We start from the raw sequence: 72,089 nt of genomic DNA, 5'->3' as shown, positions 1-72,089 counted from the left end.
TTATACTTGTCCTAGTGAAAAATATGCACTGTTCTTTGTTTGATTTTTAATATACACATATATCTTTGAGATAATTCATAACCAGTACATGAAGAGCATCATCATTTATTTTTACATTTACATAATATCCCCGTTATCTATCCTGGTACATTGTGTCTTGCCAAAATTTGCTTACCAGTTCCCAGTTGATGAATATTTAGTTTGTTTGCATTTTTTGTGCTTTTATAAATAATACTATAGTAAATAATCTTGTATATATAAGCCAATTTGCTCACATGTAAATGCATTTGTAAACTAAATTTTTAAAAGTGGAATTGCTGAGTAAATAATTTTTGTAGTTATACTTTTTATAGCTACAGTATTGTCATGTAAGTCAGACATTAATATTAACTGTCCCTCAGCAATTGTGAAAGTACTTCTTTCATCATACCTTGTCAACAAGTCTGTTTTAACTTTTTTTTTTTAATTTGGCTAATATAATGAATAAAAAACTATCTCAATTTTACTTCAATTACTTTCTACTTTGAGAGTGAACAGCATTTCATAAGATCAAGGAATATTTGTATCTCCATTTATTATATCAGAGGCCAGCATTTTTCTTTTTGCAAAGGGCCAGGCAGCAAATATTTTAGTCTTTGTGGGCCATACAGCTTCTTTCAAAGCTACTTAATTATGCCCTTGTAGTGTAGAGGCAGCCATAGACAACACATAAATAAAGGAATATGAGTGTATTTCAATAAAGCTTTTTATATGGACAGTGAATTTTGAATTTAATATAATTATCATGTGTCACAAAATATTGCTTTTAAAAAATATTTTTTTATTGATTTCACAGAGGAAGGGAGAGGAAGAGAGAGAGAAACATCAATAATGGGAGAGAATCATTGATCGGCTGGCTCCTACACACCCCCAACTGGGGCTCGAGCCTGCAACCCAGCCACGTGCCCTAGCCAGGAACCTTCTGGTTAATAGGTCAATGTTCAACCACTTAGCCACACTGGTCAGGCTGCATTTTGTTTTCATTCAATCATTTAAAAATGTAAAAACAAACAACAATAAAAACAAAAACAAAACAAAAAATGTAAAAACAATTCTTATCTTGTAAGGCATTAAAAAACACATGCATTTAATATTCCATTTCCTTAGACAGGGTGTACACTCTTACTAAAGACAGTAATAAAATTAATGGACTTCCCAGACCACCACCATCTTCTCTCTACTACCTTATTTTTAAAACATCTTATTAGAAAAAATGTTCAAATATGAATAGAATAGAGAATATTATAAAGAACTTCCATGTACTGTTTCTTCAACCTTAATTTCAAGAATTATCAATATTTTGTCAACTTTGACATTTTACTTTTATACTAGTGAATATAGGGTTTAGCTCAATGCTTTATTTTTCTATTTTAAATTATGTCTTTTATTTTTTTTTAAATATATTTTATTGATTTTTCACAGAGAGGAAGAGAGAGGGATAGAGAGTTAGAAACATTGATGAGAGAGAATCATCGATCAGCTGCCTCCTGCACACCCCCCACCGGGGATGTGCCCGCAACCAAGGTACATGCCCTTGACCGGAATCAAACCCGGGACCTTCAGTCCGCAGGCTGACGCTCTATCCACTGAGCCAAACCGGTCCTGGCTAAATTATGTCTTTTAAACTTTAACTACAAAAGATGGAGTAATCATATACTTAATGCTACACCCCAAATGCAATATAATACTACATTCCCAACCAGATTGTGTTCTTTACCTAACTTCTACATTTCCAAGGTTTATAACTTCATAATCAAAATCTCCCTTTTGAAGCAGTGGGAATTATATAGCGATGGATACTTCTTGGAGCCAAGCTAGGTGCTAAAATACAGGTAAACCAGATATGGGATGAAGACAAGCCATGTTTGTCGAAACACTGTGCCTTGGGTGGTAGAAACCAAAAGAAATGTTCTCGGTTAACACCCAAACAGCTGCTGATTTCCAGTGTCCAGAGAGAAGTTTAATCAAAATAAAGTCCCATCTAAAAGCCTAGGCTATTTGTCTCTTGATGGCACTCATCACAGCCCCTTCTTGCCTGAGTGGAGATCCAGCCTTCCTGGGGAATAAGTAAAGGACAATGTATGCTGAGGCTAATAATGTAAGACACTAGAAGAGGAAATCCTGTTTTCCCTATAAGAGGGAATCTCATTTTGCCTTTTGACTTTTGAATCTATCAAGTGATCTGTGATAGCTTCCCCCAAATCTTCAAGCTATATCAAATCTGAGTCTGGTCATATTTAAGATGACATCAGAGGGTAACTGTTCCAACATAATAGTCTTTCTCAAAACCACAGAAGCCGCTGTAGGAAGCAGAAGGGAACTAATGATTACTGAGAAAAATATCTACCAGAATACGGGCTGTCTTACCCATGTCATCTAACAAAAGTGTCACAACCCCACAAGTCAGCTACCTCAATTATTGGTAATGCTTAGCACTCAGTAAATGTTAGAAGTGCTGTTATTTTTCCTGGTTCTGTCCCTTGGGGCCTCAGGTCTCAGAGCACAATCTCTATATTGCTGCAAGATTCCTATAAGAGCCAGAGGCTTCCCCACCCACCTCCTGCATTCCATCCTGGGATATTCTGGACCATATGCAGCATTCAGCTGCAGAGAATAGAATACAAGACAGAGCGAGCATTGAAAGAATAAGAAAACAAAAAGGTAAGGCTGGACTGCTCCATGGATGATGAGTAATTAGGGGAGAGGGACACCTGGGAAATGAAAATGGGACATGCTCCATAGAGATAGGGAGAGAATGCAGCCAACCAATGTCAAGAATATTTTCATAGGAGATGGGATGGGGATGTGACAGGTAGGGAACATGAAATTAATTAATTAATCAAGAGATGCATCACTGTCCTCCAACTGAGTTCAAAAAGTAGCCCTGATGCCATTGTTCTCATTTACACTGAACCTGTGGTCCTCAAAAATGAAGTTTTCAGTATGTGTTGGTAAGCATCAGCAGATCATCTATCAACAACCCCTGCCCTGAAAATTGGCCTTTTCTGGCTGTATCCCCTCTGTTCTTATTTTTACTTGTCTTTTTCTCTGCCCTGCAAGTGGCTCAACAAATCTCAGAAAAAGGTAAGTTCAAGGAAAGCATGAAAGCATCTAATAAGGAATGAACAGGAGCCAGAGAGAGAGAGAGAGAGAGAGAGAGAGAGAGAGAGAAAAGGATCACATTCATATAACTTTCATTATAGTACATTGAAGTAATTGTTCTATTTTATTATTAGTTATTGTCATTAATCTCTTACTGGGCCTAATTTATAAATTAATCTTTATCATAAATGTGTATATATAAAAATTAGTATAAAAGGGTTTGATACTATCTGTGGTTTCAGACATCCATTGGGGGTCTTAAGTATCCCTCAAGGATAAGTGAGGATCTACTCTACCACATGCATGAGAAAAAAATTGTGCCTATTATCAAAACAAAAAATAATGTAGGGACCCAAATTGTGGTCAAAAGTTTCTGGATCAGAGCAAGAATGCAATGAACAATGAAATGTTAAATAGTCCCAAGCTAGATGGCCTCTTGTAACCATCATGTAGATGCCATTTCCTACAGACATGAATAAGATCTGCCCTACACAGTGCTTGGATGGACACCACCGGCATTTGTCTCTAGTATGTTCTTTCTTTTATGCTTTTGAAATGACCAAACATCTCTTTGATGTTCTTTATTTCAGAAGTCTTAATAGCTCCAATACGGTAATCAAGTCCACTAAGACTCAGTGCTAAGAAGTTTGAAAAACCTTTGCAATGTCCTCTTATATTTTGATTTATAGTTTAAGTATTAAAAAACACACATTCCTATTGTTTACTAATTTACCGCTAACTACTCTATGGCCTCTGCAATTTCTCTACAGTTTTGGCAGTCCCATTATGTTTCATTTCTAAATATTTGCCCACGTTTCCTTTCCTTGATCAGATTTTCTAGGGGGTTTCAAATTACATTGATTCTTTCAAAGAAATAATTTTTTAATGTTTTTACCATTTTTTTGTTTGTCTAATTCAAATTAAATGTTCATTTTATATTCTTTTTCATTTTTTAAAACTTCATCTTGTATATTTCATAAATTCTTGAGCTTAATGATTTTTCAGCAATTCTTAGCTTGGCATTATGGGAATTTTAGGGGGAATATGCTTTGATTTAATAAATAAAAGCCCATTAATCACTTTGTGTATTTTCTGATAAGGAAGTCCACAGCTTTCTCTCTCAGAACCTTCTAAAAATTAATATTCATTTATTTAATAAAACTATATTTATTCTTTTATTTAAAGAATAAAAACCTGTATTTATTCCCTATGAGGCAGTATAGCCCTCTTCTTTAGAACATATAATCTACAGAAATTGTCTCCAAATCTTCAAATTAATTCACTACTCAGACTACTTTAGTTTAGCTTATTCTCCTATGATTCTACTGAAGTTTCTTCCCAAAGGGTTACTACCTACCTCAAAGCCCTAAATTGAATAGACACTTTTCAGTATTTATATTATTGAGTATCTGAGAAGCACTAAACTCTGGTGACCACATCCTTTATCTTTTTTGCTTCTATGACTCCTATTTTCTTTGTTTTTCACCCGCTTCTCTGAACATTTGTTTTGTTTTGTTTTGTTTTTTGCTTCTTCTTCTACATCTACCAAACTGCTAAATTTTACATTTCTTTATAAAGCTGAGCTCATTTTTTTTCTATTCTCGCTCCAAATTCTTGCCTACATTAGCATATCATCTCCTAGCTTCTCAGCTAGCATCAGTATGCCATGGTCTCCCCTATGTCTAGCAGGCTTCTTCTCTGTCTTGGATGTCATATCTATTTGCTTAGTTTTCATTTCTCTAGGATGGTTGCTATGACTATCAAATTCAATTGTACAAACTGAACCTGTGATCTTTTTCCCAAAATCTGCTTCTAATCCAATAGTCCAGCTAAAAGGAAGTGTTACTATTTTCTATGTAGTTGCAGAAGAGTCCTCTGCAACTGGCTAACTGGATCCTGGATTGAACAGATAAAGAATCTATGGCAGTATCACACTGATGGAATTCTTATTACAGAACACAGATTCTGGTTTTGCATTCATCCATCATGTCCGAGGTGACTAACACCACCAAAGGCCCCTTTTACTTCATACTCACGGGCATCCCTGGATTTGAAGCTTCCCACATCTGGATCTCCATCCCCTTCTGCTGTCTCTACACCATCTCCATCATGGGCAATACCACCATTCTCTATGTCATCCGCACAGAGCCATCCCTCCACCAGCCCATGTACCTATTTCTCTCCATGTTGGCCCTGACTGACCTGGGTCTCACCCTCACCACTCTTCCCACTGTTATGCAACTCCTCTGGTTCAATATTCGTAAGATCAGCTTTGAATCTTGTTTTGCCCAGTTTTTCTTCCTCCATGGATTCTCCTTTATGGAATCTTCTGTGTTGTTGGCCATGTCCTTTGACCGCTATGTGGCCATCTGCCGCCCCCTCCATTATGCCACCATCCTCACCAATGAAGTCATCGGCAAGATTGGGTTAGCCATCATTTGCCGCTGTGTTCTGGCTGTTCTTCCCTCCCTTTTCCTGCTCAAGCGGCTGCCCTTCTGCCACTCGCACCTTCTCTCTCACTCCTACTGCCTCCACCAGGACATGATTCACCTCGTCTGTGGTGACATCCGGTTCAACAGCTGGTATGGATTTGCTCTGGTTTTGCTCATTATTGTGATGGACCCTCTGCTCATTGTGCTCTCCTATGCAATGATTCTGAAAAGTGTTCTGGGAGTAGCCACATGGACAGAGCGGCTCCGGGCCCTCAATAACTGTCTATCTCACATTCTGGCTGTTCTGGTTCTCTATGTTCCCATGGTTGGCTTATCTATGACCCACCGCTTTGCCAAGCATGCCTCTCCACTGGTCCATGTTATCATGGCCAATATGTACCTGTTGGCACCTCCTGTGATGAACCCCATCATCTACAGTGTAAAGACTAAGCAGATCCGCCAAGGAATGTTCCGTTTACTCTTCCAGAGGAAAGTGCACTAACTATTCGAATTTAAGTTTACAGAAGTAGTTTTATATAAATGCATGGAGTCAAGAGCAGGAATACTACCATCAAAACTGTAAGCAGCATACATTGGATAAGGAATAGCTTCTGTATAAGAAGGTCCTAATGTAAAACAAAATAAATCATTTTTCTTTGACTAGAAATTAATAGACCTAAAGTTTCTTATACTCTATTTATTCTTCAATAGCCACCAGACTTTGAGAAAAATTTAAAAAATATACACAATCTCTGTTCTGCTTTCTTCACAGAGATGTTGTTATTAAGATGTGGTAAAGTATAAAAGTCTACATTATAAATTTAAAGCTCCAGTTACTGTATAAAGATATATATGGAGGCTGTAACTTGTTCACACCTTGTAAAATTCCTGAAGCAAATGTCAGATTTTAATTAAAAACAAATGCTCCTGTAACCTCAATCTGCAATAATAAAAGAGAACATTCATAAACTAGGAGGTCAAATAGAAAAAAGAAAGACCATTGTGGACATCAGTGCTACTTGGGGAAAAAAAAACAAACACCAAACATCAAAGACAAAGTGCAAATAGCCTGGGGGTTTTGAGAAACTGTTGAACTAATATTCACTGCCAAGTTCAATTAAACTCAAGGGTAGAGTTATGATTCACAGAAATGGAAACTACTTCTGAAAGAAAAGGATAATAGATGGAGGTAAAAGTTATGAGACAGACAATATCTGTAAGATAAACATCAAATGAGCTTGAATGTTGAGTGTGAATGTGTAGAAACAATTATGATTTGATTGTGATTAGACTTGTTTTCTGAACTGGCTGAAGTTGTACTCCTATCTTGTTGTGAGCCTTTGACTAGTCATCAAGACTTGGTAATAAATGAGCTGAGAGAGTTGTTTAACTTTTCAGAGTCACACCTTCTTCTATCATAAAATGTATACAATTATGCCTCCATAACTGGTATTATGAGCATTACATAGAAAACACTAGTAAACTGCCTTAAGTGTGCAGGAATACTTTTGCTAAAGGAACATGAATTGATGAGGAGGAAGCATTCTCAGTAAAAGTGTAAATAGTTTCAAACAGGGATAAGGAATGAGGGTTGTGGAAAGAAGTTTTTAATATAAATAAAGAAACACCGCTGTTTGGAATATAGAGAGCTCCAAATAAAAGTTATTTTCTTCCATTCACTAATCCCATTCAGTGATATTTCGATTGTTATCCACAGGTATGTGTATATACATAAAGGGTCTAGGGATTCCCACTAACCCACCTGGTAGATCAAGGCTATCTCCTGTGTTACAATTCTTACCTCTCACTTCTCAGACACCCTAAACAAGATTATAATAACAGAAACAATTGAGAAATAAAGAGAATTAAGTCTCAGAACTACATGTAGAGTAATAATCCATGTTAAAAAAAAACACACATTAATCTTTTAAGAGTTTATAATACACTAGAGTCCCAGTGCATGAAAATTCATGCACTGGAGGAGGGTCCTTCAGCCCGGCCTGCCCCCTCTCACAGTCTGGGAGCCCTCAGGGGTGGGAGGCAACCCGGCAATCAGGGGAAGGTGATGTCCCATCACACCTCTGCTGCTGCCACTGCTGGCAGCACAAGCCTCAGCTGGCCCTGGTTAACTGAGCCTCGGACGGCCCTGGGCAGCTGCTGCTATCCAAGTCTTGCCTGCACCTCGGGCCAGCCCTGGGCAGCTGAGCAGCCAATATCTGAGGCTTGCCTGCGCCTTGGGCATCGGTTGGTCAGCTGTCATCCGAGACTTGCCTGCCACTCAGGCCGGCGCTGGGTAGCTTGGGGGCTGAGGGGACTGGGGTACCTGGAGGCAGGCAAAATGTATCCCTGCCACACCTGCCACCCCAGCAGGGCTGAGGGGACTGGGCACTGCCATCTTGTGGCTGTGGGTGCCACCATCTTTGAGGGTGTGGCAGTCAATTAGCATATCACCTCCTTATTGGCTGTGGGCACTGCCATCTTTGAGGATGGGGCAGTCAATTAGCATATTCCCTCCTTATTGGCTGTGGGCACTGCCATCTTTGAGGGCTGGGCAGTCAATTAGCATATCCCTTCCTTATTAGCTGTGGGTGCAGCCAGCTTTGTGACAGCATGAGGATCAATTAGTATATTTCCTCTTTATTAGATAGGATTTTTAAATAAGTGTCTCACCACATATTTAGGTTTGTCTCAGAATATGTTCCTATGTTTAATGAGATTTCATCAATAGAGTCAGGGCCATAGTCTTAGCACCATTTCAAGGGGGATGTTCGGGACTTGAATTGGTATTTGAGAGCAACTCACTTAGGATGTGGCCCACATCAATTGTCCAAGACTAATGACCCATCTCCCAAGTTATGAAATCAGATTCAATAGCTCATCCTAAGTTATGTATTTTTAAAACTAAGTTTATTAAAAAGGTGTCTTTTCCTCACTATATAATTTAATTTTATTGTGGATCAAAGAACAGATACACTAAAGTAACAACAATAATCTGCTGCTGAATAAAATATGCTGTTGTCACAAAAATAAAAGCATTAAAAAATATATAATTATTACATTTCTCATGGCCCTGGCTTTCTCTTTTTTCAAAGGGAGATTAATCACAATAGATTTAGCCCAGCCAGTGTGGCTCAGTATTTGAGCATCAACCCAGGAACCAAACAGTCACCCGGTCAGGGCACATGCCCAGGTTGTGGGCTTGATCTCCAGTAGCGGGCATGCAAGAAGCAGCTGATCAATGATATTTCTCTCTCATTGATGTTTCTATCACTATATCCCTCTCCCTTACACTCTCTCTAAAAATCAATAAAAACATAATATAAAAAATCATAATAGACTTAGAAAACAACAAACTCTCAATATGGGATGCCTTTGTCCCTCCTCATTATTTATATACTGCTAGTTTAACTGTGTTGTTGTTGTTGAGTAGATAAGCAAGCACCGATAACTGGTATGACACAAGTTAAAGTGTTATATCATGACAATAGCTACCGGAGAGAGAAACATATAAAATGTAAAAACTAGGAGTATTAGTCTGAGAAAAGTAAGAGAACTTTCCATTGTTACACAGTGAGCAAGTGGCATAATTTTCAGGAATCACCTTGGGCCTTTGTTTTCTTCCTCTATCTTTTTTTTGCTAGCCGTCTCCTTGACCCTCACAGCATCAATTACCTTATATGTATATATAACGCCCAAATCTTTATCCAAAGATTAAAATTCTTTATTGATCTCCAGAATTATATACATATATAAATATTATATATAATTACTAGTTTCCTGGTGCATGGATTCATGCACATTGAAAGGAAATTTATTAGAAGAAATATTTTAATATCGCTATTCACATCTTGCTAATGAAAAGAAAATAGGATTTACCCCATGGCATAAAATGTGTCCTCACAGCTCCTCCAGGACTTCTGTGAAGATCAAATGAGATGTGGCATGTGAAAATGCTTCCCAAACCTTTGGTTAAAGTGTAAAATGTTTGCAACTGGCTATAAAGCAAGTTGTGTTCCTGGGCTGAAGAAACTCTGAGAATGCTAGTCACAGGGATAGTAAGTCAGGCGTGCATACTTGACGTCATTACTCAGCGCCCCCAGCCACTGTTTCTGGGCTAGGCTGGGCTGTGGGACACATTTTACGCCATGGAGTCTTGGCAGTGTTGGCTGAGATTTGGTGGACTGTTGGTCTGGGGTGGTGGTGGGGCCCGTGTCCCACTTGGGGGAAGCCAAGTGTTGGTTTGGCAGCGCCAGGTCCATGGTGCCGTTTATTTTTTAAATGGCCAGTGCACATCATGGCAGCTCCTGCATTGAGTGTCTGCACCCTGGTGGTCAATGCGTGTCAAAGCTACAGGTCAGACGGTTGGACAGTCGGACAGACACTTGGGCTTTTATATATATAAATAACACAAATATATATGCCAATATATGCATATTACATGCATAGTAAATATTGTATGCATATAAATATATAAATAATATTGACCACTTAGTCTCTTTCTACTTTTTTATTATTTTGTTATATAAGGCAAATTAACTATTTTTAGGATAAAGTTTTAGTCTCATTTAAAATAATTTCCTCATCATTTCATTCCAGAATTGAACGTTATGACTCAAGGTGTGTGAATGATTTCATATGGTAATTGTGCTAAAATTGTTTTCCAGAAATTATTATGCACATTTTACTTCCTTAGGAAAGTGCAAATACTCCTCATTATTATGGCCTTATCTGCACAGCATGATGTTATAAAAAAAAGCATCTGTTATTTTGAAAGGTTTAAAACATTATTTATAGTATTTGATTTTTTATTATTGCATTCTTGGGTAAGGTGATTTTGTAATACATATTATATTGTGAAGCATATTGAAATATGCTTGCTTATAATTGTATTCCCCTATTTGTTGTGAACTTTGTTATGGTCCTTCCTGTTAATCTATTGTGCTACTAGCAATGCTAAATATTAATACTTTTACTTTTTATATTTAGGATATCAATTCTTTCTGTAGCATGTTTTCATACATGGTTTTGAAATTTTAAATTTCTCCATTTTTTTATTACAGAGAAAAATTTAATGTTTTGTGATTCCACCTAGTCATCTTTTCATCTGTGATTTGTTTCTATTGCTGCTATGTTTAGATAGTCCTCCTCAATGAAAAATTAAAATGTTTATATTGTTGCCTCTAATTTTTGTTATTGATTTACATTAAATTACTTTATCCACTTGGAATATAATTTTGTGCGAATCATTAATTGAGCCACCAAATAACTAACTAATAAACAATTTTTCTTTCTAGCTCAGTGTTGATATGGCTATCGATATTTACTTATTGTATAAATATATTAGAAAAGTTGATCTTTGTGGTTTCCAGAGGTTCACTGCAAGGCGATTGCTTCTTGAAAGTGGTGTATGACATTCCTTTTACCTGTAGCTATCCTGTCCCTTGTAGTCCTGCCCCAACTTAAGACTGCTTACAGAAGAAAGTTTCTTGGAACTGATTTTTAAAGAAATTGCACATTTCAAGCATCAGCATGTATTTTCAAATCATATTCAACAAATTCTAAAAAACAGGACTTCCATGTAGTTTTCTGACTTGCTGCTCAATGAGGATACTGGGGGCAGAAAAGGCTCTTAGGGACAGAGCTGACATCCTGGCTTCCCAGTGGGCCCCAGGTCTCAAGATGCCTCTTCATTATAAACCTGAAGGGACCTGCCACACTCCCCCTTCTTCCAGCCTAGAGATTTGCAAAAGCTTATAATTTAGCTATCCTGTGGGTCAAACACAGAAAACAAAGTCTAAATATAAAGAAGAGGGTACCAGCCACCAGGCAGGAGAAATCACAGGTAAGACTCCTCTGTGAACGTTCAGGATAAAGAAGGAGAGGGCGATGAGTACTGTTAGAAAATGCAAAGAGTAATACCAGTAACGCACTAGGGCAGTAACTAAACATAGAAAGCAATCGATAAGTGTGATAGTCCTCATCTAGGCTCTACTCTCACTTCTCTCCTACACACTCTGCCCTTTGCTTCCAGTTACATTTTGATATTGCATAGATGCAATCCACAGCATCAGATGACATTAACTCATGAGAATAAGAAGACAGATCAGAAATTAGCACTAACCTAGGGTAAATTTGACCTGAGTGTATGATGAAATGAGCAGGAGATAAAGAAAGAAATGGTGATGACTTCAAAACAAGGGAAACAGGCAAGAATGCTGTTATCCAAGAAAATTTAAAAGGAGACTCTGGATTAAAAACAAATATTGGCCATTACATTTTCATTTTGGAGTTAATTTTAAGTCTTTGTGAGAATGGTATTGGTAGCAGGATTTAGACGAAAGGCAGATTCCAGGGTTCTAAGAACTAAAAAGGAGTGGTAAAACAGAAGCAGGAGATTTAAAAAAGTGTTTTTCATGAATTAATATGTTGAGTTTTCAGGGAATAAGGTTTGTGTAAAAGCAATCTCTGAAGAGATGGGCTAAAGACAGCAATCATTGTGTTCTTCTATCTTTCCTTAGTTGCCCAACAATTCTGAACCTTTATTTGGGTAAAGTTAGGTCAAATAGGGCAAAAACAGAAATCATATTTGTGTTCTCTCTGAGCAAAGACTCTGAACATGAAGCCACATTCCTCAGTCATGTTTGAAGTGACTAACACCACCAAAGAACCTTTCTACTTCATCCTCACGGGCATTCCTGGATTTGAAGCTTTCCACATCTGGATCTCCATCCCCTTCTGCTGTCTCTACACCATCTCCATTATGGGCAACACTACTATTCTCACTGTCATCCGCACAGAGCCATCCCTCCGCCAGCCCATGTATCTATTTCTCGCCATGCTGGCCCTGACTGACCTGGGTCTCACCCTCACCACCCTGCCCACTGTTATGCAGCTCCTCTGGTTCAACATTTGTGAGATCAGCTTTGAAGCTTGCTTTGCACAGGTATTTTTCATTCATACATTCTCCTTTATGGAATCTTCTGTGTTGTTGGCCATGTCCTTTGACCGCTATGTGGCCATCTGCCGTCCCCTCCATTATGCCACCATCCTCACCAATGAAGTCATCGGCAAGATTGGGTTAGCCATCATTTGCCGCTGTGTTCTGGCTGTTCTTCCCTCCCTTTTCCTGCTCAAGCGCCTGCCCTTCTGCCACTCGCACCTTCTCTCTCACTCCTACTGCCTCCACCAGGACATGATTCGCCTGGTCTGTGGTGACATCCGGTTCAACAGCTGGTATGGATTTGCTCTGGTTTTGCTCATTATTGTGATGGACCCTCTGCTCATTGTGCTCTCCTATGCAATGATTCTGAAAAGTGTCCTTGGAGTAACCTCCCTGGTTGAGAGACTTCGAGCTCTAAACAACTGTCTGTCCCACATTTTGGCTGTTCTGGTTCTCTATGTTCCCATGGTTGGTGTATCTATGACCCACCGCTTTGCCAAGCATGCCTCTCCACTGGTCCATGTTATCATGGCCAATATGTACCTGTTGGCACCTCCTGTGATGAACCCCATCATCTACAGTGTAAAGACTAAGCAGATCCGCCAGGGAATTATGCGTCTTCTTTCCCAAAGAAACACGCATTAAAGATGAAAGAATTGTTGCATTAAATTACTAAGGACTTTGATTCATAAGCTTATGGGAAAAGTACAGTAAGAATTGCTAAATGAACACTGAGATTGTTAAATAAAATGCCACCCTATTTTTAAGGCAGTATGACATAATTTTGGCTTTTAATGGATGTTTGGCTTGGAAGAGCTGGAAGTAAGTATTCTATCTAAAAAAGATTCAGATATGAGTTGATTCATATCTGACACACTTTATCAGCTATGCCAGTGGGATGAGCTTCATCAATTTAGTATATATCTGTTTAAGTTGTGTGGTTGTTGTTCTTTTTTCTTCTGGATATTCTTCTCTCCCATGGGGTTGGTTAAATAAGTAAGAAGGAAACATTTTGTTGTTGCTCCCACTACCTGTTCTCTTAGCTCCACTTAAGGTGATCACGTAAACACTAGATCCATGGCCCTGACTCCCCCTACCGGCGGTGTGCTTTGACTTTCTCTTGTGAAAGACTGGAAAATCTTTGAAGGAGAATGATACACAGAAAGTTTCTTAGCTATTCAGGTTTGCCTAGTCAACAACACACATCATGATTTCAGCAGACCTAATGACCATATGCAGAGTCTAAACCAGGGCAGGGTGTTTAGATCCTCCACAGGTGGAACAAGATTCCTGCCTTGCTAGAAGTCCTTAGTATTTAGAATTTTGAATAAGTCTACAGATCATATTTGTAGGAATAGAAACTCATTTTTCTGACGAAAACAGATTAAAAAATATATATATCTCAATGTCCATAATGAGACTTAATTCCTAGGGGCAGGTTCCCCTTAGCATCATGGATTTTGTATTAGAAAAGGCTCTTGTAAAGGGCTGCTGCCTTATTGACTATAAAGATTTTGTTGAAACCAGGTTAACTCTCTCAGAAATATCCATTTGAAAGCCAGCCACAATAATGGTCACAGCTCCTCATTACTGACTTCATAGGTGGCCAATACTAGGGCTAACTTATATTTGAATAAAAATATGCAGGGCTTCCATGGAAGCATAATGGGAGGGAATATTAAGAGGTTAAAGGCAGAGAATAAGTGAAGAAGGAATCTCCTCCTTCTCTAATATCCTTTCCTCTCCCCACCCCCCCTGTTCCATGTCTTTTTCCAGAGCTTAGAAGTTAGCATGTTTCTTTTGAGAACAATGAATCAGCTGGTATAGGTAAATAAATTGTAGAATCAAAAGCATATGCAATGTCAGAATATGAGAAATTAGGACCAAGAAATCTAATGTCAAAAAAGTCAAGAAAATGTATCAAAGGAGACTTTTTTTTATTTTTCAATGGATGATACAGACTTGATAATGTTCCAAAACAACATGAGCAGGAAAATACAACTTGGGATTATGCCAGTTTTTTTAGAAAGAGCATATGATATCAATGATAATCTCTTGTTCAGATCTATCTATCAATTGAATTTTATTGTCACAAATCATTACCTGCAAACAATGCCCAAATTTTTTAAAAATATATTTTTATTAATTTCAGAGAGGAAGGGAAATGGAGAGAGAGATAGAAACATCAATGATGACAGATAATCATTGATTGGCTGCCTCCTGCATGCCCCCTACTGGAGATTGAGCCCACAACCCCGACATGTGCCCTGACCTTGAGTCCAACTGTGACCTCCAGGTTCATAGGCTGACACTCAACCACTGAGCCACCTGACTGGACCAATGGCCAAATAAAGATTCAATCTGGAAATCTGCCCTTATCCTTTGTTCGTCTACCTTTTCTATTGTTTTCTTTCCCTAGACAAAAACGTTTATTTTCTTTTTGTGATTTTAGGTTTACATAAATGAAGCTAAGTTCTAGTCATTATAATGTCATAGTTTGTGCCTCTTTCATATATATATAAGATAAATACTGATAGATATTTTCAAATTCATTACTCTATTTCATTATAATTTTTTGTTAGTTTTCATATTTTAACTCTTAACTTGGTGCTATACAATAAATATATAATACAAGCACACGTTAGTTATAATTTTCTAGTAACAACATTAAAAAGCAAAAGAGAAATAGGTAAAAATAACTTCAAGGTACATGTTGTTTAATCCAATATAAATATAATGCCATCATTTCAATGTGTAACCTATTAGAAATAATAACATATTCTACATTCATTTTTTCATGTTAGGTCTTCAAAATCTGGTCATATGTCATTACTGTACATGTCAATTAAAACTAGCCACATTTCAAGGGCTCAATAGCCATATATAGCTGATAGTCACCATATTAGACAGTGTACCTTTAAACTTAACCTTAAAGGCTGCAACATCTGGATTTTTTTTCATTTGGAAATTATTCCTCAAAGTCATAGTCTTTGAGAAGGTCAGAAGATAGCCATAATGATTTGCTAGGTAATGTTCTAACATAATATTTTTATAATCATGCAACCATTATTTTTATTTTTATGTCTTGAATCCTTGAACAACTATGAAATAAATCTATCAAAAACCATCTGCACTTAGTATTGCTGCTAGGCAACCATGTTTTCAGAACAAGTGACTATGAATGTAATCTTATTAAAAATGAGAATTTATTGTATATTCAGTTTATTCATGTATATGTTCATGCTTTTGACTTGTGACTTACATGGTATATCCATCAGTTCATGACATTTAAAACCTAGAAGGAAATATTAGACCAGGCCCAAGAAATTACTGGAACATTTATTGTTAAGTTTTTAGATTTATTCTACATGTTGCATTTAAATATAAAATATTAGTATATCTACCCTTTAGATGTAATAGGTGCTCAAAAATAAGTGAAGTAAATAAGTGAAGAAAGTAATTAATCACTCTTCAGTGAAAGACATCCCTAGCTACGCACAAGTCTTCAGGTTCCACTCCAGAATAAATTATTTCCCTGATATTTGACAATGAGATTTTATCAGAGTTTTTCCAGAACAGTCATATTGATTTTATAGAAGTTGCCACTAGTGGGTATCTAATATAGTGGTCTTCATACTAATTATGTGTTCCCCTGGGGAAATGAGAACATACCTGGAAGTGCCTGAGCACAGAGTTTTAGGGGAATTAATATTTAGATATTAAATGACCATAAAGTTTCTTTGCTTAAATTGCTTTTTCAAGAGTGTATGTACCTTTTTTCAATGTGTTTCTGTTACATCATTTGTTTCTTACTTTACACAATCTTATTTACTCACTTTACCAAAAAAATAAATAAATTTCATTTATAAGAAAAAAAAAAAAGGCTAGGCATAGTTTTCAAAGGCATCTGGAATATTTCTATGATACACCACAATGAGTAAAAATTTCTGAGACACCAAACAAAGGGACTCCTGAAAATATTGGCAAGAGTGTGATAAAGTGAATGATACCTAACACTGGGTAATGTACTCTAATGTAAGAAATGGTATCAATTTTATTATTTTCAACAAAAGATAAAGAGGGATCCCATGGAGTTATCACTTATTAGGTCATTAAAATAGTATGTCCTAAGAGATCATTACACGGTTCTTGTTATTCAAAAGTATTTAAAAATGACATTCGACTACAATGAAATGATTTCAGTAACATCTTATTTATGTTATTGAACTTATTTATGTTATTGCATCGATGTAAAAGAAAGAAATTTAATAGAAAAAATATTGCTGTTTCTCATTCAATAATTAATATTCATCATCATACCTAATAAAATGGTAATATGCTAATTACCATCACTCCGCTACGCCCACGATTGGGCCGGCTGGAGGCGCGGGGGCTGGACTCAGGGTGGCCGATTGGCTGGCGGCAGGAGCGGGGGGCGGGGACTCGCGAGTCCCCAACCCCCACTCCTCCCAAGGGCTTAAACGGCCGGCGCTGCTTAGGCCCGCGCTGTGGAAGACGCTGGTGGCGGAAATCAGGGTGTCGGATTGGGTGGCTGCTGGCACCAGTTTTCCGCCAGCAGCAGTTTTCCTCTGGCCACCTGCCCGATCAGGGCGCCTCCCGATCGGAGTTCCTCTCAAGGTGGCCTATCGTGCTGGTGGGAGGAGCTGGCCAGAGGAAAACTGCTGCTGGCGGATAACTGGTGCCAGCAGCCAGGTGAAGGAAAAGTCTATTGCACGAAACTTCGTGCAACAGGCTCCTAGTTTTTAGATAAAAAAAACAGGCATTCCATTAAGAGATGGGTTTCCAATTAAATTTTACTTTTAATATATCAAAAGTTATATTATGCTTATGTTGTATTTGTTATGTCCTATTCAGTATTGGGAAAGTAACTCAATACAGCATATACTTTTTAAACAATGCTTTATAGGCTACCAATTTTTAAACATCAAATTTAAATATATATACATATTTTTGCAAATAATTATGATAGATTGTTAAAATAGTTTCAACATAAAAATACATTATATGGTCAAAACTATTCAGTGGAAGTAAAATAAAAATTTAATTTTAAGGAGCAAAGGGACAAATGTAAAATATGTGAATGTTAATGAATGTGTTTTTGTATTTTATAATTTATGTTGTCAGGTATCAAAGCATAGTGTATTTAGATTCCATTGGATATTTAAATATGTGATATAACAATTTATTTTAAATTGACTATATTTACAATATATCCCAAAATGCATGCTCAACCACTATGTAAATTTATAATAAAAACTGTAGATGTCAGCCTGAAAATGTGTGAGAAGATACATAGGTTTTCCCCTCCCCCATTAATTATTTTTGAAAGTACATACAAATTTGGCAACCACTATTGTCAACAAACAAACAAACAAACAAAAAAACACACCATCACCACCAACAAAAATACACCACTACTCAAAGCTGACCCTGATGAGCTGGATGAGGTTGGGAAGAATATAATATGGTGAGAAAAATATTTACATGGTCATTGGAGGACCTGGAGTGAGAGAAACTTAAAACCTGAATCCAGTTACTGACCAACCAGCAAAATCCTATCAGTCCACTTTACATAGACCTGTGTTGCTTAGGAGGTGAAAAGAAGGTCTTTCCTATTTGACCAAAGGTCTTCAAAAAACCATAGGTAGCCATAAGCAGAAACAAGCAATGTTAACTAGACCTATGCTGACAGAGCTAGAGGAGGAGTGAAGGAACAGATAAAAATATACCAGCCACATGGCATGATGAGATTACTGAAGTCTGGAGGGACAGGGAGGAAGAGAAACAGGAATATCCATACACAGAGAAATCAGAGCTATTTGGCTCTAAAAATAGGGCATGAGATTCTACTATAGCACAATTTGGTGCTTTTGCTGAGATTCCTAGGATCTGAAACCTGGACCTTGTGAGGCTATCCATATTTTATTTTGTGCCTAAATTGAGGCCACCTATTCTTCATTCTCAGAGTCCCCTGATACATAAATTCTGGGAGTGTAGACCATTGTATGGTGGATCATAGGGATAGTCTGGTTCCTTACATAAAAAGGAAAGCTGTTGCCTCATAGGTAGTTTTCCAATATAATTTATTGTTTAAACAAGGACAATTTGAGAAGAAAAGGGAGTGCTGTTAATAATGATGCTGAGGAAAATAAGTATAAACCATGACTATCTGAAGCAAACCAAAAAGTATGCTCACCTTAATCTAGTGGTTCTCAACCTTTCTAATGCCGCGACCCTTTAATACAGTTCCTCATGTTGTAGTGACCCCCAACCATAAAATTATTTTCGTTGCTACTTCATAACTGTAATTTTGCTACTGTTATGAATCGTATGTAAATATCTGTGTTTTACGATGGTCTTAGGCTCTACAGCAGTGGTTCTCAACCTGTGGATTTCGACCCACAGGTTTTCCTATGGTCTTAGGCTCTACAGCAGCGGTTCTCAACCTATGGATTTCGACCCACAGGTTGAGAACCGCTGTTGTAGAGCCTAAGACCATCGGAAAACACAAATATTTACATTATGATTCATTAACAGTAGCAAAATTACAGTTATGAAGTAGCAATGAAAATAATTTTATGGTTGGGGGTCACCACAACATGAGGAACTGTATTAAAGGGTTGCGGCATTAGAAAGGTTGAGAACCACTGCTTAATCAAAGGCATGTTCTTAGGATGATCTTCTTTTATTGGGAGAGATGTTTAATCCCTGCCTAATCCACCAAAACAGAACTTTGTATTATTTCATTTCAAACATCATTAAATGTCAAGCCTTTGCTGTTAACTATTTGCTAGGCTTTTTGCTAGGACTTTAAAGAAGAAAAGGAAAAAGAATTGTATGATCTCTGTTCTCAAGCTAATCATATCTGTTAGAGATGACATACATGTGTGCATTTACAGAGACACATGTGCACTGGTAAGATGTGAGATGGGAAGGGTTAGGGATATCTTGTATGATTCAGATTCAACCTTTGTCAACACTTGGAATACCTTGTTTCTATTCTTCCTCAAAATGCCTGGTGTAGAGCTTTGTCTACAGTAGAACCACCATCAGAGTTTATGAACTGGTTCAAAGTCCCTGTCTCCTTGGAGTGATTCAGAGCAATTCTCTCTTGCAGGAAAACAGGGTGGCAATACCCTGTCGGATTGACTTGGTCTTGACACTATAGATGATGGGGTTGAGCACAGGAGGCACAAAGAGGTAGATGCTAGACATGAGTGTGTGGACCAGGGGTGAGGCATGTTTAGCAGCGCGATGCATCACAGACACACCAATCATAGGCACGTAGTACACAAGTACCGCACAGATGTGTGACACACATGTGTTGAGAGCCTTCCACCGGCCCTCCCCAGAAGCAATGCCCAGCACTGTATAAAGAATCAGTATATAAGAGACCACAATGAACAGTGAGTCCAGCCCAAAAGTGGCCAGGACAATGGCCAAGCCCAGGATGCTATTGAGCTTCGTATCAGCACATGGCAGCTGGATCAGGTCTGAGTGGAGGCAGTAGGAGTGGGAGAGGATGTTAGTGTGGCAATAGGGCAGTTGCTTCAAAAGGATTGGAAGGGGGGCCATGAGTGTCACACTCTTCAGTGTAATGCCCAGACCCATGCAGATAATGCGGGGCAGGGTCAGTATGGCTGTATAACGCAGTGGGTTGTAGATGGCTACAAAGCGGTCATAACTCATGGCCAAGAGGACTCCTGATTCCATGCAGGAGAAAGTATGAATGAAGAACATCTGAGACAGGCAGCCATCAAAGTCAACCTGGCGGGCATCAAACCAAAGAATGCCCATGACAGTGGGCAGTGTAGACACAGAAACACCCACCTCAGTCACAGCCAACATGGAGAGAAACAGGTACATGGGCTCATGTAGGGCAGGGTCTGCCTTCACTGCTGCCATGATTAGGCTGTTGCCCACAATAGCCACAATGTACATGGTGAAGAAGGGGATGGAAAGCCAGCCATGGTGGGGCTCCAATCCTGGGATTCCAGTCAGAAAGACAGACAGGAAATCAAGACTTTCATTGTTCTTGGCTCCCATATCACCAAAAGCAGAGATCAGTCTTCAACTGTCATTTGAAAAACAGAACAAAGTTAGTTCCCACCTATAGGGTCTTCTGCCTCAGCAGTCCACCTCTAAGTGTGAAGGAGGGAGGTGCAAAGAAGTGGGGGAAAGCTGAAGTCATTTACATCATTCTGAGTAAAAATGTAACAGACATTTTCTTCCCACCTCCTCTTCCGTAACAGCAAGAATCCTAGAAAATGTTTGAGACTGCAAAATCTTATGATCGCATCACTTAAAAATTAAGAGCAGAAAGACAGGAATAAATCAGAACTGGATCAAAATCCACACTCAGCCAGTTACTAAATATGTAATGTGGACATCTCATTTATACTCTAATTCAAAGCTTGTGTTTTTTTTAACTTGTAGAGATAATAATAACACTATTCTCTTATTTTGATATAAGATGCAAGTGAGAAAATTAACATCATATGTTCAGTGTTTTAGAGCTCCACAGTGGATTCTGGCAAACCTTAGTCTGAAGCCCAATTTACAGTATACTCTCAGTGTGACCTTGAGCAACTAATTTAACCTTCCTATGACTCAGTGTGTCCATTTGTAAACTAAGGGAGATACTAAGACAAAAAAAGCAAGAGTAAGTAATGTACCAAAAAACTAAGCATCAATTTCTGCAGAGCCTAGGTTATAGTTTAGATCCACAAATTCTTCCTATACTGATGTTTTCGGTTCACTATGGGGATGAGAGTAAAACCTGGCTGATCTAGGGGGAGTTGTAAGAAAGAATTGAGTTGTAGCTCTGCCAATGTGGATCTGAGAAAACAGGGACCTCTGGAGAAATGGCAGTCTCTGTGTATCCGACTTTACTCTGGGGCTTGGGGGCGGGGAGGAGCATGTTTTGAATGAAAGTGAGACACTAGTTTTAGAAAGTTTAAAAATAGAAAAATATAAATAAGGATGATAAAGGATATGGACATTTCATGAAAATTATACTAATACACAAGTGAGCTCTGTGATTAAAAAGAGAATTCAGAGAGGCTATTAAATAGAGAGGCAGTGGCTTTAAAATAGCAGATTTAATCTAGAGTTCATGAAGAGAGCAAAGACACAGAGATAAAGGTCTCAATAAGTGGCCAAGAGATCAGAATAAAATAGTTAAATCCCAACTAGAAGGCAAAAATAATATATAATATAATACAATACAGTAAAATGTAATATCATATAACATCATGTAGTGAAATATAATAAATTAGATTAACAACTTCCTGAAAGGTGAAATATACTTGCTTGTGCCTTTTATCCACTAGTGTCCCTTGCTTCTGCCATGTAGATAAATGGCTCTCAATCTTGGCAACACATAGTAATCACCTACCAAGTTAAAATCCCACTGCCCAGGTTACACTCCACACCAATTAAATTAGAATCTTTGGATTTGGTATCTAATTATCAATATGTTTTAAAGCTCCCAATGTGAACCCGAAGTTGAGAACCAGTCATTTGGCTCATTTGGTGGCATTTTAGTCACTCTCCAGTGACAATATCTATATATATAAAAGCCCAGTGACCAGTATGGCAGAATGATCAGAACGACTGGAATGACCAGTGGCTATGACATGCACTGCAGCGGCCAACCAGCCTGATCTGGGCTCCAATTACCACCACCCCCAGCTGGCCCAGCTCCCGATTGGACCCCAACACCTTTGTTGTGAGCCAAATTAATAAATGCCCACTGATTTGATTAATGAGTCAACATTCAGGTTGAGTCAACTACTGATTCAGTAAACCTGGCTGGAGGAATCAGGAGAAGGAGGAAGAGTCAGGGGAACAAGGCAGTAACTGACACAGCAGCTCAAAGACAGAGGCCCTAAAGGTATGAGTGAGGTTACCACGCCCAAATCAAAAGCACATGAATGAAGTTAAGGAGTGACAGGAAAACCCAGGTTCAGTCTCAGAAAGTAGAGGTCAAATTAATAGAATCACACCAACCACAAAGGGATCTGCCCTCCCCCCAGCCGCCCCTGCCCCTGATTGGCCCTCAACACCTCGATCAGGGACGGCCCCCTCCTACACTGGCCCAGACCCAATGGGCCCCCATTGGGGTGGCCAGACTCCAGCCATGCACGAATTCGTGCACTGGACCTCTAGTTTTAGATAAAAAAGTAACTTGCAATTATTCCCTAAATCTATTTTTTTTAAGATAGCCTACCTACCCTGCTGCTGACCTGCAATTTAAACTTTCTTCTGTGTTTCATTAATTGCTAGATTCCTCAGCATCTATGACTTCATACTATTTTATACAGATGTTTTCTATTTTGTTAGAGTTATATTTATATCTCTGTTCTCACTGTCATAGTTTGGGTTTGTTTAGGTTTAGACTTGTCCTTAGTTCATTCTTGTCTCCCCAATATTTCATGATTCTAACACAAAGACATGCTCAAGAGATCAGAAATTAATAAAAGCATGAACATACTGCTCAGAGCCATAAACAGAAAAACATTCAGTCCTGGATTCCATACTCCAGATCAGGGTTAAACCAACTGAGACACACTCAAAGGCAAAGGGTATCAAGTCACTTAAAGAGAGAAGTTAAGGTTCTTTCTTCCCCCATCTTGGTTCCACATTCCCTGCACAAAATGCCCAGTGAAGCCTTAGAAACTGTCTCTAGAACAGAGCAGGAGTTGCCACAGCCCCAGGCTGGGACAGGGTCTAGAATAGAATCTGACAGTCATGCATCAGTACCAGAGCTCGAGGAACAAGATTCCACACAGGTAACCACACAACAAGCCCAGCTGGCAGCAATAGACAAAATCAATGAAGAACCAGTCAGTAGAGTGATATGAAGCCGAGTAAAAAGAAGACTCAAAAGGCTATGTCCAAACTAGGTCTTCTACAGGTTACAGAGGTTACTAGGTCACTGTCCAGACATCTAAGAACGTCCACTTTGTCCTCACAAAACCAGAGGTCTATAAGAGTCCAGCTGCAGTTACCTACATAGTGTTGGGGGAGCCAAGTTGGAAAATTTATTTCAGCAAGCACAGGTAGCAACTGATGATACAGTCAAAGTTCAAGGTGAAGCTGCCTCCAACATTCAAGAAAACACACAGACTCCAACTGTACAAGAGGAGAGTGAAGAGGAAGAGGCTGATGAAACTGGTGTGGAAGTTAAAGGCATGGAACTGGTCATGTCACAGGCAAATGTGTTGAGAGCAGAGGCAGTCTGTACCCTGACTCTGGAAGTTTGAGTGGGAAGAACAACAGTAATAATGTTTGTTGTAAATACCATTATGGAATTAACAGTGTAACTATCTAAAAAATGAGAATCTTTTTTTTTTTTTTTTTGGTGTTTCTAAAGAGTAATGGCATCTTGGTTTGAAATTTGTGCTGTTTCTATCATTAATAAAATTATGGCTTCTTGTGTGATGAAATAAAAAAGATCACTCAAGGAACCAATGATACCTTGTTTTGAGAAAAGGATACCATAGAAGAGATGGAGATGGGGTAGGTGCAAGATGTAGTGGGTGATAGATGGAAATCACAGGGTGATAGTCTGGGGCTCAGGTAAGGAAGATTTTTCTGAGTCATACCTGCACAGGAGATAATATGTTCCGGTGAGCGGAGATTTTCAAATAAAGACTGAAAACCCCTGGACAGCAATGTTTAATTGAGATTAAAGGCCCTTTCAACTCTGCTTCTGCCCTCAGACCTGATGTTCCAGACTGTCAAGGTTTCTCCTATTCTGTGACACTGAGAATATCATGGCTGGGAATCTGTGTGGCCAAAAAAGAGGCAAGTTTTCAGTCCCTGATGTAAGACACCATGTGCCTTCCACAGTTAAAGCAGTCCCTGGAAGCCCTGTCTGAAAGTGTTTTGGAGGCTACAAGGGCATTTTCATGAGTAGTATTCTTTTCATAGAAAACCTGCATGAAAATAAAATTTGGGGATTTTTCTATCTCCATCATAGGTCAAACAAATCATGGCTAAGATACAAACATTCACATATACATCAACAGAAATTCACTCAAAAATACTGAGACATGAATGAGAATGAAAGAACCACACAGAGGTACAAGCAGAATTGTAGACAGAAACACACTTTTTGTGCATATACTTAGAAGACACAAATTGGTTTAAATTCACCTGAGAAAGCTTTGATAAGTGTTAGTTTGATTGGAAGAGCTCACAGGGGCTCCAGAATGGGCCTCTGGCAGGCACTAGCCAAGAGAAGAGGCACACTTTATATTTTTGAATGAGAGCTCCCAGAGGTCAGTGCCTCCGGGGTCCTATTTTGCCTGAGTGTGATGCTGTGCTGGGATGGGAAAAAGAGGATTAGATCTCACCTTGGGAGCAGGAAGAAAAGAAAAACCATGTCCCCTGGAGAGAATTCCCTCTCTACACAGAGAAAATCAAATTCCAACTCCTTCCTTATGATGAAGAATAGGATGGAGACAAATTACTCTAAGCTCCATAGAAACATCCCCTTCTAATCGGAATTATCCAGTCTCAAAACTGGAACTCTGAGCACAGAACCCAGAGTTTATTTTTCTGAATTCTGGGTTTAAAATCTATATTCTATTAAGAACCTAAAGCTTAGAGCCTGGTGGGAAAATTGCAAGACTCAGAGCCCAGGGAACAAAGCTTAAAGCCCAGATACAGGCCTAGGATTCAACCAAGAGAGGATATAACCATGGCTGCCTTTACTCAATATCATTACTGTTCCCTATTTAATTCCCACTCAAACTTCTACCAAATTGCACAAGATTGAAGTGTCCTCCAGGAGAAATATCCCAAGGTACTGAAAGACCATGGGGCTCAAAGTCACATAGAGGTAGATTTGAGTTCTAGCTTTGCCATCTACCAGCTTTATGATTACAGGAGAATAGCATTTCTTCAAACTGGAATCTGATCAGTAGAGAGGATTGGATTGTATTTATATACAGAGGGTAAAGATTCAAATGGGGAAAAAAAGCAATATTTTTAATGTAATTGTACCATACATAAGTTTTTCTAGAGACCCCAATTTCAGATCCCCCAAATAATTATTATCCCAAGTACCTAGTCTTCCCATTTCATTTTACCTCTTCCTTATTTCAGTGTCAAGTATAGTATGGGTATATTGAGGGAAGGAATGGCAGGAGAGAGAGCTCTTTTGCTTTTGTACTAGGTGGTGGAATGTATCCAGGGAAGCAAACAGAAGATGGGCATGAGTAATATTTTTCCTTCCCTTTATGGAACTTTGAAATACTCAAAGAGGCAGTTTGAGAACTCTCTCTACTTTTCATTATTATAGAGTGACTGTGGAGTGGCTAGATGACTCATCAAATTTTCTGGGTTAGCTATTCCTGTGCCATATCTGCACCAATTTGTGGAGATCATAGGCTATGGGTCTGCATTTTCCTTCACCATCAACAGCATATACCTAGAAGTCAGTTTCTCCAAGTTTTAGAAACCATTCACAATCTGATTTAGGAAATCTCTCAAGATCTCATTTCCCAAGTTTTGTCATGGAAATCTCTCTGTCTAAACAAAGCTGCTTGAAATTGTCCTAAATATTCTAGTCTGATATTGTAGGTTAAAGGTTCTCAACCTTTTTTTTTTAATGTATTTTTATTTATTTTAATGTATTTTTATTGATATTACAGATCTCTCCCATTTCCCCTTTTCCCCCGCCTCCCCAACTATTTCTTTTTTTATTTTTATAAATCTTTATTGTTCAGATTATTACAGTTGTTTCTCCTTTTTCCCCCCATAGCTCCCCTCCACCCTGTTCCCACCCCTCCCTCTGCCCTTACCTCCCCCCCCCCCCGTTGTCCTCATCCATAGGTGTATGATTTTTGTCCAGTCTCTCCCAGTACCCCCACACAGACACCCCTTCCCCCCTGAGAATTATCAATCCACTCCCATTCTATGCCCCTGATTCTATTATATTCACCAGTTTATTCTGTTCCTCAGATTTTTAATTCACTTGAGTTTTAGATCCACTTGTTGATAGATATGTATTTGTTGTTCATAATTTTTATCTTTAATTTTTTCTTCTTTTTCCTCTTTTTCAAGAATACCTTTCAGCATTTCATATAATACAGGTTTGGTGATGATGAACTCCTTTGGCTTTTTCTTATCTTTGAAGCTCTTTATTTGCCCTTAAATTCTGAGTGATAACTTTGATGGGTAGAGTAATCTTGGTTGTAGGTTCTTGCTATTCAAGGTTCTCAACCTTTAATGACTATCTAAGTTACTAGGAGAAGTTATCAAACAAATTGCTGGACTTCGCACCCTAGAATTTATAGTTCAGGATATATGAGAAAGGGCCTGAGAATGTGCATACATAACAATTTCCCAAGTGATGCTGATATTGCTAGTCTGGGAATCACACTTTGAGAACCACTTTTCCAGACTCTTGTGTAGAGAGTGGCTATAGGGTTAAGCCTTGGACTGACCTGTTGGCAAAGCCACAAACAAGTCCCAGCTTAGAGGGCACAGCCCTCTTAGCATAATTAGGCTTGACCTTATGACACTCCCTAGATCTTATCTGGGTAGCTAATGGGCTGTGGGAGGTGCAGCAAGTGCTGCCAAAACAAGTGAAATTCACCAGAACATTGTAACTATGGTGACCACTACCTTGTTTACCTCTGGCTATAAAATAAAAGCTCAGCTTGCCTACTGGATCTCTCTCTGTGGCTTCAGCCCGGCACAGGAAGATCCACCTAGACCCAGATTATTCTCTTTTTTTCTGTCTTTTCTACATCCTTCACGCCCCACCCCACCCCCTCAGGCTCACTGAACCCTTGGCTGAGCTGAGCTGGCCCGGCACACTCTTGTTACTCGTGAGTCTTGTTATTGTTGTTACACATCAGATCAACATTACCTGAGTTGTGTTGGAAAAGAGAATGACTGTGCCTCTCAAGTTTTAATCATCCAGGAGTCTTATTCAATGCCACTTGAAATCAGTAGGTCTTGTATGAGTTCTAATATTCTTCTTCTCTAACAGGCTGCCAGATATACAAAGGCTATTGTTTATCAGGTCACACTTGGACTAGCAAGATTCTATAATTTCTTGTCTAAGTATTTTTTCGCATATTTATGTCAAAAATGATTACCTTCCCTTCCTCCTGCCACCCTGTACAAAGTACTCTAACCACTCTCATCCTTTACAAACACCTTCACATAAACAGCACAAAATTTATACTGCTCTCTACAAACCAAATGGGCACTCTCTGTCACACGAAGCACAAAGCTTACATGCATTTTGTTTGTCTCCAGTGTATATCATTTCCCTCATTCTGGGTGAAAACAGAGTTATTTGTATTCAAGCTTATTTGCACTGTAGAACTTTCATTATTTCCACACAGCAAACATTTTTCAGGGCATCTTTACTCTTTATGTTTTTCTCTTAATATGTCTATCTCTTACTTAACAATATGTCCTACTCACCATTCTAAAATTAACAACTAGCACAGGGTTTTCACATAGTAAATATTCAATACACATGTATGTCATTTTATTGAGTCAAATGTTCCTTTATTGGTTCTATATTCACAACTATAAAGATTCTGGTTCTCCTCCTCCTTGCTTTAAGCATTTCTTAAGTTGGCAAACAAGCCCCAGTTCATTTTACAAAGGAGTTCTCTCGGGTCTGTAGCCTTCCTCAGCTCTAGGATTTATAACAGGCTTTGAGGATCCCTCTGCGTATCTCCTTTGTCTTCACACTGTAGATGATGGGGTTGAGCATGGGGGGTACAAATAGATAGACGTTGGACATCATGACATGAGCAACAGGTGGGGCACTTTTCCAGAAGCGGTGGATCATGGACACAGCAATTATGGGCACATAGAAAGCCATCACTGCACAGATGTGTGATATGCAGGTGTTGAGTGCCTTGAGCCGCTGCTCCTGGGATGCAATGGCCAGCACAGCTCTCAGAATCAATGCATAGGACAGCAGGATGAAAGTTGAGTCTATGCCATAGGTGAAAATGACCACAAAGAGCCCATAGATGTTGTTAACACGGACATCTCCACATGCCACTTTCATGAGATCTGGATGGAGGCAGTACGAGTGATGCAAAACATTGCCCTTGCAGAAGGGAAGTCGTTTCACCAGGAAGGGGAAAGGCAGGAGAGTAGTAAAGCTCTTGGCAAGGATGCCCAGGCCCATAGCCAAGATGCAGCTGTTGGTGAGCACAGTGGCATAATGTAGTGGGTCACAAATAGCCACAAATCGATCAAAGCTCATTGCCAGCAGTATGCCTGATTCCATGAAAGAGAAAGTGTGGATGAAGAACATCTGAACCAAGCAGGCATCAAAACCAACATGGCGGTAGTTGAAGCAGAAGGTAGCAAGCACAGTTGGGAGTGTTGAGAAGGACACCCCCAGATCATTGAGAGAGAGCATAGAGAGGAAGTAGTACATGGGCTGGTGTAGAGCAGGCTCCCGAACCACCAGAGCAAGGATGCTGAGGTTGCCTGCAATGGAGATCAGGTACAGGATGCAGAAAACCAGGGCAACCCATGCTTGGCCTGTCTGCATCCCAGGAATACCTGTCAGCTGGAGTGTATCTGGCTGGAAGGGGGTGCCATTGAGGCCCAACATGGCAGGCAGTTGTGAGAATATAGATAGGAATGAGCCCAAGAGGGTGTTTTGAGGAGTTCTTCACTTTCTTTCAGACATCCTGTCTCCAACACAAAAGGTCAGAGATTAAAAGTGTTTGTCGCTGTTCCTGCTTCCCCTATTAGACTACCAGCTCTTTAAGGATAGCAACTGCGTTCTACTCATTTCTATATCACCAGTGCCCAGTACCCTGTCTAGGCCATAATAGAAACTCTGTTAGGGTATGCTGATCAAATAAGTGCCCATATCATGGTAAGGCAACAGGGTAGGAGATATGATGAAAAAGCTCCTAATTCTCACCTTTACTTCCCCATCTTACCCCAGAAGCCACATTTGGGAGTTTGGGGGGTGGAAGATTAGAGGTTAACATAGACAGGGAAAGATAAACATTGCGAACACCTTTGGAAGTCCTTTGGTAGATGCTGTACATGAAGCTTCTACAGCTGTAAAATTGCAGTTTTAATAACCTTTACTCAGATTTCACCTCGGCCTCCCAATACTTCCCCATCAGCCTACCCCGAATAGGCTGACACCAAAGACTGCTCCACCTTTGAGAATCTTAAATTCCATTTTTTTAAACATTCTGACCACATCTTTCTATCGTCCAGCCCTCTTACCTTCTTGTGCCCATGCACTTGCTCTCAGGGTCTTGATAATTCTTCCCTTTTTTTTCCCCTGATCTCTTTGTCTTTTAGCACTTCCTTCCTCACTTTTTGCTGACCTACTCTCCCACTAGAGCTGGTATCTTCATCTCATCTTTGCTTCTCTTTCACATTCACACAGCAAACCCCAACTTCCATAAAATCTATAATCAAACTGGATGTGCAGCTGAATAAAACCAACAAAGCAATTGTTTTGTTGGGGGGGAAAAAACAAAACACCTGATTATTTACCACTGCCTAAATTTTAAACTTATTTACATATTTATCCATTCTTTTCCCCTGGTTCCTGAGAAAGAGATGTCCCTGCTTCTCCAAGAATAGCACTCTACCTTCAGGATTCCATTTCCTGCCTTCTTCTTCAGAGACCTTTTCCTTTAGTCCATTGTATGCATCAGCCTCTCCTTTTATGTCCATTTCCCTTCAGGCAAAAAGCCTGTGCAAGACCATCCCATTATAAAAACAAAAGCTTCCCTCCCTAGCTGCCATTCTATTACCCCTACTCAATTCTTAGTCAAGCTTCTTAAAACACTGTCTCTCCAGATCCGAAGAAAGGGAAGCTTGTTTATGTTTCTATTTCTCCAATTTTATTTTGAAATCCTCACTGCTCAGTGTATTATAGTGAGGCTTCCACATTTCATCTCCCCAACTGAAACCAATTTCTCTACGGTCACCACTGACCACCTTATTACTAAATCTAATAATAAATATTCTCAATACTCATTCATTTGGCCTCCCTAGCAGAGTCAACTTTGTTGGTAACTCACCTTTTTAGAACTGCTTCTTACTTTGGAGGCACCATTTCTTCCCATTTTTCTCCTACATTGACATCTCCTTCTCTACCTTCTTTACTGAATCTTATTTCTCTGTTGTTGCCCTTCAACAGCATCAGATTAACTCCAGGAAAAGTAAGCAATATTTAGAACTGTGCAAACTGAGAAACCATATCATAAAGAACTTTTTCTCAGCCTTTGTCCTAAATATCTCTGTAATTGTATTTCCATGGTACCAGGTATCTCATAGCTAAAGCTCTATTCTGGAAGTTAGGCATAATGGTTCTCTTATTCCTTTAACTTTTCCTGGAATTTTCATTCTCTTTTAGTAAATACAGTGAAAGTAGATGGCCACAAGAGCTTAGGTAATGCCCAGATATCATTCATAATCCTGAAAGTATGAGCCATGGAAAGGAATTTGTCTATTTGTTTTTTCTCCCTTCCAAATGAAAATTCAAATGAACTCATCAATCGGTAGGATTTATTTTCTGTACTCCACCTCTAAACCTCTCTCTTCCTCCCAAGTCAGGTTTAAAGACAATGTTCCAAGAATCTTCTTACATCCAGCCTATCCAGATCTACTTTTTTCCATAATCTTCACTCTAAGATTATCTTTAGGTTCTGAAGAAATGGAAAGGCACTCAGAGCACCAGCAGATACTAAGGACTCTCCTACAAGATAAGTTTACCCCACTAGCCTTAATCCCTGATGTGTAAATTTAGGTATTCCAGAAAGTCATATTTCATCCGTGCTCCAGATTTCCCTCAGTATGGAAAGCAACTTTGAAACCTTCTTCCCCCAAAGAGAACATCCTTCACCATTTTTTATTTGCTTTCACTGTAGGGGTGTCAGTTAAGGCTTCCTAAATGTAACTAATTCTAGGATGAAACATTAAGACGATGGAGACAAACACAAACAATGCCCTTCTTTTACACAGCATGTACATGAGCATGCACACACACAAATGGTCACACCAAGGCACTAGCAAATATACATCTCACACTTGTACACACAGTTACACACTCAAGTTTTTACAGGTATTATCTCACATCAAACAGGCAGAAATTATTGTGCTCTTTCTTGGTCACACATAATACTAGCACAACCACAGAACTTAAGAAGAGTAATACTTACTCATCAGCGTTTCAGTTATCTTCCCTTGTTTATAGCAATCTGAACTCATACTTATAAACATACACACAAACATACACACACACTGCCAAAAATGCACAGTTTTAACAGACCCACTGTAGTACTCCACCAATTATATTCCCATGATCTACTCACTACTGAAAATGCAGTTAAGATTGAAGATCACATTGTTGAATAATTTCAGTTCATTTGGTTCTGTGATTTTTTTTCTCCAGCTGCACACCCAAGACTTAGATATTTGAAGGTATTTTTTAGGGGGAAATCTAAAATGCCCTCAAAACAAAATCTAGATCTAATGAATCAGCCCTTTCATAAGGTTATGTGATTTGGTATTAGAATTTTGATTCAGATGGGTACCTGGCATCATGGGCTTTGGAAGGGAACAGATTTGTCTCATGCTTGGAGGAGAAATATGAGGGTCAGACTCAGTCTGGGGTTGCAATAAGAGTTTTCAAGTTTGGGATAGTTTTAGGGAAGAGGCCCAAGAGGGCAATCTGAAAGGGCACTCACTGGGTGGCAGAAGTTTCATTTCCCTGTAGTTGGATGTACTGCACTGAGGGTCCACCAGGTAGAGTGGCATCAGCTTACTCACTGAAGGATTCATAAATTTATGAAAACCCCAAGAGTCCCTAGGATTTGTTTGTGGTTGGAGGAGGAGAGTGGAAACAATGGAGAGGGTGGGGTCAATCAGTGCTGTTGGGCCATAGGAGAATTGGTCCTAGAAGAATACCTTTCTTGGCTCCATTAATCCCTGATGTATCATCTATGTTCATTACCATGTTAAGCCTCCCTTGATCAGGGAATGCAAACACTTCTATGCACGTAAACATACCTCCTCATTGACAGCCTCAAACATACTCCTTTAAACATATTCAACTATTTATTTTTTTGCTAGTATTGGCTCTTTCAGATCCATTTGCATACAAACAGATAAATGCAAATACGCTCATACAACTGCCCAATAGCTAAGTCACTAATCACATATCTTAATACATCAAACACATACTATAATCTGTACATTCTTATATTGATGAGAGACACTGATGTAGATTATAGAGAGAATTTTAGAAATAGTTAGAGATTCATCCACATATCTGAAAAAAAGAGTCAGGTATGTTTCAAATATACTCCCATGCTCACATATCCAAAAGTATATTTTTTAAACACATGCCCATATTCTCATTAATAAATCAACAAAATGTCCACAAATTTATATCCCTATATCTCCTCATAGATTCGTATATGGAATTTAAATCCATTGTATTTTTTTTGTAAAAATGCATGTTAACATCTATATAACAAGCATTTTTTTTTACTCCTCCACTCATAGATTTTACAAACTTAGTTCAGTTCAACTAAGACCAAACAAAAGAATAGAAGAAAAACACATTTTTAGCATGATTGTACTTCAAGTATTACTCTCAGCACTGATGTTACACAGAGCAATAAAGACCTAGCACATAGCCCTAGCCAGGTTGGCTCAGTGGATAGAGTGTCGTCCTGCAGACTGAAGGGTCCTGGGTTCGATGAGCATGCAGGAGGCAGCCGATCAATGATTCTCTCTCATCATTGATGTTTCTATCTCTCTCTCCGTCTCCCTTCCTCTCTCTGAAATCAATGAAAATAAATACATACATACATAAATAAATAAAGCCAGCACCTATTCTTTTTTAAAATATATTTTTATTGATTTCAGAAAGGAAGGCAGAGAGAGAGAAATAGAAACATTAATGATGAAAAAGAATCGTTGATACACTGCCTAGGATCAAACCCGCAACCCAGGCATGTGCCCTAACTGGGAATGGAACCGTGACCTCGAGGTTCATAGGTCGACATTAAACCACTGAGCAACACCAGCCTGGCCCAGCACTTATTCTGTAAAAAAGATATATATTAAAAAGCCAAGCACTCAACAGTCCAGACACCCTCTAGAGGCAAATATGCCTCCAGATGCTACTTAGTAATATGGCATAAACTTATTTCACAACAAAGCCAATGCTTTAATCTGAACTTATCTAATGTGAATGTACAATCTGTACATTATATGTTTGAAAGAAATAAAATAACAATATAAAGAATTAAACTTCAATTAATTATATGAATGCTGAAATATTTAATAGGAAGTGTATTGATGTTGTAACTTAATTTTGAAACACATTGATAAAATAAATGGACTGATGGATAAATAGAGGGATGGACACATGGGTAGATATATGATAAAGATAGTATAGTAAAAAGTATTAATAGCATGTAAGTTGTGAGTATACTGGTGTTTATTGTAAAATTCTCACAAGTTTTCTGTGTGTTTAAAATTTTTCATGATAAAATGTTGGAATAATTTCAAAATTTGTTATAAAAATATAGATGGCATAAAATATTACCTTACTTTCAGGTATAAAAGATAGTGATTCAACATTTATACACTTTATAATGTGATCACCACACTAAGTTTAGTTAATTTTTGTGAAGAAAAAAACAAACAAACAGATGGAGCAGGACATAAACCATTCTTCTAAAAGCACAAAACATGTTCAAAACTGCAATGAAATTCAACCAAATGCAAATTATCTCAAGGTCTAGTTTAAAACAACCCTGGGCATCTTTTGTATGAACTCAGTATTAGTAGAAGTTATGCGATGAATTTTATGTATTTGGCATAATTGATATCTTATATATGGTTAAAGACAAGAATCAAACTTCTCAGCTGCATCTTGTTTTTTTTCCCCCAAAGCTAACTGCTTATGATTAAGAAAAAGGCACTCATGTCAATACCAGTGGCCCATCCTAGGGCCATCTGGTTCTTCCCCCAGACTATTCTCTCCCCACTGGAAGCTACAGAACCATGCAGAGTCAACTATAATAGAGTGTGATCAATGCTTTCATGGCAAAAATGAACAATGTTACTAAAAGAGAGTCATCAATTCTACTTGAGTGGTTAAGGTTTTCGGAATAAAGATAGGTTTTGATTGTGTTACAATCTTGAAGAAGTTCCCCCCCAAATCTGGCTATCTCATTGTGTGAGAGATCATGTTACACAACAGGATTTCTACTCCTCAGAACGCAAGTTCAATGACTCTCATTCTCATCTTTCACAGACTACAGTGAGTTACACCTTACGTGGTGCTGACTATGAAAATCAAAGCCCGTGGGAGATTATTTATTTTACAATGTTAGTGATTCATGAAGGCTGAGGTGAGTGGATGAAATTTGCTTCCATTTTGCACCAATAATATACCTGAGTAAGATCCACTCCTACTCTTCTGCAACTATTCTGCATATCACAGGAGTCAAAATAGTTCTTGAAGAATATCCCAATCTCCAGTGAGTGGACTTCCAGATAGGTTCAGTTGTTGGGAAGCATTGGCAGACAGAGGATATGCCACTCTCTCCACTCTCCCAGCTAAAGCAGGGTCTCTGTCATTGTTTGCTTCTCATACTCTCAGCTTCTACTGGTTGAGATCACCTTGGATCCAGCTCCAGCAACACAGCCTTTGACTCTCCAGCCTAGAGGTAGTGGTGGCTTTCTGCTATTGCAAATATCTGTGTTGTATTAGCATCTGATAATCAATTTTTTTAGCTCTTTTGATACCATGTAAAGAATTCTCAGGTTTGGCTCAGTGGATAGAGTGTCGGCCTGCAGACTGAAGGGTCCCAGATTTGATTCCGGTCAAGGGCATGTACCTTGGTTGCGGGCACATCCCCCGTGGGGGGTGTGCAAGAGGCAGCTGATCAATGTTTCTCTCTCATTGATATTCCTAACTCTCTATCCCTCTCTCTTCCACTCTGTAAAAAATCAATAAAAATTTTAAAAAAAGAATTTCAAGGATTAAGTTCATTGTTTCATTGTTTTGGTTATCATTTATCTTCTCTCGATCTCAATCTCACCTTTTATATTATTAATTGTGATACTGGGGCTGGGCCTCTGAAAACTGTATTTCTCCTTTGCCAAAGAGCTCCAACAATCTGCAAAAAGGGCAGAGGAGTGGCAGGAAGCTCTAGGAAGCTGAGGCAGGAAGGAGGACTTGCTTTGTGTTGCTGTCAGTGTTACTCAGTAAAACTTATTCACCCAACAACCAGTGGTTAATTCCAGTGGTGTTAGTTGGGTCCATATTGCAGCTTTTCAACACTCCAGGAAACCATCTTCCCATGATCTCCTAAAGACCTTAGGACAAGCCAGAGAAGTCCTCAAGGCCTCCCATCTCAGAGGTGTAAGTCTCAGTCATTCAGGGCCTATTGTATTTTATAAAGTCTGGAATGGGGAAATATAAAGGACCCAGAGTCTCACAACAAAGCTCAAGTGATTAGGGAAGAATTACATAGCAGAGGAAGCTCATAATGAATATTATACCTGTAGGATTCACCAGAAAGAGTGTGTTTTTAAAATTAATTTCTTCAATTATAGTTTACATACAATGTTATTTTGTATAAATTTCATATGTACAACTTAGTGGTTAGACAATCATATACTTGACACAATGTTTTCATCATTTGAAGTATCTACCTGCTACCATATATAGTTATTACAATATTATTGACTACAGTATATTCCCTATGCTGTACTTTACATCCTCCTCTCCCCCAGTGACTATTATTTTATAACTTCCCATTCTTAATCCTTTCATCTTTTTTACCTAGTCCCCCAACCACTTTCCCTTCTGGCAACCATCAGTCTGTTCTCTCTCTGTATCAATGAGTCTGTTTCTATTTTGTTTGTTTATTCTGTCCTTTAGATTCTACACACAAGTGAAATCATAAGAAAGAGTTTTAAAAGGCAGAATTCGCCACACTGGAAAATGATGTAGACAAAATCACAGAAGCACAAAGTCATGAAATAGAGTGTTTGTTTGAGAATCTGCAGGAGGTCCAGAAAGACAGGAACAAATATTGTGAGGCTTGGAATGAAGAGAGACCATTGGAAAGGAAAAACAAAGGTCTTATACATATTCAACAGCTGCAAATCTTGCAAAGGGAATGGTTTGAGAACAGAGAACAGGCAAATTGCATAATTGCAGCTCAGGAAAAAATGGCCTCTTGAGAGGAGAAATGCCAATCTGCTAGGAGTTTGGGTTATACTTGTACATGGAACACAATTTTAAAGTGGATTCTTCCTATTTCAAAATGGCTAACACATGAAGACAATGGATGCTGTAGTCTTAATGGGCAACCACTAGGAAATTTTCAATACGTTTTCAGAGAACCAGATGGCTGACTTGTAAACTCCTTCTCCAAATTTAGTAGTTCTCAATCAGGAGTGTATTTGTCCCTCAGGGGACATTTGGTAATGTCTGAAGGTATTTTTGGTTGTCATTAGTGGGGTGGAGCACCTACTAGGTAAAGACCAGGAGTGCTGTTAAATATCCTATAATGCACAGGACATCATATCACAACTAAAGATCATTTAGCCCAAAATGTAAATCTTGCTGAGATTATGAAAATCTGCCTTTATTAATGTTCAACTGAATTATGAATTAGAGAATTTAAATGAAGAGATCCCTTTGAAAGAACTAAGTCTCCCATCCCACACTCAAGAGAAAGGAAAGAGTGGTACATTTCACTTTACCTTGAATCAAGAGAGAGGGACATGAAGGATTCTGCGCAGGAAACATATGTCCCTGAAATTAGGGGAGAGAGAGTCACAACAGACTCTTGCCTGGGAATCTAAATGGAGAGATAAAAGTTTCCTTGCTGTTCTGGTGGCAGAAGTGAAGGGGACACTGTTGCTGTTTTGGTTAGGGCATTTATTGCAGTGGAGGAAGGCTGACCATTTCCTGATGGGTTACATGCTGGAAAGACATGGCTTGGTGTTGTCTTCAAGCCTGTCCTGAAGAAAGCATGAATCTATAAGGAGGATCTGGGTTTTGGATGGAGTCATAAGCAATCAAACAGATTCAAGATTTTTTAAAAGTTCAAATCAAGTGGAGAAGTAAAAGATGGGGAGATGTTTCTTTGAATGATCTCTGAAAGTACTCAATGCAAGAAAGAGTCAGCTTTAAACAGTTAAGATACCTGGTAAAATGATAGTAGCTAACTGAAGCACTAATGAATTATGAAGCTTTCACTTCCCCTTCTCCCTCCTCCCTGGAGAGATCAGAAACCATGGTTAGCAAGTAAGGGATGGGAGAACGGGAAAGGCTATAATCTAGACACTGGGAAGCTTAACTTACAACCTGAGTTTGGGTATTCTAATTACTTACCAGAGGATGTTTTATTATTTGAATGTGATGAGAAATCTCAGGGAGCTCGATTTTCAAACAGGAGTAAAGAAATAACTAGCCTTATTCAATACATGTAAAAAGGAAAAGAAAAGTAAAAATAGTTATTTTATGATTATGTCTTATTTGTGAGCTTGGTAAAAATATTAAGTAACCCTGAAATCTCTCATTATAGTGCCTGGACATCCATCACCAGATGGCGTCTTGCATTGGGTATTGAAGTGGTCTGGCAAATTGCTGAGTTATTTTTTCAGCTAAAAGAGCACATGTTTTAGTCTCATAAGTCATTAAGAACCTCAAGAGACTAAAACCTGATGCATTTTCAGACACAGAGTCAGCATCAATCCTCTCTCTCCAGAGGCTTAGAGTGAGATATAAAAGTGGCAGGCATGAATTCATCTTAAGAGCCAGAGAGAAGGATGGGCTGTTCTGTGGTATCTCTCATCTGACTTTCTCCTGGTGAGTCCTGAAACCCTGCCACGGTGAGCTAGCTGACTCTCCTGAAGTCTGGTCCAAGAAAGAGTTAAATTGGGACAAGAGTAGGAAGGGTGATGGAAAGACTTGGTGGGGGTTATTTTATAGCAGCATCTTAGAGTGATCAGAGCAGGTGGAAAGGTCCTTTGTCTTGGGTTCTTGTTTGCGAATTGCCACTAACTGATTTTGTAACTATTTATCTGGCTAGCTCACTTTCCAGAGCCAATTCCTTGGGATCAAGGCTTCTATGATTTATTAACATTGTGGCAAGGTCAGGGAGGTTCAGAAATCCAGGAGCAAAGTGCTCACAACCTATTATTCCATGACTCAAACTAACAGCTGAGCCAAGACATGAGGTCAAACTGCTCTTGCCTTATAAATTTTGAGATAAAATATGTACAAGTCCCCCAGGAAATTAAAAGAGTAGAATAAATCAGCTAGTCATAAACTTCACGTGAACCATAAGTAGCCAAGCATTTCTTTTATTATGGTCTTTAGAGGAGCCTCTCTCTATACGCCTCCAATCCCATGACTACCTTGTTTTGCCTTCATTCAGCATCCTTAGCAAATCTTCTTAGGCCATACTTGGCTTCACCAAATATTAAAAACTAAAATAAAACACCAGAGACATAAAGGATCTTAGAATATGTCCATAAAAAAACAACAATTACATATAAACAAGAGGCCTCCGAACGGAGAATCAATTTTCCCAAGCTTATACACCAGAGCCTGTAGGAGCCAGGGTTAAATCTCAGGCTTGTGGATCCCCAGCCCGGGCTCCTCATGCCCCTAAATCACTCTGGTTCCTATGTGACTTCAGTTAAAGGAAAGGTTATGGATTCATATATATATATATATATTCCAGCATTGGAGACAATTGCTTTTTGTGTCATTTTAACCACATTAATCTGACTTGAGCATTCCCTTTGTTCAAGGACACCTAAGATATCTCCATTCAAAAATGTGTGCTTGTATTTTTCTTTTCAACGTCTCCAACACCTAAATGATGTCTCAAATATCTCAATAAGATATTAGAAAGTCTTACAGATCTTTTTTAAATTGAAATTTTTATCACTGACTTGCCACACACCAGGAGGCAAGCTCACTTCAGTGTCCACACCTAGCAAGGATTAAATGAGTAACGGGCTGCAAAGGTCCTTGCAGAGTGTCTAGGAAATCGCATGTACTCAATATGTATTGTTTTTTCCCCTCATTGTGTTCTTTTCTTCATATGCATCCAAACAAACAAGAAGGCTATTGGTCAAGGTGGCCTTTCTGCCATAAATCCTAAAACTTAGGTTTTTATACCCAGAATGGCTTTGGCCTTGCCCTTCACAGAACCCTGCTTTTATTGAAGACTACTTCCTTCTCCCTTCTCTTTATATTCCCTTTACATTAGCTCAGTTCTCTTCTGTTTTCTCTGATCACCACTATGAGACTCTGTATAAAAAATGGGAATTGTAGCCAGGTGGGAGAGACAAGAAACAAACAAGGTCAGTCAGTCCTGGATCCTAAGGAATCAATTCTGGACGGGAGAGAGACATCCAGGACCAGAAAAGATGCACTCAGTCACACAGAGAAGTGGCCACTGACTTTCTGGGACCACAGGAAGATCTGAGTTCTGTACTGCCAGGGGAAATCCAGAAAGGTGTCCTGGAGGGCTAGCGCTGCATCACAGGGCAACTCGGTGGCCTTCTAATGCCTAGGGCTCCCAGATCCCACTCCTCCTCCTACAGCCCCATCAAAAGGAATCTGAGATCATGCTATGGCCTTGCTTTGTTAGAGGTGGGAGAGGAAAGAGAAGGGGCAAATAGTGGTATGTATTTCTGAACTCCTCTTCCAAAAGAGGGTGCCTCACAATCCTCAAGCATGTCTGCCAGGTGAAAAGACTCTAGCTGCTCTATTGTCATCCATAATGAGGAAATGAACATGAAAGGGGTTCAAAAACATTTGAGTGAGAGAAGAATAAAATATATAATCGCTTCCAAAGGGAAATAGCTGTGAGTTAGCCTCTAGGAATTGAGTATGTAATATGTAACGGCAATACATGATGCGAGGAAAAGTGCCTAAATGTTGATGAGTGACTTCATAACAGTGGACAAGTGAAGTGTGCAAATATGCAGTTGGAAGTGTTGTTTTTAAAAAGGATGAACAGCTTTGTGCCTTTGCAGAAACATGTGGTTTCTTTGTTGCTATTTTTGCAGCAACTCTGAAATAAAAAGATGATGTCCAGAGGCAATAATTTCCTCCACTTCCCACTGTCCCTCCCTCTCCCACTCCCTTGGTGACATACATAACTCACACTAACTCTGGAAGATGCTCTCATTAATCAGTGACACATCTGAATTAAACAATATTTTCAAGAATATATTTAAATAAATACTTCCAAATGCCATTGAAAATTCAAATTCCTGGTGTCCTTTTAACAACTATCTATGAATTACAGCTAAAACATTCCCATTCAATTATGCTTATAAGACGTTAAACTTGTGAAAAATACAGTTGAAATATTTTCCTTGTAACTAATTGATATTTTTGAAGTATTTTTCAAATGTCTTTCTTCTTCCATTCAACAGAGGGAAATAGTAGCCCAGCCGGTGTGGCCAGATGACCATAAAATGTAAAGAAAGGATGTTTGCCTGCATTTTCCTCCAAACAGTGATTTCATGAATGCATCCATTTCCAACTGAGAAGACATCATCTGAGGTGTCTCTCACTCCTTGGTTCCCTCTCTTCCAGTAAGTGCAACTCTCAGAAATTCCCCAGATCAGAAGGTCTCACCTGAAAAGTGTCCTGCTTCCTCCTGCCATGGGATTATTCAATGTCACTCATCCTGCTTCCTTCCTCCTGACTGGTATCCCTGGTCTGGAGAGCTCTCACTCCTGGCTAGCTGGGTCCCTCTGTGTGATGTATGCTGTGGCCCTTGGGGGCAACACAGTGATCCTTCAGGCTGTGCGAGTGGAGCCCAGCCTCCACAAGCCCATGTACTACCTCCTGTCCATGCTGTCCTTCAGTGATGTGGCCATGTCCATGGCCACACTGCCTACTGTGCTCAGAACCTTCTGTCTCAATGCCCGAAACATTGCTTTTGATGCCTGCCTAATCCAGATGTTTCTCATTCATTCCTTCTCCATGATGGAGTCAGGTATTCTCCTGGCCATGAGCTTTGACCGCTATGTGGCCATTTGTGATCCCTTGCATTATGCCACTGTGCTCACCCATGGAGTCATTGTTGGAATGGGTGTAGCTGTAACTGCTCGGAGCTTCATCACCCTCTTTCCTCTTCCCTTCCTCATCATGAGGCTGCCTATCTGCAGGTCCAATGTTCTTTCCCATTCCTACTGCCTGCACCCAGACATGATGAAGCTGGCCTGTGCTGACATCACTATCAATAGCATCTATGGACTCTTTGTTCTTGTATCCACCTTTGGCATGGATCTGTTTTCCATCTTTCTCTCCTATGTGCTCATTCTGCGCTCTGTCATGGCCATTGCTTCCCATGAGGAACGCCTCAAAGCTCTCAACACATGTGTGTCCCATATCCTGGCTGTACTTGCATTTTATGTGCCAATGATTGGGGTCTCCACAGTGCATCGCTTTGGGAAGCATGTCCCACGCTACATACATGTCCTCATGTCCAATGTCTACCTTTTTGTACCTCCTGTGCTCAATCCTCTCATTTATAGCGCCAAGACAAAGGAGATCCGCCGAGCCATTGTCCGCATGTTTCGCCGCATCAAAATGTGACTTTCACATATGGCTTTCAAATATGATGTTTATTGTAACCATAGACTGCCATCTATGGTATCATCATGATCATTGTCATCATCGCTGTGTCATCATCAAGAATAAATAGATATGTGTCCTGGGGAAAAAAGTAAAAGATCAGAAAATGGAATGACAAAATTTGTAACACATGACAGATAATAGTACTTTCAGCAAGCATGGATGGCATTATTAGAAAGATAAATATTAGAAGCAATTGAGAGATTTGACAAAGTTTTATAGAAGAAAATTAATCCAAACTAAGAATCATTTTCTACAATAATAAATATTACTAATTTATACATTAAGCCTTTAAAATGCCAGGTTCTATTCCAAATTATTTTTGTGCATTAATTCACTTATTCTTTATAGCAGTCCTATGAGGTACAGATAATTAAGTAAACTGTTCAGAGAAACACAGATAATATGCCATTCAGAGGAGATTCAATACGAGTCTGGCTCCAGTATTTGTAAGCATTATAAATACTGCCTGTCTAATAGCATCACTATTAACATTACTATTGCTCTCCTTGCTTTCACCACCATTTTCACTCCCCAAAATTCATGAGCTGTTTTAACTTCACAATGTGAAATTTGATGTACTGTCAGAACTTGCCATAAGATATATGAACAAATGTGATCCAGGAAAACTGATGGAATTGGCATCTAGAAAAAACTCTATCTGTCCACCATGTAATCCTCCTCCAAGAGAAGCAATGTTGAATATCTGAACCATAAACTTCTTTTTGACACTGTACTAGATACATGACTTACCTTTCTCTTCCTTTTCTGGTTTTTAAATTTGCTTCCATACAATGGCATGATAATAGATGTTAGAAATTATGTATTTCTAGAATTTCCAGCTACAAAAAGGCATGGGATAGACTGAATAGAGTGTTAATGATTTGGACACTAGAAAATAATTCTTTTAGACTTTCTCTTAGATTTATTTCCCTTCCATTCCTGTTCCTTGACATCAGAGAAGTAGGATTCAATAAAAATCCCTTGGTAATTTTAGTGGTCTCAAACTAAATTTGGGCTGAATTCTAAACTAAAATAAGGGAGATATCCTACAGAGTGTTACCTAAATCACCAGCAAAACTGGGCAAAAGACCCATACCAATAGAGCATATAGTCATCTAGAGTTTTCTTCTCTATAAAATGCTCTACTGAGAAAATATTAAGGAGAAGTGTCAGGTGCCTGAAGGAGGGAACTATTTCTGAATGAAGATAATGTAAATATTCAGGATCCAGTGTTTCCAAAAGATGTTCAGAAATTCAATAAGAGACTCACAATATATATGTGGTTGTCCACTAAAGAAATCATTTTGGGGAGCATGATTGAATAACATAACTCAGCATATATATGACAAATAATTGAGGTATTAGATGTATAGAGTCAGAATATGGTCCTAGTTAGTTTCTAATTCATGCAAGAAATTATTGCAACATAAAATAATAATAATAATAATTTATAATACCTTGAAAGTTTAGTTTTAAATGAATATATAGATGCAAAGGCAAGGCTTGGGATAGCTACTATATGGAATCAAGGGAAATACTTTCTTCCAAGGGAAAGAAGGGAGCACATCCTTTTGACCACAGGACAAACTTTGAAACACAGTGGTATAACGGAAAAAAAGAAGGAACGGCAATATGAGCCTCCTAAAAGACCCTCTGGCTCCTGTCCACTGTTTCCTTTCTTTTTGCTCCATCATTAATTAAAAATGCTTCTTATCTATAGAGGATAAAGGAAAAAATAATTGTTAGGTTTTATCTCTTATTATGAGGCAGGGGCTATAAGAAAACTTTCGAGCCACTCCTGCAATTTCCCTTGTAAGAAGGTCTCAGGTAAGTCCTGTTCTTTTGTTTTAAGTAAAAACTTTCTTTTAACTCCCTTTATTTAAAAAGATTTTCTTTGAAGTCAACATTTTCCCCTATTGATAGTAAAATGCTTAGACTTTGGCCTAGTAAATGGAGAAAAGAAATTCTTTTATTTATTTATTTACTAGTGTCCTGGTACACAGAGTCATGCACATTGAAAGGAAATTAATTAGAAGAAATATTTTAATATCGCTATTTGCCCTTTCTTTATAATAGAAGTGTCAACCAAATTCACGATAGACAATGACAGATTGAAACACATTGTGATTGGCGCCAGTGAGAGCTTTATATGTATCGCACATGCGCTAGTCAACTTTTATAGATACAGAATAAATTTGCTTAATTAGACCTGCTTTCTGACTTAGCTAAACTTTTTCCAGCCCAGTGAAGCACCCCAACTTCTCTTTCAGGTAATTGTCAGCAACACAGCAGTAAATATCAACACAAAGCAGATTATTATTGTAGATCACGCAGAGAGAACAAAGGGTAAAATATTTAACTGTAGCAGTGTTCGAGTATATTCTGTGCAGTGAGAAAACCTGAAGTCATTTTCAAGTTCCACCATTTCTTACTTCTTTTCAGTCAGGTCAAGTTTCTAAACTTTCTAGATCTCCATTTTCCGGCTAATGAAAAGAAAATAGGATTCTACTAAGTCTCCTATCTACCTACTCCCGAACTTCTGTAAGGATTAAATAAGATGAGGCACATAATAATGCATCACAAACATTTGGTTAAAGTGTAAAATGTTTGCACCTGGCTATAAAGGAAGTCATGTTCCTGGGGTGAAGAAACTACAAGGATGCTAGTCGCTAGGGAGAGGAACCCAGGCGTTGCTATGTGATGTCATTATGCAGCACCCACAGCCACCGGTTCTGGGCTGGGCTGGGCTGTGGGTCACAATTTGTGCCGCCATTTGTTGAGGTGTCACTCCAGAGTGGTCGTGGGGCCTGTGTCCCACTTGGGGGAATCCAAATGTTGGTTTGTTGGCGCCAAGTCCGTGGTGCCATTTATTTTTAATCATGACAGCTCCTACATTTAGCATCTGCCCCCTGGTGGTCAGTGCGCATCATAGCTACCAGTCAGATGGACAGACACTTAGCCTTTTATATAGAGAGATTGTTTAAAGTATTACATATCTCTCCTTTTTCCCTGATTGACCCCCCTGCCCCCCAGAAAAGAAATTCTTATACTTCTTTTATTTTGAGCCTCATAGGCCTACCTCTAAACTAAGAAAATGACATACTGAACATGGTTCAGCTATGCCTGTGAAGGGACTATTTTGAAGTTTATGGGGAGGGAGAATCTCTGCATAAGACAGGTCATTAGTTAATCTTTCCTTGTCATGGGTGTATATCTCATGCTCTGGGCCCATGCTGGGTGGGTTGGTGGAGAGAGAAGAACCTAGAATAATACTTTTGGTAAGATAGTATACATGATCTCTGTGCCTCACTGTAAAACTCATAGAAAAGTTAATATAAACAAGATGTGATAAAGAATTGAAAAAACACAAATCCATATTATGTGGACTTATATTAAATTAATTTCTGTGTGAGCCCAGGAAGTGGGAGAACCTTCATAAAAGAGAGCATGGTAGAAGAGGGTAACACACAGGCCCTAGGCGTGGCTGACCATCAGTCTTACTTTCTGAGTACCAGTCCTGCCTCACGAAGCCATCTCCAGACCTGACAGATCTGCTCAGACAAGGCCACTATGCTTCTGCAGTAACAATTCAGTTGGACAAGATGTGCACTTCACCCAGAAACTGCTTTTTAAAGAATAAATAAGAGCAGGGCACAGAGGGTCTATTTTCTGAGTTAGGGTTCATGGATTTGTTAAAGTAGGAGTGGGTGCATGTGATTTGTGTTCATATTTATAAGTTGTTTTTTTTCTTCTATTATCCATGAAAAACTTGTTTATCAACTATATTAAATAAATACAAGAGATAAATTATCCATTAATTATTTTATTAGGTTTTTTTGTACATGTGTAACTCAGAGGTCAGTTGGTACCAGCTAAATATTTGATATTTCACTGAAAATTGCATGAACTTCCAATACTCTTCAAATGGAAAATATTATCCCCTGCCAAAACTTTTATAAATTTCTGGTTATGTTTCACTTATTTAAAGCACTAGTGTGTGACAGGCTTTATTAAAAGTTTAGATGAAAAAGAGATCTCAGCTAATATAAATGCAAAAAACAGAATCAGTTATTGGATAATCTTGATGTTGCATCATTTACTGCCAGCCATTTTGCTCAGAATATTTGTCTCCAAACTGTTTTTCAGCCTTCATTCCTCCTAGCAGAGATATGTAGTTACAGACCTTTACTCAACCCCAGGTCTAAAAAAATGTGGAGAATTTTGGAGGGGAAAGGATACAATTTTGATGGAAAACTATTTTTCTTACAAGTTTTTTTGTTTGCTTATAATAGACATAACAGCTCATTTATTTACTTATTTATTTATTCACTCAATATTTATTAAAACCTAAATATGGCAAGCATGGTATTAGGTGTGAGGGATCAGTGATTATGGAATATAGTCACTAGGTTTTATGAGAGAAACCTACCTGAAGACAGATGGAAGGGGTATATCAAAGGCTCCTGAGATGTGTTTAATAGATACTTTTTTTTTTCCAGTACCTCTTGCAAAGTTGCGCTGTGTTTTGAGTGGGTGAACTGTATGGAGGAGTGTTACTGCTGGAAATGTAGTACCCATCCATGCGAACTATTTAAAGGCTACAGATTTACGGTAAACCTCCCATATTACTGGGCTAGGAGAAATGAGCTTCCTGCATGGCAATCTGCATTTTTATAACGAAAGGCAGACTCTAAACAACCATGGATCAGAGTCAACTTTAATTATTAGTTTCAATAGTGACAGAGACAAATTATTCTGTAAATCTTAAACAGTTTAGAACTGATAGATAAGTGGCTTTTCCTGTATTTGACTTGGCATTATGAAAACAAATCTTTTGTATAATATTAATACAAAAAAATCTGAGCGTCACCAATTTAGTAAACAAATCCTTGTCTAAGTGCAAAAGATGCAAGTAAAATAAATCTGAAATTCAAATAAAGAAACTCCTCTTGCCAAAACCGGTTTGGCTCAGTGGATAGAGCGTCGGCCTGCGGACTCAAAGGTCCCGGGTTCGATTCCGGTCAAGGGCATGTACCTTGGTTGCGGGCACATCCCCAGTAGGGGGTGTGCAAGAGGCAGCTGATCGATGTTTCTCTCTCATCGATGTTTCTAACTCTCTATCCCTCTCTGTAAAAAAATCAATAAAATATATTTTTTTAAAAAAGAAACTCCTCTTAAACAGATCCAAACCTTATATAACTTGGTTAGAAACATTAGGTTGGAAATATTTCCCATGTCAATTACTCAGCTTATGAATGGAGATTGATGGTACATTCAACAGGAAATATCACTCAACATTTAGAATCCAAATATCTACAAGAACATTTTTACAAATGAAGTAGAAAAATAAGTTCAGGGTTATTAGGGTGAAGAGATTTATAAGACACAAGTCAGGTATAAATGGACAATTAGGTACTATTTTTAAACCAATCCTGATTTATATTCAATGCAATTTCTTAAAGAGCCCCCTTTGCCTTCAGTTCACACAAAAATATTATAAACAAGTTTATAATTTATCATTTATTTAAATGTCAGTATACTACTTGAATACTATTTGACCAGTTTGAACAAATACAATTTATCGCAAAAAGAAAAATACAAACAAACTTCATTTCTAAGTCTGTCAATTTTTTTTAAAATTGTCAATATTTCTTAGGCAATAACAAAACATATATGTATACATACATATGTATAATGGATTATTTTTTCATATTAAGAAAATAACAGCTTATAATTTTCTGTCCGATCAACATAAATTTCTATAATGTATATTCCACATAAACAGTTTATGTGGGGCGGGGCGGGGCACACACACACACATACCCAGTAGTCTTTATCCAACTACCAAATGGAGGGTGAGTGCTCTGTAATACTGAAATAAATTTCTATCACAGTTTTGTGCAGTGATTCCTTATTTATTCAGATCTAAGCTCACACATTTGTAATCAACTGGTGAGACATACAAAGAAACATCTCCCAAAATCACATGCCTTTTGCTATCAGGAGCCAGGCTCTATCCATCTCCATATTCCCAGTGCTCAGCACCGAGCTAGGCTCATGGTCATCATCTCATGTATGTTTGCTCCATGAATCAATAAGGGATCACTGCACAAAATGCTGACAGAAGTACTTACTGTGTCACACTGGTACTCACTCTTCCCATCCTCATGCCTTATTCTGTGACTTCTCAATTCTGTTACTGAGATTGAGATGTATTTTTAAAAAATAAGCCTAAAAAATACTGAAGTCAGCTATGTGGTTTCTAATATTCAGATATAGAAACTGAAGCATGAGGATATAAAAAGATTTTTTTCTTAAAGAAGGAAGATTCGCCACAGCAACCCAGCGCTGACTGCAGGACTGACTTCCGGTTTCTCAAGCCTCCAATCATGATGGACCCAGGGTTTTTATATATTAGGATTGTTGGAGATGTTACCTCTAGGTGTCTAGTCTTTTGTTGTTGTTGTTGTTAATTTGGCATTCATGAGGTATTTAGAGGATATTCATAGTTATATTTCTGTTATGTTTAGGGCATCATCATGTCACTCAATTTCTATGTCTTTATTTTAGAAAAGTTATTTTACGATACTATGAGAAAAAAAGCATGGAAAGATGTAAATATTTCTCTCTTTTCTTCATCCAGTGTGGCTAGAGAGCAGTCCGGTTCCTGAGTAGGGGCAGCTGGGGATTGAGAAAATGAAAGAAAGAGACAAACACAGACATAGAAGGAAAAAGCTGGGCCTGGGTGGGACAGCTGTCCTCTGATGGAAAGACAGTGACCTGGAGCCAATACAGTGCATTTATTTTATACAGCAAAATACCAGGAAGTTTTACTAAAGCCCAAGACAATGGAGATTATGTGCCTTCTTGTGGCTTCTTTGTAATCATCATTTCTGGGTGGGCCTGAATAATCGTGTTTATTCCTGGTACTTGGCTGGATTTAGATAATGAAACCCACCCCCTGGTGCCTGAGCTGAAGGTCAGGCTGACAACACACCTGCCTCTGGCAAGGTGTGTTTCCAGGACGTGGCTCTGCCAATGCCACTGGATTCAGCTGACAATAATTAAAGAAATGCTCATGTGCCTTCCCAGGCGCTCTCTACAGAAAGAAATGCTTATTTGAAAAAAAAAAAAAAAAAAAGAAAAGATAACTTTTGTCCCAGTGTCTGCTTTCCCCAATCATACAATGAAGTTGAATTATGCCGTGGCCTGTCACTGCCCAGGGAAAGTCCCCACATCATGTGCTTACCTTTGTTAAGTGTCTACAAGTCTGAATGGTCTGTGTTGTGTGTGCTTTGCATGAATTTGCAGAGGATTCCTCTTTCTTTATGACTGGTCTCCAGAGATTATATTTTGTGAATTTCCTGATATCCTTCAGGCACCTCTCCTCTGCTCTAGCTTATGCTGAAGACTCGGAGCTTAGATTCACTAAAGGCCATGAAAGTCCATATTCCAGCAAATCATGGGTCAAACCCCTAATGCCTCTTGACAGACCTTGCCATCAATAACTAGTATTTATTAGCCTTCCTTTTGGAGTGTCTACTAGCTCCCTAGAAGAAATTTAATCGTCCCCCTAGTCATGCCTGAGGGATGGCAACATATAATTTTTTTTTTCATAAGACTTTTCTTTCAGTTTTAAGCTTATTAATTTCAGGTAGTTTATAATCAATATGACAAAGACATGTTTCATTTTATAGGACTCCTGAATGCTCTTATTTCAAAAGTGTAAAGTTAGTCACAGCTATCATATTCTTTAATTTTTAAAGTTTAAAAGTTATTAAATATATTATTACTTTAAAAAGTATAGGGTAATACCTATTATCTTAAATAACATAATAACACCCAGCCATTCTATGGTTGATATGTATGCATTAGTTTTTGAAATGTATTTGACTAATAAAATTGGCAACCTGAGACATTTCATTACAATGTAAGACAGCTGATATTTTGAGTTATGGGTTTTAGCCAGGCTATACCATACAACTAATGGCAGTTACCCAATCACAGGTCCATGTGTAGCAGGAGATTGAGATCCTCCAAAAGAATAACATAACACACACACACACACACACACACACACACACACACACACACACAAAGCAATAACAAAAAACAAACAAACAAAAAAAAAACACATATGGTACATGAATTTCCAGAAGCTTTCTTTCTGATCACAGCTTATATCCCAATAACATTTTACATAGCCTCTTACGAATCTCCTTAGTCTTAATGGAATAAATAATTGGGTTGAGCATTGGAGGCACAAAGAGATAAACCAGGGACATGAACTTGTGCACATGCTCAGAGGAATGCTTCCCAAATCGGTGAATCATGGACACACTAACCATGGGCACATAAAAGATAAGCACAGCACAGATGTGTGACACACAAGTGTTGAGTGTCTTAAGTCTTTCCTCCTGGGAGGCAATGGCCAACACAGAGCGCAGTATGAGAACATAGGAGAGAATGATGAGCAGTGAATCCACACCAAAGGCAGAGATGACAATGAACAGGCCATACATGCTATTGATGGTGGTATCTCCACAAGGCAAGCGGATAAGGTCTGGGTGCAAGCAGTAGGAATGGGTCAGCATGTTGGCCTCACAAAACGGCAGCCTCCTCAGAAGAAAAGGCAGTGGGAAGACCATGCAGAAACTGCGGATGATGATGGATAGGCCTATGTGAACCACACGGATATCAGTGAGCACAGATGAATAACGCAAGGGGTTACAGATGGCCACATACCTATCAAAACTCATAGCCAGCAGGATCCCAGACTCTGTCCAGGAAAAAAAGTGGATGAAGAACATCTGGGTTAGGCAGGCATCAAAGGCAATCTCTGGGGCATGGAAGCACAAGACAGCCAGTACAGTGGGCAATGTAGAAAAGGACACACCCAAGTCATTGACAGATAACAGAGACAGGAAGTAGTACATTGGCTGGTGCAAGCTCTGCTCCTCCTTTATGATGAAGAGAATTAGAATGTTGCCCAGGACAGAGATAGCATAAAGCAGCAAGATGCAGGCAGTTAACCAGTGCTCCAGGCCCTCCATCTCTGGGAAGGCTGTTAGTGTGAAGCTGGTAATGCTTGAGATGTTACTCCCAAAACTTTTCATGAGGTCCATGAGAAGCTTTTAAGGAAATACAACCAGAGTGAAGTGAGGTCAGAAAGTGGAGGATGTAAACACCAAGAGAGGTCACTGTCCTCAAGATGGAAGGGACAGTGACATTTATATTTGACTAGAGGCCCAGTGCATGAAAATTCATGCACTCAGGGGCGGGGGTCCCTCAGCCTGGCCTGCGCCCTTTCACAGTCCAGGATCCCACTGGTAGTGCGGGGAGTGGGCCTAAGCCACAGTTGGACATCATTAGTGCTGCTGTGGAGGTGGGAGAGGCTCCCTCCACCACCACTGCCCTCGCAGCCATCAGCCTGGCTTGTGGCTGAGCGGAGCTGCTGTGGGAACACACTGACCACCAGGGGGCAGCTCCTGCATTTAGCATCTGCCCCCTGGTGGTCAGTGTGCATCATAGCGATCAGTCATTCCCAGTTGTTCGGCCTTTAGGGTCAATTTGCATATTATCCTTTTATTATATAAGATATCAAAGATCATGGAAGGGTAAGGGAGAACTGGGTCAGGGCTCATTGGCTCTAGCCCAGTCATATCCACTCCTTCCCCACAAAAATCCTTTGACTCTTTTTTTTATTTTTACATTATCTCATTCTTTCTGTCTCTGCCTTTTATACAGAAATATTCAAATATTTTCCAGTCGTGGAAGATGGTTTTGCCCTTTTTCTCTACCTAATGTTATCCACCATCTTCTTCAAGAAGCAAGATACAGCCCTAACTGGTTTTACTCATTGTTTAGAACATCGGCATTCAGACTGAAGGGCCATAGGTTTGATTCAAGTCAAGGGCACCTACTTACTTCAGTTGCAGGTAGGCTCAATCCCTGGCCCACATTCAGGATGTGTGCGGGAGGCAACCAATCAATGTGTCTCTCTCACATGGATGTTTTCTAACTCTTTGTCTCTCCCCCTCCCTTCCACTCTCTCTAAAAAATCAATGGGAAAAATATGCTCAGGTGAGGATTAACAAAACAAAATAAAAAGACGCAAGATACAATATGTCCTCCATGGAGTTCTTTCCTTAATACTCTCTACTTACTAATGCATTCTTTCTTGTACAAGGGAGGACATTTTTGTCTATTCTGAGCTGAGTCTCCTCTCTTACTTGCACTAAAGCATCACTCCTCATCCTCTCTTTGTTGCTTGAGCTCCTCACTCATTCACCAAGAGTCCAGAGCTTCTTTACCCCTGGTTGCTCGTGCTTTTTCTTTCTGGCATGTTTACATCTATTTTCACTGTTTAGATTAAGGATTCTCAAATTGTGTTGCATGTTGGAATCACTTGAGGAAGTTGAAAACCTTTTCTTTTTCTTTTTCCTTTTCTTTTTCTTTTCTTTTTCTTTTCTTTTTTTTTTTTTTTTTTGCATGAGCCTTGCTCATATCAGTTAAATCAGGAACTCTAGCAGTGGAACTCAAAAATCAGTATTTTTTAAAACTTCTCAGGTGATTCCAATAGGCAGGCAAGTTTGAAAATTAGAGGTTTAGATAATTTCTATGAGCTTCACATGTATCCTACCTCACAACAATTTCTTCTTTATTGAGGATTAATTTCAGGATTAACTATCATAGGAAACAAGGACAAACAAAAACCCTCTTTATTGCCCTCACATGTTCTTCTAGTAATCACTCATTTCTCTGCTCTCTTTATAACTAATATCTTCAAAACTACTTTCCACTCATAATGTCCTTCTAATCTCTTCTCTGTGTATCAATGATCCCAAATCTATGTCTCTACCTCAGAATTCTCTCCTAGCTCTAGACTCAAGCATCTAACTCCCTATCGACTGAAATATCTCACCAGCATCTCAACACAACAAATATGAGGTTAAACTGTTAAGTAGTTACCATACTTGATCCTCTCCAATGGGTATCATCTTATAAAAATCCATCACCAGGGCAGAAAAACCTTGGAGGCATCTCCCACTTTCTCTCATTCACAGATATAATTGATCTATAACCACCTTTCCAAAATATACTAAGCACTGGCTTTCCTCTCTATTTCATTTCCAACTCTAATTCATCCCTCAGCATCTTTTACCAGAATTTCTACAAGACCTTCCTTGGTGATTGACCTGCTTAATGTCATGCCCCTCTCTAATGCATTATCCACAAAATAGCCAAATTATTGGTTCATAATATAAATAAAATGATGTTACATTATTATTGAAAAATCATCCAATGGCTTTCCTTCCTTTTTGAAATAAAATTCAAATAGAATTCAAGCATCTTTACTATGGCATACAACAGCATTAACACTACCTGGAAACTCATCTTCCAATTATTCTAATTATTCATTGCATCCCTGCTCAATGTTGTATTTCCTTGTTGTATATCCTCATACATATTTTTCTTCATGACATTTATCACTCTTTAGAATTATAATGAATTGTTATATATGTTTGGTTATTTGATTATGTCTTTCCCCCTCAATAAATTGTAAGTTCCCATAATTGTCTGTTTTCCTTATTATTTTATCTTCAATGCTTTGCCATGTCACCATGCTTAGAGCCCTGGATTAGGACTCAGGGATTACCAGTTCTAGTTCTAATCAATAAATACTGATCACACAAATAAATTACTTTAGGAAGAAGGTATTATGAGCTTCTTCAAATATTTGTACCCTAAACACTTCAGAACTTTGAAGTTATGAATGAGATTTCTACACACCTCCATGAGGAAAGAGCTGAAATCCCCATTTACCTCTGCAGCGCAGCTCTGGTGGATGCAAGGAGAGAGGCAGGTGAAGTGTCTACTAGGAAAGAAACACTAAGAACTCTGTACACTCTGCATACAACCTCCCTGCCAGCCCCCACCCCCTCCATGCCCTGAACTGTAAAACTGCCTCTTAGGAGTCGCCTGAGCCCAGTATATCCCATGGCTCAGAGGTGGCTGGGGCAAGAGGGAATACAAAAATTGGGGGTAGATGGCTCCTCTGTGACTTGGAATTTAAGGTCTTCACTTTGTAGAAGAGGATATGATGCCCAGAAATAATCCGTTCAGTAGGTGAAAACCAGAGCTGGATTGAATCCCAAACCCTCTGACTCTCACAGCAAATTTGAAAGAAAAGCAGTTTCTGTCATATCTTTCAATTCACTTTCCAAATTACAAAAATACTTTTAAATATTTACATAATATTTACATAAGTTAAATAATTACATCATATTATTTCCATTGTCAGTATGATAAAGTTCAAACTTTTATATGGACCTGTGCTATGACAACTGCCTTCCTTTCAAATTTTATCATAAGACATTTCCCCTTTGTTGCTTTTTCTATTGCAACTGTAATCATCTTTCAGGTCCTTGACTATGGAAGGCTTACTCCTTCCTCATGGCCTTAGCAAATCTACTTCCCCTGTCTTGGAAGCTTTTCCCCATTTATCTTCCCTTCTCCTGGCTAGCTTCTTATCCATTAGCTAGCTCTTAGCTTAACTGTCCTATGGAAGAGTCCCCTAACATCTTAGCCTAATAAATATTTACACTACATTCTGCATTGGTCTTTTCTAGCACCTGCAGAGTTGTGATTATTGATTTAATGCAAATAATAAATAAACAATAAATTATGTATCCGGTGCCTCTCCTACATTACTATGTAAATTCCATGAAAGATGAGGCTATGTCTTTCTTATTCTTTAATATACTCAAAGCACTCAGCATAGGGTTTAGCAAATAGTAAGCATTCAAATAATACTTTTGCCATAATTAACACTATCAGTATAATAGCATCAGCCTTCTTTCCATCTGGAAAGTGGGTTGCCATGGTATCCGGTGAATCATGTTTTAGGGTACAAAGGACATGAATACATCTATTCAATTTATGCTGTTTTGTCAGTGTATCTAGATTCTTATCAGCCCCGCAGTGCAGAATGACCTGCACTTAAAAAAATTTACGTATTTTTGCCCAATCTAAACCAACTATTCATTTCTAGATAGAATCTTTATAAAGTAACTATCACTTCTTACCTTAATTAATCTAAGCCAATGTGCACCGGAGAAACCTTTGACCCTACAGGCTGTGTGAACATGTCCCTTCTCTGGCCTACCACATATAGTAATCATGGCATCTTATGTCACTAGGTGATAACTATTTCTATTCATGTATACTAATTGAGCAGTTTATGTGTTGGTCAACTCCACTAATATATTTAAACTCTACAAAAGCCTTATGAAATGGATACCACTGTTTTGCCTATAAGAAAACTGAGACACGCTGACTTAAATAACTTTTCCAAAAAGTGTAAGTGGCAGAACTGGCGTTTAAATCTAGGCACTCTTTCTATTTTGTTTGTTAGTTTATTTTGTTCGTTTGATTCCACTTAAGTGAAATCACTTATGCTTATTTCACTTAGCATAATACTCTCCAGGTCCATCCATGCTGTTGCAAAAAGTAAGATTCCTTTCTTTTTTATACCTGAGTAATACTCCATTATGAAAGTATACCAATGGCTTTTTTATTCACTCCTGGGCACTTAGGTTGCTTCCAAATCTTGGCTATTGTAAATAATGCTGTAATAAACATAGGGGTGCAAATATTCCTTCAAAATAGTGTAACAGTTTTCTTTGAAGTGGAAATGCTGTGTTATAAGGTATTTCCATTTTTAATTTTGTGAGGAAACTCCATACTATTTTCCACAGTGGCAGTACCAATCTGAATTTTCACCAACAGTGCTTGAGGGTACCCTTTTCTCCACATTACTAGCACTTGTGCCTTGATTTATTTATTGTAGCCATTCTGGCAAGTGTGAGGTGATATTGTAATTTTAATTTGCATTTCTCTGATGATTAGTGACTTTGAGCATCTTTTCTTATGTCTATTGGTAATCTGTAAGTCTTCTTTGGAGACATGTCTATTCAAGTCCTTCGCCCATTTCTTAATTGGATTGTGAGTTGTTGTTGTTGTTTTTCTTTCTTTCTTTTTTTTGTTTTTGTTTTTTTTTTTTTTGGTGTTGAATCTCACAGATAAAGAGAACAGACTGACAGTTGTCAGAGGGAAAGGGTGTTGGGTCTGGGTGAAAAAGATGAAAGGAGTAAACCAAAAAAAAAAGCACACCCATAGACACAGACAACGGTATGATGATTACAAGAGGGAAAGGGAATAGGGAGAGGCAGAAGCGAGTAAAGAGGAGATAAATGGTGATGGAAAGAGACTTGACTTGGAATGGTGAACACACAACACATTATACAGTTGATGTATTATAGAATTGCATACCTGAAACCAATATAATTTTATTAACCAACTAGAGGCCCGGTACACAAAATTTGTGCATGAGGCGGAGTTCCCCTCAGCCCAGCCTTCACCATCTCCAATCCGGGACCCCTCAGGGGATGTCCGACTGCCTGTTTAGGCCCGATCCCTGGGATCGGGCCTAAACAGGCAGTCGGACATCCCTCTCACAATTTGGGACTGCTGGCACCTAACTGCTTACCTGCCTACCTGCCTAATCGCCCCTAACTGCCCCCCCCGCCAGCCTAGTTGCCCTCAACTGCCCCCCCTGCCGACCTGATCACCCCTAACTGCCCCTTGCCAGCCTGGTTACCCCCAACTGCCCTCCCTGCGCACCTGTTTGCCCCCAGCTGCCCCCCTGCCAGCCTGGCCACCCCTAACTGCCCCCCTTGCTGGCCTAGTCACCCCCAACTGCCCCCCTCTACTGGCCTGGTCACCCTTAACTATCTCCCCCCACCGGCTTGGTTGCTCCTTACTGCCCCCCTGCTGGCCTGGTCACTGCCAACTGCCCTCCCCCACCAGCCTGGTAGCCCCCAACTACCCCCCCCCCCCCCCCGCTGGCCTGGTCGCTCACACAGTCTGCTGTTCAGTCATTGGGTCGTTCCTCACTAATCCCTCTGCCGGCCTTGTTGGCCCATGCAGCCTGATGTTTGGTCGTTACTGTTACTGTGATGGTGTCCTGGACAATTTGCATATTCATCTATTATTAGTATAATGTTGCCCTAATAAATTCAATTTAATAAATAAATAAGGCCCTGGCTAGTGTGGCTCAGTTGGTTGAGAATCATCCCATGCATCAAAGGGTCACTAGTTTGATTCCTGATCAGAGCACATGCCTGGGTTGCAGGTTCAATCCCAGGTTGGGGAATATACAGGGGGCAACTGATCAATGTTTCTCTCTTACATTGATGTTTCTCTCTCTCTAAAATCAATTAAATAAATAATAAATACATAAGTAATAAAATTAAATAAATAAATCGATCCAAGTACTCTTAATCATTATGCTATATGGCAATATCATGAGTTCAGAGTTCAGAGGGTGAGTGCTTCTCTGCCTTATTCTCCATAAATCCTTTCAGTGTCTAACATGGTGCCTAGCACACCATGGGTACTCAATAGCTAGACAACAAATAAATGGATGAGCCTCCTTTGTGATCTGGTATCTCGCATTTCTCCACCAAAACTAAGACCATCATTGTTTAATACATTTAACGTTAGAAGGCAATAAGAGAAAAAACAAGAATTGCAACAGTTTTCACAGTCATGTCACCAATTCAAAATCACACTAAACGGGGGAGGGAATGGAAGATATCTATAATACTGTCAACAATAAAAAACACATTTAAAAATGGAAAAAATTGCACTAGTCATGGACTTGGGAAAAAGACTGCCTGGATTCAACTCCTGTTCCTTTACTGACTATCTGTGCCTCAATGTCTTCACCTATAAAACAAAAATAATAATTTTGCCCACATCATAGCCTGCTGATAGAAGATAATGATTTTTAATAATAAAATAAGTTTTGAACTTTGACTAGCACATAGTGAGCTACCAAGAAATGTTATCACTAGTATTACTTTGAAGCTGACAAAATGAGTATCAGAGATTTTAAGTGACTAATCAAGTTAGCCCAGTTGAATCAAGAGATCAAGTGGGACTAGTCTTGACATCAGCTTGCCACAGGTAAGTATTCTGTCATTTTGCTTTAAACTAATTATCTGATATTATTCTGTGACTACAGGATACACTTTCTGGCTGCCACAGGCTTCTGGTAAAGTGGGATGTGGGGAGTAAACGTCTGGTGTTCCTGATATAGTACAGGTAGAATGAGTTTCTTAGGACCCAGAATCGGGCCCTCATAGGAAGTAATAGTGACTCTCTACTGTCCAAAGTTACATCTGGAAGAGAATGGCTTCCCTAAGAAAAGGAAATGCTTATCCCTTAAGTGCTTGGAAAGCATCTCTGTGGGGAGCCAGCTGGAGTACCAACACTCAACCCTCTCCCCTGTGAGGTTCACCTCCTAGGATTGCTCAGCTTATTCTCATTTGTCTCCATTTCTCTCTTTCTCCCACATACATTTTATTTAAACCATAATGTATATGTTTCTTTAAAAGTAGACAATGCAGATAAATAGAAAGTAAATCTTCCTAATTCTCACTAACCAGACAACTACTAATAAAATTTGTTAATGCTTCCAAATACTTTTATATGCAAATGAATAAGTACTTAACAATAATATTACATGTTTGTGTTTATACCCAAAAGAAAATCATCAACATACTAGAAATGTCATCTGAAAAATATTTCATTTGAAATACTACTAGTGCTTTATAGTGGTTTATATATTATTCTAAGCTTTACTATACTAGAAATCTGTTGTTGTAGCCATATCTTCTATTTTAATTAGTATATTTTTAATGTTTTAGCATTGGGAAGTTACCTCTATTCTTGCCCAATCTCTTTCCTTTTTAGAACATTTAAAAGATGTTCAAATGTATAATAATATTAAATTAACCTTAAAATCATGTCATATTCCAAAATATATTCAGAATTAAATAAACAGAATTTGAAAAAAAAATAAAACTTTTGATACTTGTTTAATCTTTCAGTAAGGAACATGTTTTGTGTCTATTCATTCAAGTTTATTTCTAAACTATTAACTATAGTTAGTCTATTCCTTAAAATTTCTCATTAAAATATTACTGAGATGAATTGATTTTTAAGTTTGATAATTGATATATTTAGTAATTAAAATATTTGCTATGTTTTTGAAATCATTAGTTTTGCATTATTATGTTATATTTGGAAATTTTTTTCAAATTTTGGTAATCTTTGCCTTTCAACCTTAGTGCTTTCTTGATCCACAAATTACATTACTTGCAAATAATAATATTACATTTGCATTCATTCATTTATCCAATCCACAAGTATATATGAAATCTACTAAATAATTTTTGCAATATTAAGCTCTAGGGATAATCTGGTTATTCTAAAAGTAAGTGTTTTTCTTACTGAGTACTTATATCTCAAGCAATGTACTAACATCTTACTTATATAATCTCTAAACTATAAAAACACAACAAACTGGTTATTTTTGTAGTAAGTTTACGAATGAGTAAAGTAAGGTGCAGAGAGATTGGGATTTTCCCAAGGTTTTGATTGATCTTGGACAAAATTCACACTCTTTATAATATTAACAAACAATCCATTCTTTCAAGAAGCTTATGATTCAAATAGGGAACTACATACAGAGAAGGACAGAATCATATCTAGGTGCTATGGTCTAATTCTACACAAATACATTAGAAGTGAAAAAAATAACAAAACATCTGTTTTTCCACTGTTGAAGGTGAGGGACCAGGTAGATTGAGGGCAGGTAGTAAAGAAAGTGCTGGAAATGCTGAGTCAGGGTCTGTTTTGATAAATAATTAGAATGATCTGTAGTTTCAAGCATATAAAAATTGACAAGATATTTCAAGTAAAGGCTACCAAAACAAAAATACAGAGGCATACCATAAAGTAACTTGTTGGCCTAGCAATCACATGTAGTTCTGTATAGTTGGAGTAAATTTTTATTTAGGGGACATATGGAAATAGTTAGGAGGAATAAGACATAAGAAATGGACACAGTGGTCATATTATTAAAGTATGGGATTTGGACTTTATCCTTAATCAAAAAAAGCCATTTAAGGCTATGGATGATTTATATTCAGATAAATTCTTTAGGGAGATCATTCTGGCTGAAGCTTGGAAAAGTGAGAGAAAAGAATGGTGAACATGTGGGAGATATTGCCAGAGTGAAGTGAGGGGCAATATTGAAGGCCCAGAATGGGCTAACAATAATGTTGTAGTAGCAGCAAAGATTGGATAAGCCAAAGTATAATTAGAATTTTTAGGACTTGGTACCCAATCCTATCTAATAAAGAGGGAATATGCTAATTGACCATCACTCCATCACAAAGATGGCTGCACCCACAGCTGAGGCCAAGTTCCCTTAAGGAGTCTTAATGAGCAATCAGCAGGGGCCTGAGGTTATGCCCTCCCCCGCCCCTGTGGGGCTTGACAGGGGACCTTAGGCTGCACCCCCCACCCAACAGGGCTTGACAGGGGACCTCAAGGTGCACTTCCCGTCCTGGTGCTGGGCTAGGGGACCTCAGGCCGCTCCCCCTACCCCAGCGCCAGGCCAGGGGAGGGGACCTCAGGCCATGCCCCCCACCAGGTGGGGCTTGACAGGGGACCTCAGGCAGTGCCTCCCACCCAGCGGGGCTTGATGGGGGACCTGAGGCTGCGCACCCCTCCCGGTACTGGGCCAGGGACCTGAGGCTGTGCACCCCTGCCTGGCAGGGCTTGACAAGTGTGGGACTGGCCGGGTCTGGATTTAGCCCAATTGGGGGGGATGGGGTGGGGCGACCAGGTCTGGATCTCACACGATTTTGAGGTGCACTTGGGTGGGCGGGGACTTAACTCTGGGTCCCATGGTGTGCCCCAGACTCTGACAGGGGAAGGTTTTCATATACATTTTACTAATTTTCTTTCATCTCTGACACTTCTATTATAGAGAAAGGGCAAATAGCAATATTAAATTATTTCCTCTAATTAATCCCTTTTTAATGTGCACAAATTTCATGCACCAGGTCACTAGTTACAAATAAAGGAATAAAATAAAATAGCTCATTTCTCTCTCAAGGTTTGTTACATTACTGAAAGATTCCTCTAAAAAGTAGTAAATAGCAAAGTCCAAAAATGGCAAAATTGTTTTCCCCACATTTTAACCAGAAGACAATTTAACACATTAAGTAAATATACAGATGACATTTTATTTTTATAGAGGACAGACTTTTTGTTTCATTAGATATCTTTTCTGAAATCTATTGTTTACATATTTTTTCATTATCTTGCTCATTAACATAATGAACTATATTGAGGGATTTTTGGAAAATGTGTCTCTTTTTTAATCCTAGGATGCATCAACTATTCTTTGTCTATATTGCTTAATTGCATTTACAACTTTTAGTATTTATACATATTTTTTATTATATACTTAATCTATAGAAATTTTGCTGATATATTTTTTTCTGTATCTCTTTATCAAGACTATATTTGACCTTTTACATAGCTTTTAAATTTTATTTTTAATTTAAAATGTATAAGAAGAGTAATCTATTTCTTAAAATTTTGCGGAAAAGTAAAAAAAAAGATATTGTACTATAGTATGTTGGAGATGGTGGGTGTATAGTTGTCAACTTTCATTCTTTTTTCTCAATTACCACTTAATTCTTTATTTATTTACATTTTATAATTGTCCTCAAAATACCAATTTGTTCAAGATTTTGAATTACTTACAGAATGTTCTACTATCATTTAAAAAATAAATCTAATTTACTAATATATATGATGTTTTAAGTTTTATTTTCCATTTGATTTGAATTTCCAGAGGTTGATGTATTCTGTCAGCTTCTTAAAGAATTAGTCATTGGATTACTTTCACTCTTGTCCATTCACATTTATTCACTTCTCACTTCTCTTTTTTAATTATTTTTAATTACTTTATAAAGTATTTTATTCTTTTATAATGTCCTTAATTGAATGCTTAATTTCTTAACTTTTACTCTTTTGTTTTTTATAAAAATACTACCCAAATTTACCAAGTTTAATTATTACTGAAATTTATATTTTTAATACAATTTATATGCGATTACATTTATTTCATCCTAAAAGCTGAGTGGACAGTGTATGTCATTGAAATAAATATTTACATGCATAGCTATAGCTATTATAGCATATATATTATTTTAAACAATATTCTTTTGACATAGTTATTTTATTTTATTGTGATAAAGACACAACATGAGAGCTAGTCTCTTAACAAATTTTAAGTGTGCAACACATTACTGTTGACTATAGGTACAATGTTCTATAGTAGATCTCTACAGCTTTTCACCTTGCTTAACTAAATCTTTATGCCCATTGATTAGCAACAAACTCCTCATTTCCCCCTCCCCAGCCCTTGATAACCATTATTTCACTCTTTGATTCTATCAATTGGACTATTTTCTTTACTTCATCTAAGTGAAATTATGCAATATTTATCTTTCTGTGACTGGGTTATTTCACTTAGCATTATATCCTCAAAGTCACCCATGTTGTTGCATATTGCAGAATTTTATTTTTAAAGGCTGAACTAATATTCCATTGTATACATATAGCACATTTTCTTTATGCGTTTATTTGTTGATGGATATTTAGGTTGTTTCCACACCTTGAATATTGAGAATAGTGCTGCATTGAACATGGAAGTGCTAGTAGTTCTTTGAGGTCCTATTTCAATTATTTTGGATAAATATATCATGTGGTTATGTCACCAAAAGTACAGCAAAGATAAATAAATAAATAAACAAGTGGCCTACATCAAACTAAAAAGTTTACATACAATAAATAGAATAATCAAATCGTATAAAGGTAACCTATGAAATGGAAGAAAATATTTACCAACCATATATCTGACAAGGGGTTAATCTCCTAAATATATAAGAAATGTACAATTCTATAGTAAAAGAACAAATGGGCTAAAGAGTTGAATAGTCATTTCCAAAGAAGACATACAAATGCCCAAAAGATATATGAAAAATGTTCAATGTCTCTAATTATGAAGAAAATGAATATTGAAACCACACAAAAAATCATTTTACACTGGTCAAGATGGCTTTTAGCAAGAAAACAAAATATAACAAGTCTTGGCAGGGGTGTGGAGGGGTCTGGACCTTATACACTGATGAGAATGTAAAATAGTGCATCTGTTATAGAAAATATGATGAAAGTTCCTCAAAGAATTAAAACTAGAACTATGTTTGCCATCATACTGGGGAAAAGAATCCTTCACCCATTGTGGCACTATTTCCACAGTAATAAGTAGTTTTCTTTGTGATAATTCATTTTAAACAATTATAATAAAAATATATTGTGAAAAATTTGGGGAGTGATTATGAGGGTGTACATTTTTTAATTAAAAAAGAAAAACTTTTTTTGCTAAATGATAACCCAGTTTACCTTTCCAAAACATGTTAATTAGCATCTTAACTAGTGCCAGGATATCATTAAGCATCTGGTGGCAGAAATCCTAATAGGTTGGTGCTCAAAAGCAAATTTTAAAAGCCTTGTCAAAATAAGTCTGGAAAACTCAAATTTGAGTAACAGTAAATATCTTCTGAGTCTTGGCCTTTCACCATGATTCCTGCTTAAAACTTGGTTCCCAGTAGTATTTTGAAAAGCCTCTGACGAATCTCTTTGGTTTTGATGGAATAGATGACAGGGTTGAGCATTGGAGGAACAAAAAGATAAATGAGGGACATCAGTGTGTGCACATACTGTGGAGCATGCCTCCCATAGCGAGCTGCCATAGACACACCAACCATGGGCACATAGAAGATGAGCACAGCACACATGTGTGATACACACGTGTTGAGTGTCTTTAACCGTTCTTCCCAAGAGGCAATGGCAAGTACAGAGCGTAGTATAAGCACATAGGAGATGAGAATTAGTGCAGAGTCCAGACCAAAGGTAGAGATGACAATGAATAGACCAAAAATATTATTGATGGTGATGTCACCACATGGCAGGCGGATAAGATCTGGATGCAGGCAGTAGGCATGAGAGAGTACATTGACCTTGCAGAAAGACAACCTCTTCAGAAGGAAAGGCAATGGGAAAACCATACAGAAACTGCGAATGATAACAGACATGCCCATGCGTGCTACACGGGCATCAGTGAGCACTGTGGCATAGCGCAGTGGGTTACAGATGGCCACATAGCGGTCAAAGCTCATAACCAGCAGGATTCCAGACTCTGTGAAGGAGAAGAAATGGATAAAGAACATTTGAGCCATGCAAGAATCAAAGCTGATCTTCCTTAAGTGAAAGCAAAATGTAGCCAGTACTGTGGGCAGTGTGGAAAAAGACACACCTAGGTCATTAATTGACAGCATGGACAGGAAATAGTACATAGGCTGATGCAAGCTCTGCTTCTCCTTGATAATAAAAAGGATAAGGGCATTGCCCACAATGGAAACAATATAGAGGGCACCAAGGAGCAGAAACATCCAATGGTGGGAGGTCTCCAGCCCTGGAAGACCAGTCAGGGTGAAAGGAGGAAACTCTGAGCTGTTGCGGGGGTGACCTCCCATGCTGGGGCTATTTCTTAGATTCTATGAACACTCTCCTGTAAAAAATAAAATAATACAATTTTATCAATGGCCTGAGCCTAATATTTTAAGACTCTTAGATATCATCCAGCTGCTTACTTAATGACATTAGTTGATTTTGTTCAAATCATTCATCCTTGTCTCTCATTGTCACCAACATTTCTGAAATTGTCTGAGTTTTCTCATTTTTTCTAGCTGGCTAAACAGATTACGTTGCCTTTTCTTTACAGCTGTGCCTATTGCCACTTTGCTCTTTTTTAAAAATATATATTTTATTGATTTTTTTACAGAGAGGAAGGGAGAGGGATAGAGAGTTAGAAACATCGATGAGAGAGAAACATCGATTCAGCTGCATCTTGCACACTCCCTACTGGGGATATGCCCACAACCAAGGTACATGCCCTTGACCGGAATTGAACCTGGGACCTTTCAGTAGGCTCTATCCACTGAGCCAAACCGGTTAGGGCACTACTTTGCTCTTTTTCACATTTAAAGCTATGAGCTCTTTATGGGCATAACTCTGTTCAAGATCTAAGGGGAAACTATTCTTCCTTCTTCCTGAGCATTCCATGTATTCATCGAACCATTCCATGTTCTTCTTTCCACTTTCTTAGGTTACTGAACATTTACTACCTTATTATGACTCCCCAGATTTTCTACTCCTTTGTAGTCTCTCAGTTCTTCCATATATTTGTCCAGACAGAAGGTAGATGGAGAAAAAAAATCCATGCATAGAGATAACTTTTCCAGACATTCATCAAATGCACTTGACTCCCATATATCCATTCATCTTTTAATTCTTCTATCATTCATTTATGGTATTACTTTTCTCCCTGAATAACTTAATTTGTTGAAAATCTTTTAAAAATATTTTAGTACTGAATAATAATGCAATCATAGTTCATAACCATTAAGTATTAATACTTAATTAATTAATAATCATTTTTCTATACCATGGAATTACTTCTCATCCATGTTCTCCATCTCTCTAAGTAATAACATCATTGTGACTAAGATTAAAACTCAAAACCCAAACATCACTGACACTTTCCTTTATGTTCTACATTAAACTGGGTAAAAACTGATGAAAATACTGACCCCAAACTGCCTCTGCCAGTACCTTTTTTCATTTCCTTTGACCTTTACTTCATAATTCAGAACCAAGAAAATTGATTCTTTTACCATAATAACAGCCTCCTAATAAATCTCATGTCTATCTTTATTTCATTCTCTAATATGGAAGACTAATATTTAAAATAGATATATAAAAATACCATTGTTCTGATTAGAAACCTTGCATGACCCCTCATTGCCAAGGGATCAAATCCAAACTCATTAGCCTAGGATGAAAGTTCTTCTATGATCAGTACTAAGTCAATATTTCTGGTCTCAAATCTCAGAATCTCCCTCCTTGTTCCTCAAGAATTCCCAGATAGGTCTATTTGCTGTTATACAAATGTGAACCATAGCTCCTCAACTCCCAGAGTTTTCCCAGAATGTGCTTATGCATTCAAACCATCATCCAGGATTCAGGATCAATGATGCCCTTCATGAACATTTGGCTGGTCATTGCCAGTGGATGTAACTTCTCCCATCATTTTCACAGTTCTAATTTGCATCTCCTTCTGTACTTGATTCTCTTCTTGCCTTGCATTATAGCTGTGTGAGTCCTATCTTTTCTACTGACTCACCAGCTGCAAGAACTCAGCCCTAACTCTTGTTTGGTGTTTCAGTCCCAGCCATGTTTAGTACAAGGTCTTGACGAGGAGATGTACTAAAGTCTCTGATCCCTTCTTGGTTTTGGCTGTCTTTGTTGTAAATTGCAGATAATAAGAAATTTCGCTAAAGAGGTTATGTAGGTCCAAGGGGTGGATGGTTGCATCTCTGAGTTGCATCTCTGAGTTCTAAAGCCTGACCTGCACCCTCACCTCCAGCTTTTCACCTAACTTTGCTCCTTCATATGCATCAGGACTTCTCTATTCTTTCTTGTCAGGATGCAATTTTTTCTCCATTCCATATTGTTAAGACCACTTTGTTTTTCCTGATAACAATTCCTAAACATTTTTGGTCACCTCTGTGTACAATATGCAGACACCCTCAATTTGGAGTCTTTTAGGGCGAAGTAAAGTCCTGCCAAGGGTCTTCCAAAGCAGCCAGTGTCTTTTTATGTACCTCCCACACCAGATTATTCAGAAAATGTGTGGGGGTATTTATTCACTTCAAGGCATCTATATCCAAAGTACAGCCTAATAGAGTGTCTCTGCTGGGAAAGTGGCTTTAAGCAGAAAGCATGGCAGGATTTCAGAGAACAAGAGCAACAGATAGAAAATATAGAACTGGGAAGGTAATAAAAGTGAAAGCATGCAGGAAAAGAAACAAAAACTAAGACCTGACTCAGATTAGGGAGAGTCTTTCCTCCTTTATACTGTCATATTCTAACACTCAGTATTTCTAAACTGGATACAGAGTGCCTTAGGCCTGAGTCTAGAGGGTCTGATGCCCCAAGTTACCTACCTGGGATAGCTCCATGCATGGAAGGCACAGAGGAAGGGAGACCCGTAGTGGGGGTCCTGCATGCCCTGCCCATAGCTTCCAGTTATCTCTGCCACCTGCTGGGCCTGAGCAATATAAGGCTTCCTCCAGGAAATCTCTTGAGCTTATAGCAGCTGGGGAGCTCATGGACCACTGGGAATATGGAGCATCCACAGTGCTCCACAACTCTCTGATTTAGCATTTCATCACTCATATAGAGGAGTAGGAATGATTAGAACTAGAGGGACCTGCAAGAATATTTTATGTAGCTCCCCATTTTAGATAAGAGATCATTAGAGCCTAGAAAGAAAAAGAGACATCTCAAATTTATATAGCTTGTCAGTGGCAGAATATTTAAATCTAGGTCTTCCAACTTAGCTTTTTTACTCTGTAACTATGATCAATATCCATAAGAAATACTGAGTCCTGTAAAGAGTTAAGCCACATATAAATTAATTTCAACATCTGAATGTATGAGAACACGTGAAATTCTAACCTGGATCATCCATAAAATTAATCCCAAGCATGATAAGAAGCTGGTATACTGTGGCTGACCACACATACAGTATAATTACAAGTCAAATTATAGAATGGGTTTGCCCAGGTTAAGAAGGTGTTGAGAGCACTGCAGTATGCTGCTTTCTTCATTTTTTATTAATTAGACACTATGTTTTTTATTTAAATGCAATACTTTTTTCTCTCCTTTTCCAACTGTTTGTAGAGAAACTTTCTTGTGCCATACATACACTTGGCTAAGCACCATAAAGATCTGGTACCAATTTCCCTGTATATGTTTTGGAGGGATACTAGAGGGAGGGGAGATGGAGAGATAGTTTTCCCACTCTCCTGACACTAATTGGATGTCCTCCAATTCAAATAAATTCTGACACTACCTACCCCGAAATAGCATCAGATCCCACTGCTTAAGGACTCTGTCCCACAAGACTGCCCTCCTCTGATCAATGGAGGGGCTATGGTAAGCCATAATATTACCCCCTGTTGGGAATTGGCTTCTCATAGTGAGATCTGAGGGGATGCCTCTTGCTATCTATTCCCATGTGCAATTGAGACCTGTTTGAAGAGGCAAGGCAGTACCTCCTCTCCTCTCCTTCCACCTGAGCAGGGATGACCTGCCCCTATACCATGTTTTCTGGCTCCTGAGATCCTATCAAGGATGGATCCTAAGAAACCTCTGCCAGATGAGGAATGTGAGTGCCAAAGATCCCAGTGCTAGTACATGCTAAACCAAGAATAAAATTCATTCTTCTTGACCTTCAGCTCCAGGGTTTCTTTACCCCAAGCCAAGTCCCCACTACAGGGCCCTCTACTTAGGGGACTTGCAGAGCCCAAAATGTAGGGCTGGCTAGAGTTGAAGGTAATAGAAATATAATCATTAATGATACTCAGTATTCACAATGTTTCCTCAATTTCAAGAATTCTGTGGTCATTGTCTCTTTCAAATCAACCAAATTTAGAGAGAAACACTCTCTACCCATTTTATAGTTAAGAAAAATAAGTGCCCAGAAGGTCAAGTTAGATTCAGAGATATACCACTGAGTGGCAGAGCTACTTTCTAACATAGACCATTCATTTACTCAACATCGTCAGAAAACCTAATAATTTTTATCCAACAAAGACCCTGGAACATGCCTCATCTATTTGTTAATCATTACCACCTCTACCTTTTTTTCTGTTTATGCTATCTTTACTATTTGATTGTCTCTCTGTCTTTACCTCTCTTTCTGCAAACTCCCTCAAAAATAAAGAAGCCCTGGCTGAGTAGCTCAGTTGGTTAGAACATTGTCCCCATAGGCCAAAGTTGCAGATTCAATCGCAGGTGGTCAAGGCACATACAAGAATTAACCAATGAATGCATAAATAAGTGGAACAACAAATCAAAGTTTCTCTCTCTCTCCCTCCCTCCCTCTCTCTAAAATCAGTAAATTAAAAAATAAAGAAAAGAAGAAAGAAAAGGAAAGAAAAGAAGCTAAAAAAGTCTCACTCATCCTTGTGACTGGAAAACTTCTGACCTTCCCTGTGTCCACCTGTTAGATCTGAGAGACAAACCTGACCCCTTCCTCTTTATCCCACTCAGATCCAGAGCTTGTATCAGCTTCATCTGTAGGCCGCAGAGACTTTTAAGTCTTAATGATTACATAATTTTATTGTTTATTTATTTACTTACTTACTTATCTCAAAGAATAATCAATTGATTTTATAGAGAGAGGTAGGGAGAGAAGGAACATCCTTGTGAGAGCTCAACACCTATCTGCTACCTCCTGCACACCCCCTACTGGCAATCTAGCCTGCAATTTCTCTATGCACAGGATGACACCCAACCAACCGAGTCACACCGGCCAGGGCCATAATTCTATTATTTTTTTAAAATTGGTCATCCTATCTAACAAAAGGGTAATATGCAAATTGACCATCACTCCAACACACAAGATGGCCACTCCCATGTGGACACAAGATGGCCACCACAAGATGGCCAGCAGGGGAGGGCAGTTGGGAGGGACCAGATCTGCAGGGGAGGGCAGTTGGGAAGAACCAGGCCTGTAAGGGAGGGCAGTTGGGGGCGATCATGCCTGCAGGGGAGGGCAGTTAGGGATGACCAGGCCAGCAGAGGAGGGCAGTTGGGGGAGACCAGGTCAGCAGGGGAGGGCAGTTGAGGGGGACCAGGCCTGCAGGGGAGAGCAGTTGGGGGGAACCAGGCCTGCAGGGGAGGGCAGTTGGGGGGGAGCAGGCCTGTAGGGGAGAGCAGTTGGGGGGGACCAGGCCTGCAGGGGAAGGCAGTTAGAGGTGACCAGGCCTGCAGGGGAGGGCAGTTGGGGGCAACCAGGCCAGCAGGGGAGGGCAATTAGGGGCAATCGGGCTGGCAGGGGAGCAGTTAGGCATCCATCAGGATGGCAGGGGAGTGGTTAGGGGGTGATCAGGCTGGCATGCAGAGTGGTTAGGGGCAATCAGGCAGGCAGGCAGGTGAGCAGTTAGGAGCCAGCAGTCCCAGATTGCGAGAGGGATGTCCGACTGCCAGTTTAGGCCCATGTAAACCAGCAGTAGGACATCCTTCAAGGGGTCCCAGATTAGAGAGGGTGCAGGCTGTGCTGAGGGACACATACCCCCTATTCCCGTGCTCAAATTTCATGCACCGGGCCTCTAGTTTATAATAATTCACATACCATAAAATTTAATTAAGTGTACAATTCAGTGATCTTTAGTATATTTACAATGTTGTGCAACCATTATCAATATCTAATTTTACTACATTTTCATCACTCTAAAAATAAGCTCCATAGAATACAATTAAAAAACTTAGATGGTAGTTTTATTTTAAAATATCAATATTTACAAAGACTAAACATAATACCCTTTTCTACTATTTAGATAGTCAATGACATTTTTAAGTGTCAACATTTTTGAGGGAGCATATACTATTTCAAAATTATTTTAGAAAGTACCTAAGCAAAAATTGTGAAGACCATTGTTTTGGAAAAATGTGAGAGGATATAGGTATAGTAGTCCCTCCTTATCCATGATTTTGCTTTCCATTGTTTCAGTTATCTCTGGTCAACTGTAGTCTGAAAATATTAAATGGAAAAATTCCAGGAATAAGTAATTTATAAGTTTAAAATTGTACCATTCTGAGTAGTGTGACAAAATATTATACCATCTTATGGGGGACCTGAATTAGCCCTTTGTACAGCATATCCACACTGCATACACGCCCTGCCCATTGATCACTTAGTAGCCGTCTCAGATATCAGATTGACTGTTGCACTATCACAGTGCTTGTGTTCAAGTAAGTTTACTTCGTAATGGCTCCAAAGCTCAAGAGTAGTTTAAACTTTATCACAGGTACATATGTATAGAAAAAAAAGTACAGTATGTATAGTTTTGGTACTAGATGTGGTTTCAAGCATCCACTGAGGTCTTGGAACATATTACTCATGAATAAGGGAGGAAACTACCGTATGTACAAGGGAAAGTTATATAGTACTTTGAAGGCATTGATTGAAGAAATCCTTGATGCAAAAACCTGATGTGTGACTAATGTAAAAGGATATAAAGGGATCTCACTAGAGGACTGATGCTGTTCGCTCCCAGGGCTAGCTTTGTGGGCATGACACCTGGACAGTAGCATAAGGCCCATGCTCAGAAGGTTCCTGGGTTCCCTTCAATGTCCTGCTTCCATGCTCTTGAAATTCTTAATTTTGAACTTTTATTTTGTGAAATTAAGTCTAATGGGACAATAGAGCATAAAAAATGTCCACTGCCATTTCTTGTCACTCTATTTGCATATAACATTAGTAATGCCCTACATACACAGACTACCATGGAACTACAATGTATGAAAATATAGTGATATTTAGAAGAGAAGGAGAGGGGAGAGAAAGTAAGAGAACAGCAGGGAAGAGAAACAAAATTGCTAAATTTTATTTTCACCTTCCTTGAAATTTTTCTATGGATAGCTTCCCTTCTTCATTTCTTTCTCCCCTTATCAGTCCCCCCTCCCCCCGCCTTATTCTTTCTCTACAAATGAACACCATGGCTAAAATCCCTAGAGTAGGTCCCCCTGGGTTTTCATACATGAGTGTCACAAAGTCAATAAATAACCTCGTTTACTAAGCCTCTTCACCAGAGGAGGCTGGAACTCAGAGCTAAACTGAAGCCACTCACTGGGCTCACAAAAACTAAGGACAGATTACACATTTCAACCCAGGCATATCAACACTCAGACACCATTATCTTCCAAATTACACTTGTAAAAACAGTTTTTACAACCTGCA

At 38.7% G+C, this 72,089-nt stretch overlaps 7 protein-coding genes and 1 pseudogene across 8 annotated transcripts; 4 read left to right on the top strand and 4 right to left on the bottom strand.

Annotated features, from left to right (window-relative positions):
• Window positions 1-5,127: 5,127 nt before the first annotated feature.
• LOC307109575 (olfactory receptor 51Q1-like) lies at window positions 5,128-6,075 on the top strand (the record flags this gene model as incomplete). The annotated part of the gene is made up of 1 exon (XM_079788388.1): window positions 5,128-6,075. The coding sequence occupies one exon, from the start codon at window positions 5,128-5,130 to the stop codon at window positions 6,073-6,075; it is 948 nt and encodes a 315-aa protein (XP_079644514.1).
• A 6,114-nt stretch (window positions 6,076-12,189) lies between these two features.
• LOC307109550 (olfactory receptor 51Q1-like) lies at window positions 12,190-13,158 on the top strand (the record flags this gene model as incomplete). The annotated part of the gene is made up of 1 exon (XM_079788362.1): window positions 12,190-13,158. One exon carries the CDS (start codon window positions 12,190-12,192, stop codon window positions 13,156-13,158), a length of 969 nt encoding a protein of 322 aa, XP_079644488.1.
• Window positions 13,159-19,629: 6,471 nt separating this feature from the next.
• LOC307109568 (olfactory receptor 51I2-like) lies at window positions 19,630-20,580 on the bottom strand (the record flags this gene model as incomplete). Its single annotated transcript, XM_079788381.1, has 1 exon — window positions 19,630-20,580. One exon carries the CDS (start codon window positions 20,578-20,580, stop codon window positions 19,630-19,632), a length of 951 nt encoding a protein of 316 aa, XP_079644507.1.
• A 2,612-nt stretch (window positions 20,581-23,192) lies between these two features.
• On the top strand, window positions 23,193-23,801 carry LOC307109258 (nascent polypeptide-associated complex subunit alpha-like; annotated as a pseudogene). Its single transcript has one exon. The product of its transcript is annotated as a nascent polypeptide-associated complex subunit alpha-like (transcript).
• A 4,406-nt stretch (window positions 23,802-28,207) lies between these two features.
• On the bottom strand, window positions 28,208-29,146 carry LOC307109605 (olfactory receptor 51I1; the record flags this gene model as incomplete). The annotated part of the gene is made up of 1 exon (XM_079788421.1): window positions 28,208-29,146. One exon carries the CDS (start codon window positions 29,144-29,146, stop codon window positions 28,208-28,210), a length of 939 nt encoding a protein of 312 aa, XP_079644547.1.
• A 12,096-nt stretch (window positions 29,147-41,242) lies between these two features.
• Window positions 41,243-42,181, top strand: LOC307109608 (olfactory receptor 51I2; the record flags this gene model as incomplete). Its single annotated transcript, XM_079788425.1, has 1 exon — window positions 41,243-42,181. The coding sequence occupies one exon, from the start codon at window positions 41,243-41,245 to the stop codon at window positions 42,179-42,181; it is 939 nt and encodes a 312-aa protein (XP_079644551.1).
• An 8,213-nt stretch (window positions 42,182-50,394) lies between these two features.
• On the bottom strand, window positions 50,395-51,339 carry LOC307109579 (olfactory receptor 51I2-like; the record flags this gene model as incomplete). The annotated part of the gene is made up of 1 exon (XM_079788392.1): window positions 50,395-51,339. The coding sequence occupies one exon, from the start codon at window positions 51,337-51,339 to the stop codon at window positions 50,395-50,397; it is 945 nt and encodes a 314-aa protein (XP_079644518.1).
• Window positions 51,340-63,807: 12,468 nt separating this feature from the next.
• On the bottom strand, window positions 63,808-64,752 carry LOC307109581 (olfactory receptor 51I2-like; the record flags this gene model as incomplete). Its single annotated transcript, XM_079788394.1, has 1 exon — window positions 63,808-64,752. The coding sequence occupies one exon, from the start codon at window positions 64,750-64,752 to the stop codon at window positions 63,808-63,810; it is 945 nt and encodes a 314-aa protein (XP_079644520.1).
• Between the last annotated feature and the right edge of the window lie 7,337 nt (window positions 64,753-72,089).

This window comes from Cnephaeus nilssonii (assembly GCF_951640355.1).
Source record: "Cnephaeus nilssonii genome assembly, chromosome: 13".
Classification (NCBI taxonomy): Eukaryota; Metazoa; Chordata; class Mammalia; order Chiroptera; family Vespertilionidae; genus Cnephaeus; species Cnephaeus nilssonii.
The sequence above is the reverse complement of the archived record's forward strand: the minus strand, read 5'-3'. Positions and strand labels throughout refer to the sequence as shown.